The sequence below is a fragment of the Astatotilapia calliptera genome, chromosome 2 (genome assembly GCF_964374335.1).
Source record: "Astatotilapia calliptera chromosome 2, fAstCal68.1, whole genome shotgun sequence".
Classification (NCBI taxonomy): Eukaryota; Metazoa; Chordata; class Actinopteri; order Cichliformes; family Cichlidae; genus Astatotilapia; species Astatotilapia calliptera.
This window is the reverse complement of record NC_137423.1, coordinates 9169244-9240234: the sequence shown is the minus strand read 5'-3', so window position 1 is coordinate 9240234 and position 70991 is coordinate 9169244. Positions and strand designations below refer to the sequence as shown.

Below are 70991 nucleotides of genomic sequence, written 5' to 3'. Positions count from 1 at the left end.
GATGAAAACCTTAAAAAAGAAATGCTTTCACATCAGTCAGCAGCACGTCATCCTTCAGATTGTCAGAGGAAGCTTCAAACATGAAACTGCCAGCCATGAAAAGCCTGAGAAAAGTTTCATCAGGGATTAAAAGTCATTTCCAGAATGTAAAAACAAGGTGGACACGTACAAATTTTGTCTTTGAGAAACTTTTATTAACTAAAGCTGATGAATTAAAGTTAGACACCACAGTGAGGCAATTAAGGGACGAGTTACACAAGCTTGGTTATTGTGAGGGTGCGGTACATAAACGTGTGCTAGTTAATTCTAAATGAAATGCCCTTTATTTAACAAAAATGCCTGTTAATGATCTAGATTTTTTTTCTACAAAATTAATACTTTTACACAATATTTAAGAGCCAGAAATCTAATCTTCTGACCGAATTCTGTGTCATATACACCGCACAGGTGCAAGATCACTGATTTTATTAACATCTCAATAAAAACTCTGAATAAGTCAGTCATGACAAGCTAACAGCTAACAGTTTAAATCCAGACTCTACAAACCACATCACACATTCCCAATAATCAAAGTCTAAACATAACACAGCTCAAATCATAGTCAAGCGTTCCAAACTTCATGTGTACATCAGTGTGTACCGCTATATGCCTTATTATGTGGGCAAAAAGGACAGAAAGTTCAGTTTTATTTTGCATTTTACAAATAAAGGATTTGAAAATTATACTAAATTGCTTCTAAAAAATCTTGTAGCTCTAAAAACTACCAAAGCTCTCAGAGGTTTCAAAGCTAGAAGTGAGCTTGAACCTTTGAAGCTCTGAAAGCTAGTGGAGCCCTTGAAGGTGTCTGAGCTGTCAGAGTGATCAACGCTCTCAGAGCTCTTAAAGTTCTTGGACCTCTAACAGCTACCAGAGGTCTCAAGTCTTTGAAGTTCTCAAAACTTGTGGAGCTCTGGAAGCTACCAAAGGCTACAAGGATCTGGAAAGTCCTCAAAGCTCTCAGATTTCATAATAATTATCAAGACTAGGTTGGGTAGCAAAAGATCAGCGAATAACTTTGGACACCAGACCTCTGTGCACTATTATAAAAAGTTCTGACACATAAGAAATCACAGCAAGAAGATCAAAGGGACAAAAGTAATGTAACAGTGATAAAGATATGTAGACCAGAGTGAAATCCCCCCATCAGATCTCACCCAGCTGCTGAGCTTTAAACATCTCCAGGCTACATCTCTGACCTTTGAGCCATGTTTTAGCAGTTGTAGGCTGACACAAAGTCTCTTCTCGCAGTTTGACTCCAAACCTTTAACGCATTTTGCTTTTGTTGTTTTAGCTCCTAAACTGTGGAATGAATGAACTCTCACAATCTGCACAGCTGCCTCCTTCAGTTGAAAACCTGTTGACTTGGATAGTTTTACCTCCTTTAACTGCATATTTTGATCTTTTGTTCTTTATAACATAAATAAGATGGTTACTTCAGTGCTGTTATTGTAAGTAGTATTATTATTATTAGCAGTATTACTTAGGGTTAAAGAAACAGATGTGGCATTAGTGTCTGACAGACAGAGGGTACTTTGAGGACCCGGGGTTCAGAGGGGGGTTGTAGTGAATTACGATGGGAGTTATGAGTCTTCCTTCTGCTGACCTCTAACCTCCGGATCCTCCTCCACAGAAACCCACGGGTCCAAAGCCGCAGAGACAAAGACATGACTGTTAGACTCAAAATGCCCCACCAGTGTAAATCCAACTAAACTGTCAGAGATAAGAGCTCAGTGTTTCCACACCCACACTGTGGGTGTTGTAAGATTTGTGTGCATGGGGCGTCAGGGTCCTCCAGCAACTTCACTTCCTACAAATGTCCACAGAAAGTCTCACTTCCTCTTTCTGTCCTATTTGCTGCCAGCTGAAAGAATCTGTTTGTGAGAAACATTCAGGCTGAACTGTGAGCTGCGTCAAGGCTGTGTCCAACATCCTGACTGGACACATTCAGGACAGGAAATGCACAAACACACAGGACGAGCCTCACAAATGCATGAATAAATACACAGAGTAAGCAGGAGAGATGAAAACAGTATGAGACAGAAAGAGGTGGCGGACAGGAGGAGGATCATCTTCAGATACAAGACGGGAGAAGAAAATAGTGGAGCAGGCTGAGAGATGAAGAAGATGAGGGAACAGAAACTAACTAAGAAGAATTACAGTAGAAGAAAGAAGAAGTAAATGAAACATTGCAAACAAAGTTATGAATCATTTCTTATGCTGTCTGTTAAACTGCTGAAGCGGACATTTCCATAAGTTTGCCTCATGATAAATCTGTGACAGAAACACCAACGCCTTCGGTTTGAATTCAACACGCACCAATAACCGATCAGCTGATACTAGACTGTGGCAAATAAGAAGACATTAACCAGAGACAGGGCTGATATTTAGCTCTTCTATCTGGCTTGCTGAATATTAAAAATTAGAGCGACAAAGACCAAAAAGGTTTTAAAATTGTTATTTTTATCATCATCTGTGTAAATCCAGACTAAATGCTCCAATAATTCTAACATGTGAAGCATTCCTCGTCCAGAGCTCATGGAGAGATGATGGATGGAAGAGTCACCCAGGACACCAAGATTCAGGTTCCATTTAAAAATAAAAGTAGATGTCCGAATTAATATTTTTAGACTCCGATTTAAGAACTCGCGTTATAACGTGAGTTCAGGGATGCCACGATCTGCTGATCTAATTTAAAGAATCTCCCCAAATATGGAATAAATAAAGTATTTCTCATTGATAATTGATCTGAGCCCACACGAGCTGATGACTTAGCTGATACCCTTCCACAAATCCACTTTTTCATCTATTTTGATTTTAAATACTTCACACACACTTACTATGCCTCTGCAAGCTGTTTTGCAACCCTCTTTTCTTGTTTCAGCGTCATATCTGCTGTCACTGACGCCTGCTCTGATCTGTGAGAGGCTCTTTGTGCTACACACGGAAAGGTGGGGCGGTCCCAGAGCAGAGTTTTACCAGTAAATCTAAACAACTGCAGATATAAATCTCCTCTGACTGCTCCTTTGTGGTGCTACTTTAACCCTGTCTGGGTTCAAATAGACGCTTTTACAACATTAACCACATACCTTCTGACTTTGTGTACTCTGTTTTGGTGGTAGTTTTTCTTTTTCTTTTGTATTTTGTTGATTTTTTTTTTGTCTCAGTTTAGTTTTTCCCGTCGAGAAATCTTCATTTCTCCACAACATCCATCACCTTCCTCTTACATATTGGACCAAAGCTGAGTTTAAAGTGGCAGCAAACAAACAAACTGCTGGCACATTTTGAAGGCATGAATGCATTCACACTGACAGTGGGTGTTTGTGTTTGGTAAAATGTGCTGTCAGAGGCTTGACAAGTTGCAAATGTTCAGATTTAAAAATCAACACTGATGTTCATGTTTGAGTTTGTTAGAAAAAGAGAAGCTAATAAAGTCTGGGGAAAGCTTGAGTGGACTGAATAAATGTGGTTAAACAGCCTTTAAATCATATTTAGTTTCATGTGTCCAGCTGATTACTGCTTTGCTAAACTGGCTACTGGATATAACTCAGAGTTTAGTTTTTCTGAGTGAGATTTAATGCCTGTAGTGATGAATGTTATGTAGATTAATCAGGAGAAAAGCTGTTGTTATCACTGCAGAGGCTTCAAGTCCAAATCCCTGTTTATGTGTTCTGTCATTTTGATTCAGCATTTGCAACTGCTGCTTCATAAGTAAACTGTATCACTGTGTTCCTGTTAAACAGTGTTGTCTGTATAAACACATGCATGAAAAATAAGCCTCCTGTCTTTTAAATCTTCCTCACCCACCGTCACCTTCCTCATGTTCACAGCTCTGCAGGGACACTCCGCAGCCAGCTGCGTTTCACTCAAGAATGTGCCCATAGAAAGAGTCTGGGAGGATTTTAGGATTTAGCAGCACGTTTCCTCTGCAGCGCCTTCCAAACACATACCAAGCAGAAATCCGGATTTAAAATAAAAATCAAATGCAGCGTTTAATGTTCAGAAAGGTTTTTCCTCTTTGGGCTGAAGATGGAGGTGGGAAGTAAATGCAGACAGTAAATTTCAGTGGTTTACAGTCAGAGACACACACCCACATTATTAATGAGGCAGCAGAGGCCAGCTGTGCTGCAGATCTCATGAGCTGGACAGGATTAAAGCAGAGTGCTGTGTCTGTCTATTCCTGTGAGGACGAGTTTCAGTTTTAGACTTTAGGGCTTTCTGGCCCTCACTTTAGAACTGTTCACACTTGGGCTCAGGTTTAGCTTTAGGCCAAATGAGATGAGTTCTCACAAAAGCAGGTGTAAAAAAGCAGTCTGTTTCTCGGCACTCATGGAGCTCAAATGGGAAAAATCAGCTCTTAAGTGAAGTTGGTTTTAATCCAAGTGTTTGTGGATGGTTCTGGAATGACTTGTCTGACTGGCCAACTTGACCTCGTGACAAAAAAAGCCAAGAAAATCGACAGTATTTGATTTTTCCACTCCCAAATTTCCTCTCAAACTTTATGTGCATTCTCTTGTGTTCCTAATGTTCAGATGATGTGCATGAGGTCTTTCCTGTTTGTGGATGCTTTTCACCTGACAGACTTGTTTACTATACTGCCTGATTTCCAGTGTATGACCTCAACTTTGATCAAAGACTTGGATTTGATAGACACTTACAGCAACAGCAACAACAAAAAGGCTTTCACTTTATTTACATGGATGCATCAATAGAGATGAGTTTATTAAGAACAAACTGGTTTCTGTCATTTTGAGGTTTAGATTAAGTCTTGTAGTTTAGCTGCTGTTTAAGGTTTTAGTCACTTTTAAGGACTTTTGTGGTTTGAGGATTTGGGCTTTGTATTCCTGGGTTAAGTAATATTTCCTTCTTTTTGTTTAGGTTATTCTTTCTTCCCCAAGTCTTTATCTTCTTTAAATGATAAGCGGACAGTTCTTATATAGCACTTTTCTACACTACCTGAGCACTCAGAGCACTTTATACCACTTGGCTCATTCACCAATCACTTTTTAAAAAGAAAAATATAAGTGCTTTCTATCTAACATTCACACTTCAGTGGATGCAATAGACCAACTTGGGGATATTTGACATGCAGACTGGAGGACTGAACCACTAACTTTAGTACATCACTCTACCTCTACCTCCTGAGCTACAGCCACATAGAGGCACTTCTTTTATTTTTAAAGTATCTCTCATGTCTTGTATTCAGTTTTACTTCCCTCGTGTGTTTGTTTTGATTAGTTTCAGCTGTTTCTTGTTGCCCACCTGTTTCTCTTTCTTGACTGTTGTCAGTGACTATGAGTGTATATATAGCCTCAGTTTCTTTTATCAGGGTGTCTGTGATCTAAAACTGGTACCAAATACAGATGGAACTTAGTTTATGTCATTGTCAGAGCAGAACAAAAAATAAAAAAGGTATATGTGGGCATGTTTTGGCAGATTTGGACAGAAATGGCTACCACAGCAGGTAGCTCCACGTTTGATTTGGTAGAGTTATGCACTGGATGCCCTTCCTAATGCAACCCCACAGCGTCTTGCCATTCACCTGGGAGGGATCTTTTGTTTATCAAGTGAATGTGTAGAGACTAGCCTTACGTTAAAAGTCTTGTTATGATCATATTCCTATGCTCTGTAAAATAAAGCTAAGTGAAGAGGACTTTGTTTTCCTATTCTGGACCACAGTGTGATTCATAGGCAGGTATCTGGATTCACTCTTAGGACACTGGATGCTGTTTATCATTCTGCCTTCTGGTTTATTACTGGCAATGGTTACAGCCATCATCGCTGCAGCTTACATGGAAACACTGGATGTGCTCTGCAGTCCTTACGAAATAATATAAACATTTTACTGTTTATAAGGCTGGAAGCTTCAGTTTCACATCTACTTTGTCCTTGCCTCGTATCCTTATGTGACTTTAAACTGGCATGACTGTAATTCAGAGCTACCCTCATTGCAGTTTAAATAATTTTCAGAAACTCTCTGGACGACTTTACAAGCTAAACTCACTTTTCAAAGGATGAATAAGTGTTTTTAATAAATTAAAAACTTGCTTTATATACTTTGAAGAACATCATTACTGCAGTTTGGGGACTGAGTTCTGTGTTTCAACCTTATTTGATCTGAAATGAAGCTTTAGGTAGGAAACACTGAAGGAATTCAGACTTGACTTGGACTTAAATTAATGACTCGGACTCTGACTCGAGAAACTTTAGACTTAGACTTGAGGACTCCAAAGGAAGTGAAATATATCAGAAAAGTCAATGTATATGTTTGCACGTGTCCTTTAAATGAACTCATGAGACTGGGAGTGGAGTCTCAGCCTCAGATGTAAACTGACTCTGAAGTTTGTGCTTCGCTCTTTTTATTCTGAGGTTATGTAAGAGGCAAGTACACCTAGGGAGAAGGACATTTCTCTGTCATCTGAATACAAACTCTCTCTTTTTAGCAGAACTAAAGTCAAACTAACAGATTGGGGTGAAATCAAATGCAAAAATCAACTCAGAACCACAGTTGTAACCAAAAGTGAGAAGCAGTCGACCTGTGCTCTGCTTCTTAAGGAAAACTAAGAATGTATTTAAAATGGTAAATATGGCAAAAAGTGCAGTCGGTGGGACTTACGTGGGTTTGCCACAGATCTTGCGGTGGTACCACTGTTTGCAGTTGGTGAAATATTTCTTGCTGGTGCCTTTAATCTGTTGCATGGCGCAAACATTGGGTCTGAAACAGAAGAGAGACAAAGAGGAAAATTTTTATTTTAATTCAAATGTTTATACTTATTAACCACTTTCATTTACAACATACAGAGACAGTCGGCTTAAGTAAACCGCTAATCCTGAGCATGAGAGCAGAGACACGTAGAAGCTCTGTTAAAAGTCTAAATCAAAGTATTTGAGTCATCAATTCATAAACTGAAACAGACTGACAGCCATAGGTTTCACAAATGATAAACTGGGACTGTCAAAAATTCAGTTCATACCAACTCTGGTAAACATAATTATCCCCAATTAAGAAAAACACTCAAACTCACTCAAGCACAATGTTGTGATCTCAGTCGGCATGCATATCGTTTCATTGTGTGTTGTTCTGTCTGCATAGGGATAAATATTAAGACGAACCACACCACACAATTTAGAGCCTAAGCTAATTTGCACTGGCTGTCTCCCGAGGCGTCTGTGCAAAACACACACACGCATGACTAATAAGCAAAACAATCTATACCATAAATCATCCACAAAGAAATCCCAAACTCAGAACATAAAGGACAAACAGAGCAGTAAAATACATGAAAGAGCAGATCGTTCATGGCTGCAGGGCTGATCCCTCTGCAACAACCGTCAAAATGATTAAAATGATCTCAGTTTGAGTTCTGCAGGTTAGGAATTTGTCACGTTGTTGACCCGAATTGAAAAAGCTGTTTATCCAAATGAGGATTTACGTAATGGCACCTTACAGTTCCCACTAGCTGACCCATGTGATTATATCCATCGAGGAGCCAGAAGGAGAAGGCAGGAGGAGGAGGAGGTCTGATATTAGGTAATTCTTCTGTGCGGAAACCAAGTAAGCAACCGTTTTCTGAAGTGTTGTTTCTAGTTTGGTAACTAAGAAAATGTTGTCTGCCCTTCTTCCCTTCCAGCCTGGGCTCACAGCCAGATGTGAAGTATTTAGGAAAATGCATTTGTCCTTGTACATGAACACAGTTTACATCGCTTTTTTCAATTCCAGTCAGGGTGACAGTGAAACCGGGAGTTTTTTCCTCTGAGAACTTTTCTATGATCGTTTTGTAAACCTATTATAGCTGTTAAAAAAAAAAAAAAAACAGAACACGTGAAGAAAAACTTTTTTCTTAAAGTTGAGGTCATTAAAGTTGATGGAAACTAAACTTAAAAGTGAAACTGCCGTCGTTTATAAAGGTTTTGGCACTGGTTTTTGTCAAATGGTCGATGACTGATTGCTGGAGCTCTTTCTCTAACATCGTAGGGTCTTCAGCTTAGGTATAGAAATTAACTTAAATTGAACATGAAGAGTTATGGCAGATTATATCAACCAGTACAGAGTACAAGCCGGATCACTGTAACACCCTCACACGCTGACTCTCGGCTTACACTCACACAGACTCGCTCAGGCTGGCACTGGTTTCCTGTCTGTGAAGGAAATCCAGCTGTTTAAACCCTGACCCCCCCCCCCACCCCAAAAAAAACCATGGATATTTAATATCGTACTGCAGTACACAAAGAAGAATTCAGATCCTTCGCTTAAGAAACAAGAAACCGTGTCACTCCAGTGAGAGATGAAAATTACCACCACACCTGGCACGAATTGAAACCCTGGATTCAGATGGATATCTGGAGCTGGGCTAGTTTTTTCATATTTTCTTCAGAAGAACCAGGATGTCTCCCTTTTTGTGTGTATATTTCAGTTGTATTTGTATGAAGTGTGAAGATATGACAACAAATATTCAATTATGTCACATCCCACAACAGTGAAGAATGACTAGATGTGGACTGACTCGAAACATTAATCACCTGAGTTGGCCAGAGCTCCACCTCTAACAAAAACCCATCAAGTGAATCCATCCAGAACTTTAAAGGCAGTCCTGCTAACAAACAGACACATTGAACCAATCACATGAGGAGATGATGCTCAAAAAGTCAGCGACTTCCTTCCGACTATTTCTAAAATTATTTTTTTAATTGTCCTTTTATCATCTCTGATCATTTAATAGTTGCTTTATTGATTTTCAATTCTCCAGTTGTGCTTTGGAGGAGTGCATTATACGCTTTGAGATCATGAGGAAAACGTGAAGTGGTAGTTCTTGAATAAACTTGATCACAAGCATTGTCGAAATATGGAGATACGCGCTTTTCCCTGCACAGTGAGGCCATAAGAAACAACCGTCAGACAGATGTGAGTAAAATGAATATTTTAGCTGAGGTGTAGTGCAGAAAAAAGCTGCACAACACGAACTAGATTAAAAATCAGCAGAACATCTGTTTTTCATTTGCAGCAAATAAGTATATTCATGACGAATCAATCAATAAAATTCAGTCACTTTCTAGTAGTCGCCCTTAGAAGGAATCTTTTTATTTCTCCAGTAAAAATATTCGATACACGTCATGTTCCTGCGTAATGAAGTACTTTTATTTTCATACTTTGTTTCCAAACCGGGACTTTTATTTCTTTATTAAAGCTGAAGTTTTAGTACATTTAGTGTAGTGACTAAAGGACCAGAGTACTGACACTCCCGCAGATTATCGATCACTCTCTGATCATTTCTATTGATCAGCTCAGTAGTAGTTGAGGTTCAGTCGGGCAGGACCAGGCTCGGCTCGGGTCACTTAGATTCAGGAGAGAAAAAAAGAAAAAAACCTCACCCATGCGTCCGGCCTCTGATCCGGCTGTGCTGCAGGACCGCCTGGAACGGAGACCGGGCCACACACGCGGTCAGAACCAGGGCAAGACCCAGGGCCAGCGCGCACACATTCATCTTCACTTTCTGGAGGTAAAACCTGCTGCTGGTGCTTCTTCTTCTCTTTCTTCCTGTGCTTTTTCCTCCTTCCCTCTCTGCAGCCCTCGGTCCCTACAGGGACCAGGACAGTCCGGCTTTATACACCGAAGAAAGAGGAGGAGTGGCGAGGAGGATGGGGAGGGGCGCACCAGAGCAGAGCTGGGAGAATCCTTTGTTGCAGAGAAGTACTAGTACAATTGTGTAAAATACTCCCCGGCAAGTTGAAGTTTTTAAGAGTACCCTGCAGTAACATGAGACTACTGCTTTGAATTCACGAGTCACCGATGATGATCGATATATTATTGGTTTATGTGTAGATTGTTCTTCACGAGTCGATCAAATATTTCTCTTTTATCTGGTGTGAATCCCTTACTTTGATCACGTTATATTGTCAGAATAAGTCATTATTTTATTAATTTCATTTAATTATGTATACCAACAACCATTGATCCATCCGTTTTCTCAACCGCTCATCCATCCAGTTGAGAGTGGTGGTGTTTTCATGGGTGGGTGGGGGGCTGGAGCCAATCCCAGCTGTCACAGGGGAGAGGCGGGGTACACCCTGGATCACAGCTCTAACACAGAAAACAGACAACCATTCACACTCACATTCACAACTGTTTCTGGCCTATGGGAAAACGCAAGAGTACTCTGAAGAAACCCACGCAGACACGGGGAGAACACGCAAGCTCCACACAGAAAGTTAGTCTGTGTTTTGTCACTGAATTTTGAGATTTTTCAGTTATTATCTCGTGCAAACCAGACATTATCCCATGTGAATGAGTTCTCCTGTGCAAAGAACACATTTCGCGCAAGCGGAGTCACCTTCGTTATTGTCGTATGCAAATGAGCTGTCTCGTGCAAATCAGTCACTGTCTCGCGCAAATGAGTTAATAATATGAACAAAGTTAATGACTTGTTATGATATAATAATTGGTTTGCATGGTCTTTTCTTGTGAAAGAGTTGTTATCTTGTATAGATAACGGTGTTTTTGCTACGCTTGCCACAATTTATAATTCTTTCACATGGACATAATTTGCTGTAACACACTGCCTGTCTATGAATTTCATTGTATGGCCTTCAGGTAAAACTAAAACTTGACCCGCTGAGCTCTGGGGGCTGCACGCAACTACTTAGTGGTTTTATAATGCATGAGATGTTTTACTGTTCCAGTAAGATAAAAAAAAAAGTCACCTTATGAGATCTCAGGGGCTCCACAGATTTGTAAAAACTGAAAATATGGTCGAATAAATTCTGAAATCCCAAATAAAATATGTGAGGATGAAATCAGTTTCACGTTTTTGCTTCACGTGTGTTTCCTTTTTTCCCTTTCAGACCCTGAAGTAATTTTGAGTGTTTCCACTGCATGGTTTGATGGTTCAGGTCACTAAGGTTCACAAAAAAAGGGATTATTTAAAATGAAGATGATGATATGAGATTTGCATATGATCTCATTGCCCTCCATCTCTCTCGGGCATTAAACAGCTGCAGCTCAGATTTGTCTTCTGACATTACTTCATACAGATGACATGATTTTTCTCCTCACATCAGCTCCTGAAACTCATACAGTCAGCCCACGTGTTCTCTGTGAACTGAGGCAGGGCTGAAGTTTTTCCATCTGTGTTCATCGTGATGGTGATGACACCGACGAATATCTCACACAGTCAGGGGTGGTTTTAACAAAGAAAAAAAATCTGTGTTTGAAACACGCACTAAAAGCCAAAAAGGCTGCTAGGAACTTTAATTTAATTTAATTTTCATCTCGTGTGCTGAAGTAAATGAATAGGAATGGACACCCCATCACCTTTTCCATCTCCCTTATATTTACTAAATCATACATAGAAACATCAGTATCCAGTAAAGATTCGAGATTATGGTGGCCACAGAAGATCTGCTGACATGAAGTTATTCACTTTGCCCTTTTCCTCTCATCTAAAAAGAACAAAAAACATACACATTCACTGACTACTTTATTAGGTACAGCTGTTGAAGTGTTTACTAACGTAAATATCTAATCAGCCACTCAGCCAACCACTTGGCAGTATCCAATGCCTTTAGGCATGTACATGGTCAGGATAAACAGTTAATGTTCAAACCAAACATCAGAATGTGGACAAAATGTGATTTAAGTGATATTTAATGTGGCATGGTTGTTTTTGAAAGACTGGCTGATCTGAGTATTTCAGAAACTGCTAAAATAATTTTCCAGAGCAACTATCTATAAGGTTTACAGAGAATCTGAAAAAGAGAAAATATACAGTGAGAAGCAGTTTTCTGAGAAGAAGTGTCTTATTGATGCCAGAGGTCAGAGGACGGGCTGATTCAAGCAAGGCAACAGTAACCACTAATAAGTAAATAACAATTCATTCCAACCAAGGTATGCAGAAGAGCATCTCTGAATACACAATATCTCGACGCACATGGACAGCAGCAGAAGATCACAGCGAGTGCAATTCCTGATGGCTAGGAACAGGAAACAGGCCAATGAGGCTCAGTTTCTGCTGGAACGTTCAGGATTTGAAATCATGGATCAGCGGTTCAGGCTAGAGCTGGTTGTGTGATGATGTGGGGGATGTTGTCCTTTAGACTTTACCAACTGAGGATTGTTTAAACACCACTCCTCATCCAGCTGTTTAGAACCACAGTGTAGCCATTGTCTGACAGCTGCTTCCAGCAGGATGACGCACCATGTCACAAAGCTCAGATTATCTTAGACTGGTGTGTTGAACATGACGACGAGTTCACTGTACTCAAACTTCCTCCACAATCACCAGATCTCTGTCCAACAGAGCACCTTTGGACGAGCAGCCTACAAATCTGCAGCAACTGTGTGATGCTGTCGTGTCAACTTTTACATGTAAAAAGTCAAGTTTAGGTCTGAAGGCAAAAGAGGATTCCACCTGGCACTGATAAAGTGTACCTAATAAAGTGTCTGGTGTTTTATTTATGCATGTGTCAATAAAATTAAAGAATAGATGATTCTCTGCTGGACAGATGTGCAGTATTATACAGAATTAGTGGATGTGAAATGATTTCCTGTATCTGTCATGTGCAGAATCACTCTGTTGGTGCTGCCTGTGGTGCAGAGGGTGGTCAGGATTTCGGACAGTTTCTTCAGTGATCTCTTCTCCAGGCTTTGTTTGAAGTCACAGTTTTTTCTCTTACTGGTCCATGAACTTAAATGTCTCTGACATGTCTGTTCCTGGCTTCAGATCGCCCTTTAAAAAAGAAAAAAAAATGACTTTCTGTTTTCTGGGGTTAAATACTGATTTATTTTAGTTCGATGTGATTTTATATCTGAATATCTGAAAGTGGAAACCACTCCACATTTAAACTCCCTCTGCACAAAGACATAACGTGTCCATGTCTGTGTGACAGCTGCTCTTCATTTCCCCACACAAGCAGATTATCAGCAGGAAAGCATCACAGCAGAAAATTTAAACCTGCACGAGGAGATGTGAGCAGGCTGATAGGAGCAGTTTGGAGGAGGTGAACTGGACTGGAACTGGACCTCCAGGGTGGGCTTAAGTTGTTCCAACAAATGCGTCCTCAAATTTTCCAGATTTAAAAACAGCAGGAAGCAGGAAGTTGCTGCTCTGGTTTGCATTATGTAACTTTACAGATTATTCACTCTGACACAGATTTTTTCCACCAACTTCTCCTTCTGCTCCTCAGTGAAGCATCACAACAAAGATTTCTTCCAGACTTCTTTCTGAAGTGCCTACAGTTACAGTTAATGAGGAGCCATTTTAGCATGGGAGTCTGTGGGAAGTGATTCGCTTTTGGAGCCAGCCTCTTTAGTGGTGACTTCATTTCTCTGCCCCAGAGGGTGATGCTTGGCCTTGATGTTTTGGCAGTATTAGATCGTGGAGCTGTTTCAGAAACCTGTAGAGATCCTGTCAGGGCAGTAGGGGCAAAGGTGCAGGTTTGCTTTCATTTATAGTTACACTCTCAATAACAACTCGGTGTCATGATCCCTCCTGTTCTTCAGGTGGGGTACCTGTCATTGTGAGTGTGGGTGATCTCTTTCAGTGGCGGGCGTGGTCCAAGCAAACTACAGTCAGAGGCACCACAGTCGATGCAGTTTATAAAACTGACTTCCACCAGATTTTTAACCTACTCATGTAGTAGTGGACTTATCCGCTTCTGTAATGCCTCTAGTATTATGCCCATCTGCAGCACTGTTGGTCTTGCAGAGGTGACAGCTTCTGGATGTTGCATGGGTTTAAATTTAAATTGTCTACACATGAGAAGTAGAATATCTCACTTTTTGTGGGCATGATCCCTTGAAACATGTGGGTCACAAACAGATTCTGATCTGTGGAAGAAGGTTGGTTATTACCAGACCAAACAACAGCCGAAGGTTTAACAGGAGCTACAACAGCAAGAGGAAGATACACTAGACTTCTAGTGTCCATTTATACTTACTAGAAGTTATAAAATGTAATTCAAATAAAAACAAAACAGTATTTCTGGCATACACAAGGCAAAACTTTGATGTATTATCTCAGATTTTAATTGTAAAAACGCAAAATTCTGAGTTTTTAATTATTTATTAATTTTTTAATCACAAGTGAATATTAGGAAGTTGAAATTTCTAGATAAAACCCTGAAATTTCCATTTGAGTGCAAAATATTTTTCCCATAAAACACAGAAAAACACACACGATTGTAATAAATATGTGATAAAAGATCAATATCGTTTTAACTTCTCCATATTCAGTAGCCGTTTAGATTCCCTCCGCGCCGCTAGGGGGCGACATAGCCACCAATTCATGTTTCTGCGTCAGAGGTTAAAGGTTGTGAGTCTGACACCGCCACATGCATGTTGTTGATGTTGGAGACTGGAGAGATTTTCCTTACCTCGGCTTGTTTTTTCACGGTGGGTTTATTATTTTTGTTATCGTTTTATTTTGTTCTCGTCGCGTATTAAAGTTTCTTTAGCTTAAAGCAAGCTAGCACGTCTTGTTCCATTTTCGGACACCCTGTAGCCTCGGCGTCTTCATCCCTCTCACACTGAGCAAGTACTGGACAACAAACCAGCTGTTTAAAATGTTAAATGTCTTTAAAAAACTTTTGCCATCATCACTTTTATTTATTTATTTTACTGTTTATGTGTAAAAAACGTTCAGTCCTGACTCAGAAACCTTGCTAACAGCTTAATACGATTCCTTACATACATAAATATTCCAGTAAGGAGGCTCGAAGTTATTTTCACGCCTTTGAATAGTAATTAAACTCATGTGAAACAAGAATGTGTATTTATATATTTAATGTTTATGAATCTGGAGAAATGTAAACAGTTAAAATAGCCTTGATAAATACAGTTGCAGTCGTTCGTAAATAACCCAGTATTGATGAGGATACATTATTTTTATTATTTTATTTTATAATTTGTTTGGGCACTTTTAAGATTTGTTTCCCATCATAAGGCAAAACTAAAAATAACTTTTTATTTTCTATGAAATGTAGAATTGTTCCTGCATTATTTTTTTCATATGTGATATTTTCTGATTCTATTGTTAGTTTTTTTGAGTGTACCATCTCATTTGAGAGCAAACTAAAAAATGTGTATGGAGAATATAACTAAAGGGAAAAACAAACTAAGTATGTGACTTCTTTAGATGAAATTTTCAGCTGATAACATCCATTTCTTTCTTTGTTGTACACTTTAGACTTTCAAATTAATAACGCTGGTTTAAAAGATGAGGTTGAATGGATATGAGACTTTTCCAGTAAAACAAAACAAATGCAAACGTCATTTTCTCCACATTCAGCATAGTTATTCTATATTTCCCTCCAATATTATTAAGTGTTGAGTTTTAAAACTGAAACACAGATCTTGTGGTTTTAATCTGTGGTAATTTAGGTAAAAACTCTTTCAACCAAACATTTATTTTTTGCCTAATTTGTACCAAATATACTGTGTCAGGTCTCCTTTGGCACTTGGAGGCAGGTCCTGAGGTGAAATGAGGAATCTGAAACTTCTGAAGAGCCTTCGGAGCTCGGAGCTGCAGGGTCCAGGCTCGCCCCAGTGTTTCTCTGTGCGGGCGGACACCGGCTCGCTGCTTATCGCCTCTCAGTACTGCATCACAGAGTACGACCCCCGGACAGGCCAGGTGAGAAGCGATGATGTAACACTAACACACTGGAAATACTATGAAGTGCTGTTAATACTCAACAGGGTGTAGTTTAGCGTGATTCAGTGAGGAGACGGATGTGTTTCAAGTGTCCAAATTTGAATATTTAAGTGTAACATATGTTTGCCTCAAGGTGCACCTGGAATTTCTTCATACCTGTTCTGTTTGGGACTTGAACAGGGCGTCTTTCTTATAAGCTTTCAGCTCTTCCCCGTTTTTCTTCGGCAGGTTATCAGTGAAGCCTCTTTGACAGCAGACGGTTTCCTTCCAGAGGACGGCAGCGGGGTTGTGGTCGGACTTCAGGACCTGGCTGAACTGGAGTCTGCATGTTTGGCCACAGCAGGTGGTGATGTCGTCCTCTTTAACCTCAACACCTGCCAGGTTAGTAATGCTCAAAGTCAGACAGATTTTTAAAACTTGTGTCCCCCAAAAAAATCTGAAGTTAGGTTCAAGCTCTGGTTATGATCAGGGGGAAAGAAGTTAGGACAATCGGGGTCCTCAGTAAGTGTGCTCTGATCCACAGCTGGAGTGCGTCGGCAGTGTTGATAGGGGCCTCACCTCGATGAGCTGGAGTCCTGATGAAGAGCTTGTGATTCTCACTACTGGTCAGTATGTTATATAATCATCAGAAATGCTGATGATTTCCATATTGAGCAATATTTCTTAGATTAGAAACCATCACAGATGAAGAAAAGTTCATCTGTGATGGAATGTTCAATATTTGGAGTTTTTTTTTATTTTAAATTTTGTGACACATCATAGCTTAGGTAATTATTGATCACACACAGTTATAGGTGTTGTGGTTGAGTCACTAGTGTTTTGTGTTCACAGGCCAGGAAACGATCATCATGATGACTAAAGACTTTGAGCCGATCACAGAGGTTGGAATCCACCAGGACGATTTTGGTGAAGGTACGGTGACTCTAAAAAAATTAGTGGTCTCCCAGCTGAGTATCAGGAGCTACTCAGGTTCACCAGACGGTGATGTGCTCACCCACATAAGTTTGTTTTGCAGGGAAGTTCATCACCGTGGGCTGGGGGAAGAAGGAGACTCAGTTTCATGGCTCAGAGGGCAAACAGGCAGCACAGAGGAAGATCCAGGTCCCTTTTAATTACTCAAATATTTGAGTTTATAAAAAGAAACTGTAAAGTCAAGTTGATGATTTGATCATGTGCCTGCAGGAGGTGCAACCTGCTGTATCATGGGACGACCACAGGCCGCGGGTGACGTGGCGAGGGGACGGGCAACTTTTTGCCGTCAGTGCCATCTGTCCCCAAACTGGAGCCAGGAAGGTCAGAGTCTGGAACAGGGAGGGTGTCCTGCAAGCCACCAGCGAGCCCATCAACGGCCTGGAGCAGGCGCTCTGCTGGAAGTAAGTTAGTTCATTAGTTTTCCCCCTTTCTCTCTCTGGAGAACTTTTATAAATCTGAAGCACACTTATTGTTGTCTGCTTCAGACCTTCAGGCAGCCTGATAGCAAGCACTCAGCGCCATCCCAACAAGCACAGCGTGGTGTTCATGGAGAAGAATGGGCTGCTGCATGGAGACTTCGCTTTGCCGCTCAGTAAAGCCCAAGCCAAGGCATGCTCATCGAAATCACTCTTTCTGCACGAACACTGCAGCTTCTGATCCAGTGGAGAGTTTAATCAGATCATTGCACTGTGTTTGTGTTTTTAGGTGAAGGAGCTCCTGTGGAACAGTGACTCCGCTGTTTTAGTCGTCTGGTTGGAGGACATGAGTGCTGGAGAGGACGGACAGGCCAACGCTTACAGTAAGTTCACCATCAGATTTAGTGAACTGTCTGCCACAGATGCCACCAGCTGCAAACTCATTTTTGTTAAGAAGCAGGAACAGGAAAAATACCGTTAATGTGGAGAGTGTTGCATGTTGTAGTCAGTCAGAAAATCAGGAAACAAAAAAAGTGTCTTCGCTCTGCAGTCCAGCTGTGGACAGTGGCAAACTACCACTGGTATCTGAAGCAGAGCCTGGAGTTTGGACCAGACCCTCAGGTGCCAGTTTGTGTCTGCTGGGACCCGGAGCGCCCCCTACGGCTCCATGTGGTGACCCGGAGCTGGACCAGTATCACCTACGACTGGGGCTGGACAACAGAACGGAGCACCGGACTGGACGCCACTGACAACGCCAGCGTGGCTGTGATTGATGGAGGTAAGGGTCAATGAAAGATGAGAGGGTGCTCAGTTGTAGATTTATTCCAGTATGGTGTTAAGATTTACCAAAATCCCCTCAGAAAAAATCTTGGTGACGACCTTCCGGCAGTGTGTGGTTCCTCCTCCCATGTGTTCCTTCGAGCTCCAGTTAAAATCACCGGTTAACCAGGTGACCTTTCTGTGCCAGCCTGAGGGAACCAATCAACTGGCAGCATTCACCGCAGATGGACAGATTTCAATCTACACCCAAGGTGGCTTAATAAAAACAAATTAATCTGTTAATTTTCCTTCAGAAAAAAAGTTGAAGTTTAAGGATTCATGTAGTTTTAGAATGTAACACCTTTTAAAATCTATTCATCAAATGCATAAAAGCGATGTTTACCGGATGTTAAAACCAGAGAGCGTTTACTTCTGAAATAAAAATGAAACTTCTAAATTTAAGTGAAAATACAACCTACTTAAAAGAAAAAATCATAATACTTAAAGTTTTGTGGCTAGAAGAAGACCTATGTGACTGTGTCTTAAATTTTTTTTGTCTCATAAACATGACTTTATCTTCCTGCATGATTCCAGATTCAGGAGAAAAATCAAACAAATTGGCAGATGGGTTCAGGGTTGTGTCTCATCCTCTCATCCTGCAGAAGTCCTTCAGGTAACACAGTCTTCAGACACACATTCTCATTTTCTTCACCTGATTAGGCTGTTTCTAGAGTTTCCCCAGATTTTTCTCCCTCCTGTAGACCGGCAGTTCTTCAGGATGTTCCTCTGGCTCTGCGGCAGCTGCTGTGGCTGCAGGATGAGCTGTTTTTGGGTGTCAGTCCTGGTCTGCTGCCAACCTCCTCCACCCTGCTGATGCTCCGCCCCAGTCAGGATGGTGGTGATACCCTCACTGTCAGGTCTGCAAACTAAGAAACCTCCTGCAGCCCCGTAAAGCTTGTAGCGTGTCACAGATGTCATTAACAATTAATCTTTCTAATAGTGATTTTCTGCCTCAGGTCTGAGGTGGAAGTGGACGGTGTTGTGGTCAGTGTGGTTCATTCCTCTCAGACAGGAACTGTGGCCCTGCAGCTGGAGGATGGACGGATCAGGAAACTGATCTGGGGTCAGCAAACGTACCTTTATTCATGCGTTTTAGCAACTGATCCATGGGTTGGGGGGTTAATTTTCCTTTTTTCATTTTTCTGACATGTTGATACTTTCCTTTGAAGCTTGTTGTACATGTAAGGAAGCTGTATCAGTTTACAGGAATAAATGTTTTATTTCTGTATATTTCTGTGTAGATTGTCAAGAGCCATCAGTGGAGGACTGGCAAGACTCCAGCAGCTGCAGCATCAACTTTCCTGTTCCCTGTGTCCAGATGGCCCTCTGCAGCATCGGCGGAGAGGTAGAAACTCACCAGCATGTAATTAATTACATGAGTAATTGTCTCTAAGTTCTAGTCTGCAAGCCTGATGCTCATGTATGCTTTTGCTTTTCATCCTCAGGAATATCTGCTCGGCTTGACGGAGAGATCTCACCTATATGCTGGAGACTCAGAGGTCTGCATTTTTCTTTCTTGTTTCATTGGCAGTGAAGAAGCAGCAGAGCTTATTAGAAATATGTGCATTTGTCTCTGCTTACTTTCAGCTCGCCTCTAGTGTTTCTTCCTTTGCGATTTGCAACGACTTCCTCCTCGTCACCACGCACTCACACACCTGCCGCTGCCTCCAGCTGAGCACGCTCACAGTGAAAGGTGGGAGTTTTTCCTCCTCTTAATAGGCCTTAGAGACCAGGGCCCGTATCCCTAAAGATTCTGAGAATCCTCTCAGAGAGCTCCTAACTTAACCTAAAAATTCCTTGCCAGGAGTTTTAGCTTAGAAGTGATTCCAGAACATTTTCAGTGAACTCTGAGCAAGGAATGGATGGAAAATCCTATCTTAGTGAGGAGGTGTGGTTGACCCCGTTGCTAGGTATGAGTCATCATTTCAAAAGCCGTGATTGGTTGATCCTACAAGTTTGATGGAAATGAGCTTTTGGTGATAATGAGCAAAGGATGTACCCTCAAATCAATAAACATATTATATACTCTAATCTTATGCTGACTGTAATTGTAAATAATATTTCACATTCAAGAAAATATCTGGAAAATGAATAGTAAGCTGTAGGGGTTATAGCCTAACATTAGAATCTAAAATATGTGAAAACTTAAACTCATTACACCCTGTTCAAATAATGATTCGTGTCTTATTTGCTCATATTAATATCCTAGCTGGCATATTTTGTACTTTCACTCCCATATGGACCCCGTTGAAAACAAGATGGCCTATCTCAAGAGGCTGTCCTTAATGAAGTAGAAATCACAACGTTACAAGTCCAGTGTGGTCTTAACGAGGGTAACACGGCTCAGCTTTTAGCAATGTCTGTGATTGCAGACCCAAGTCATCACTGCTGCATTGTTGCATTTTCCCGGTTGCCAAATACCTCGGGGTTGTGATTACTTTCGTCTCCGGTGTAATAGCGTTGTGGCGTCGAGTTGGTGAAGTAATTGCATCTCTAAGGAGATCCACCACAAACATGATTCCTGCACGATCCAATCTGTAGCATCTCAATAATTCCCTGTCATCCAGTGTTTGCAGGACATCTCTCCTGCCTCTTCTGTTGGCCATTTTGTGCAGCTGCTTAGGGGAACTCCTAAGCCACTAAAAGTCCTCTTCCCTGCTCTTAGCAGATCTCGCCTTAGGAGCCCTTTTAAGCGCTAGGAATCTTGAGGAATAGCTTTTATATTAACTGGGATTGTTGTGTCACTTTTAGGGGAAATTCTAAGAAAACGTCATGACTCTGAGAATTTTCTTAGAATTTGGCCGCTAGGAGCCACTTTTTGCACAAAGATTCTTTAGGGATACGGGCCCAGGTGTGAAAGTAACAATCATGATGGTTCATGACCAGGGCCCTATTTCAGGAAGCCGGTTTAGAAAACTCAGAGTGAAAAACGATACTCAGGGTTGAGTAACCCCGACCTGTCCAACTCGGAATATTCGGTTTCAGAAAGGCTGATAACAATTAGTTCAATCAACGCGGAGTTGCTTTAACCCCAAGTTAAACGCGCGCACGAGGATACATAAAGCCCTGATTAGTGGAGCACAGATTAAGCGAGTCACCATGGAGACGGAGGGAAAGAAGGCGCGGTCAATGTATTTTACAGCGCTTGAGGCCGAAATTCTGATGGCAGCATATGCCGATAACATGCAAGTTTTGCGGAAAAAAAGTAACACAGCCTCAGCTGCAAAAGAAAGGGAGCATGCATGGCAAAACATAGCCGACAGAGTCAATGCGTGAGTGTTAATTTAAACATTGATCTAGGGATTTCCACCCATTTAACACGTTATTTTATCATATGTTATTTTATTTTATATTTTATACATTTTATTTTGTGATGTGACGTGAGCGCAGGTGCAACCCAACAGGCCCCAAACGTTCCTGGCAGCAAGTAAAAATGAAATATAAAAATATAGTCCAAACAGGTAAGGTGTAATTGTATTATGAGCCATAGTGCTTGGTCTGTTTGTCCCATGTAAATCAATTGCAGTTAGAGGCTACATTAATTTCCCCTCTGTAAGCACTTATTGAAATTATCTGAGCACATTACAAGTACATATTTGCTTACTCTGTATGCTCAAATGTGACCCGTTATAGCCAACAGAAAAAAAAAAGCGGAGGCCCGAAAAACAGGTGGAGGTCCTCCACCACCACCACTCACAGAGGCTGAGGAGTTGGCTTCCATATTTGTGATAATGTTGGCAGCATCACATATGATCTTCACAGTGCAGAGAACACAAATTAGCATCCATTACTATAATGAAATAATTTGTTAGTTTGAAATGCTACAGGGAACTATGTACCTGCACATTAATGCTGTGGAAAGACTTCCTGTTCACATAGTCTCCTTCATTTACTGAAGGAGCAATGATTGGAATGTGAGTGCCATCTATACAGCCAATCACGCCTGGGAACCCTGAAAATAAATGTAAAATTTAAGTAGTAGTTCAAGTATCACCACATCATGAATTAAGTTTCGTTCATCCTGCTACCTGCAATTTTGTGGCATCCCTCTTTGATAAATCTTGTGGGTCTATGACCGGGGAACACCACAAACGAGTACAGGAGACGTTTCAGTGGAACTGTAACATTCCTGACTGCCCGACAGACGGTAGCCTTGGAAACGTGCTCAGCGTCACCAATATTATACAGAAAGCTCCCGTTTGCAAAAAACCGAAGTGCAATACAGATAATATGTAATGAACTGAGAGGATGTCCGCGATGTGTCACATGAGCAATATATGGCCTGAGGATGTTATTCAAATAAATTATAGATTGTGCTGAAAAACGGTAACGTTCACACAGGAAATCATCAGGAAATGATAAAATGTCCAAACGCGCTCTGATCACTCTCTCCCGGCGGAGAGCTCTGCGGAGAATTTGGGCTTCACGATCTACTGGCTCTTCAAGGAAGGGGCACGCCATGTCTGACACTTCCTACAGTCGGGTTTCTGACAAAGGGGCGGAGACAGTCAGGGTTAGTTGAAGTAAACCTGCTAGGGGGCAGGTTAGCTTCACGGAGTGTGTCGTCATAGTAACTCACTCAGAATTAATCTAAACTCGCTTTGTGAAACCGAAAACCCAGAGTTTTCGTTAACTCAGGGTATACTTACTCAGAGTTTGCACTAAACCGGCTTCCTGAAATAGGGCCCAGGTGGATAGAAGCCTCTGAGTGTTTTCAGTGTCATCATCTTGGTGTTTTAACATTGCACACTGGCTGTGTGATCATACCATGGTTTATGTAACAAGGACCATATTTACTAAATGAACTTGAAAATAGTGCTTTGAGCTCATAAACCTGTCAGTAAGTGTTTACTGAGGCTGGGGGACGGTTGGAAGTGAGGGGACTGAACACTTCTATGCGCTCAGAAACCTTTTGGGTATTAGACTCCAGACACTTGCCCTTTAGGCTCCAGTCACAACCTTGTCCCAGGGAAGCTAAGGCCTAATTATCATGTGGTCTTTTTCTAGTGTTTTATATACAGTACCAGCCAATTAAAAACAAATAAAATGCTGTTTGTTTGTTTTTTTCCTTTAATTTTGTTTTTTCCCTTCCTGGGTCCACTCCATTTGCTTTGTGCAGTTTTTCTTTTTTAAGGCAGACATATTTGTCCCTCAGGTTTTTCCCCTTCTTTGTACATTCCCTCACATCAATTCTGATCTTTTTAGCAGGAATCTGCTGACATTTGTGAGTCTTTATATTGATGCTATAATTTTCTTTTCTTATTCTGTTGTGATGATCGTTAATCTCTTATTGAAAAATTCAAAAACTGCAGTGAAAAAGTAGCGGGAAATGTGCAGGATCAGGATGAATTGCACTGAACAGGCTCATCACTGTAGTTGTGGGCTGCGCTGACCCAGAGTGTAGTAATATTTCTCAAGAGGTGCACGTCAGGTTACAGCGTAGATTTCCCGCTGAAGCATAAATCCCTGCTAACTGTGCATCGTAATCGTCATGGTTTTTAGTTGGGAAAGAGCCCACTGTGGGTCAAGTATGATTTGTTTCCACAGGTGGAGGAGTTTAAGTATCTTTGAGGTCTTATTTTCTTAACTGAGGGAAAAGCAGAGTGGGCGATCAGTCTGTAGTACAGATGCTATACTGGTCTGTTGTTGTGAAGAGGGAGCTGAGCTAGAAATTTACTCCATCTGTTTGATCTATGATCCATGTTATGTGTGATCCATGTTTCTACATGGATCACACATAAATGTTCACCTACAGCCATGAGCTCTGGCTATTGACTGTAAGAATGAATCACCAATACACTCAAATGGGTTTCTGGGCTCTTCCATAAAGAAGAAGTGAGTAGCTTGGTCATTTACAGCTCACTGTAGCTTGGACATAAATGTTTTTTCATTTACTGAGCAAGGTCTTCTTTCTTTGTGTGTAATAGTGATGGTGAGCTGAGTGAACTTTGACCCCACAGGGTTGCAGGCGGCTCTAGCCTCCGATGGCGGTCAGAATGATGAGACACTTAGACGAGTGGAGAGAGGATCCAGGATCGTCACTGTGGTGCCACAAGACACCAGAGTGATTCTGCAGGTCACACACACACACACACAAGCCCGTTCAGCTATCTTAGTGAGGACCTTCATTGACATAATGGTTTCCCATAGCCCCTTACCCTAACCCTAACCATCAAAAATGAATGCCTAACCCTTACTCTTACCCTAAACCTAACCATAATCTAATTGTAACCCTGCCACTAAAACGATTAGTTATGTCTATAACTTCTGTTCCCTGAAGGAGAGGAACGAGGTACAACACATAAGTATGGGATATCACGCCCTCGCGTGTCCTGGCTGAAGAAACCTTTATTCACGCCTTTACGGCAGATGACGTGTGATGACACGCGCAAGGCCCCGCCCGCACATATAGCCGCTGCCATCACCGTCATCCCTCAGTTCGATAGCCGCTCTTCACCGAGCCAACTGCTCAGTGGGGCCACCCTGTGTTGTACCTCGTTCCTCTCCTTCAGGGAACAGAAGTTATAGACATAACTAATCGTTCCCTTTCAGTCGATTCACTCGGTACAACACATAAGTATGGGACCTATATACACGCCCCGCAGAGCAGCCACCGAACCGGAACGGGACCACCACATCCTTAGTGAGTGGTAGACCCAGCAGAAAGGACAGCATGAGCCACCGAAGGGGCTGTAACGTCCAACCGATAAAACCGCACAAAAGTGTGCGGCGACGCCCAATTAGCCGCTGCACAAATATCAGCCACAGGCACCCCTCTAAAAAGAGCCCATGAGGTCGCCATCCCCCTGGTGGAATGAGCTCCCACCCCGTGGGGCAACGCAAAACCTCCGGTGCTGTATGCCAGCGAGATAGCTTCCACAATCCAGTGGGACAGCCTCTGTCTGGACAGAGCTCTACCTCTATTCGGATTAGCGAAGCAGACAAACAACTGGTCACACAAACGCACATCCCGAGTGCGCTCAATGTAGGTGCGTAGCGCACGCACCGGACAAAGAGAATGCACCCTCCTCTGCTCCTCAGATTCAAAAGGAGGGGAGCAAAAGCTCAGCAACTCAAACTCCATTGAACTATAAGATGCAGGCATGACCTTGGGAAGATAGGCGGCATTCGGACGCAATACGACCTTGCGGCCATCAGGAGAAAACTGTGTGCAGGCAGGATGCACAGACAGCGCATGAAGGTCCCCCACTCGCTTCGCCGAGGCCAAAGCGAGAAGTAATGCGGTCTTATACGAAAGAAGTTTCATATCTACCGACTCAACGGGTTCAAACGGAGGGCCACAAAGGGCCTCCAGCACCAAAGACAAGTCCCAAGCCGGGACACTGGACTTAAGCACGGGCCTCAGCCGGCGAACCCCTTTCAGAAAACGCACGGCGAGGGGATGCGCACCTGGTGTCACCCCGTCAAAACCGATATGACAAGCAGATATAGCCGCTAAATAAACCTTGATCGTTGAAAACGAAAGGCCTTTATCCAACAGCTCCTGCAGGAATGTCAAAACATCCACAATAGAGCACTGAAATGGGAGAGTGTGGCGGTCCTGGCACCATCGCTCGAAGGCTCGCCATTTGTAAGCGTACAAGCCTCTAGTAGACGAGGCCCTGGCGCTCTGAATCGTCGCTACCACACTAGGTGGCAGACCCTTAGCAACCAAGTTTAACCTCTCAGCAGGTAAGCATGAAGGTGCCACAGATCCGGGCGCGGATGAAACACTTCCCCCCCCGCCTGAGAGAGGAGATCCCTGCGGAGAGGAAGCTGCCAAGGACTTGCTGCAAGCAGGCTGATTATTTCTGCATACCACGACTTCGCGGGCCACCAAGGGGCCACCAGGATCAGAGAGAGGGAATGCCGACGCACCCTCTCCAGAATTGGAGATATCATTTCCACTGGGGGAAATGCATACAGGAGCACGTCTGGCCATTGGTGCGCTAGCGCGTCCAAGCCCAAGGGTGCATCGTGGTCGATTATGGAGAAGTACAGGGGGCAGTGAGCATTCACCCTGGAAGCAAAAAGATCTATTTGCGCCTCGCCAAATAGATCCCAAATCTGAGCCACTATTGAAGGGTGTAACCTCCATTCTCTCACCAGAGGACCCCCCCTGGAGAGAAGGTCCGGCCCCAGGTTCAGGTGGCCCGGGACATGGGTGGCTCTTAGAGTCAGAAAATGAACACTGCACCATAACAGCAGAGAGCGAGACAGCTGCAACAGGGGAAGAGAGCGTGTTCCTCCCTGCCTGTTTATATAAGACACCACTGTTGAATTGTCCGTCCTGACTAAGACATGCTGGCCCTGCAGGACTGGACGGAAACGCTTTAGAGCTAAGAACACTGCCAACAGCTCTAAGTGGTTGATGTGCAGCTGGCGCTGAGCCGCGGACCAGATCCCTCTCACTGACGCACCCTCGCACAGCGCTCCCCACCCACTTAGGGAAGCATCTGTGGACACCACCTTGCGAAACAACACCCTCCCAATCCGAGAGCCCTGGTGCAGTAGCCCGGGCTCCCTCCAAGGACGGAGAGCTAGCATGCAAGACGCAGTTACCGGCAGCCTCCTCCGGAGGTGACGCGAAGCACACAAACGGTGAGAGAGAGTCCAGCGTTGAAACGCTCTCATTTTCAACAGCCCAAGCGGCACTACGGCGATCATAGATGCCATCATGCCCAACAAGCGCAATATCGTCTGGAAACGCAGTCTGCGTCCCAGCTGAAATTGAGCGAGGCAGCGATGAAACGCGGCCACTCTGTGCTCTGACAACCGTGCGCGGCTGGAAAGAGAGCATATTTCCAGACCGAGAAAAGCGATCTGTTGACCTGGGATTAGCGAGCTCTTCTGAAAGTTCACAGAGAACCCCAGTGTCTGAATGTGTGACAGAACCCGCGACAGCTGCGTCTCCGCCTGTTCTCTGGAGCAAGCCACGAGAGCCCAGTCGTCCAGGTAGGCCAAGATGCGGATGCCCCTCTTCCTGAGGGGCGCTAGCGCTGCCTCGGCACATTTCGTAAAGGTGCGGGGAGCGAGCGACAGCCCGAACGGCAGCACTAGGTATTCGTAGGCTACGCCCTCGAACGCAAACCTCAGAAACTGCCTGTGTTTCGGGTGTATAGCGACATGAAAATAAGCATCTGTTAGATCGATTGTCGCAAACCAATCTCCCGGGCCGACTGCACTCAGGAGCTGTCTGAGTGTTAGCATCCTGAACCTGTACGTTCGCAGGTACGTGTTCAAGACTCGCAGGTCGAGGATGGGACGAAGCCCTCCCCCTTTCTTCGGAATGACAAAATAACGGCTGTACCAACCTTTGTCCGTCTCCGAAGCGGGGACCACCCGTATTGCTCTCTTCTGTAATAGCGCCTGTATTTCCTCTCTGAGTACCAAGGCTGCCTCGGGGTTGACAATCGTGTTCACGACTCTTTGGAAACGAGGCGGCTTGACCCGGAACTGCAACCGGTAACCCATGGCAACGGTTTGCAGCACCCACGGAGAGGGGGCGCAAGCGCGCCACTGAGGGAAGTGAGCAGCCAGCCGGCTGGCCTGCAGCACTGACGGCGGGGCGCCGTCGCCCCCCAGTGTGTCTGCAGGGGACTGCATCCCCTGCCTGACCTGGCTCATTTCGCCTGCAGGTTGAGCATTTGAGATTGTTTGAGAGTAAACAACACTCTTTATTGATTGCAACATGGGAACATGTACATTTATACATTTTGTTGGGTGCACCTTTTCCGGGGCATAACAATGAAAAACAGCGGGAACACTCGATGTGGTCGCTTGAACATTCAACACATCTGAACCGTGTGCAGGGGTTATGTGCTTGGGAGACCGCGATAGGGAAGTGCAGCGCCTTCTGGGGCTGACAACCTGAACAGAACTTAAGCGGCACCTCTTGTGCGGCAACAGAGGGGTAAGAGCAGCGTCTCCCTGCGTCTCCCGGCCTTTGCCCCAGGCCGACTGGCGTGGAGCTCGGGCCGGAGTACGTGCTCTCGCCGGCGGCCCTCCCACTCCAGCAGTGGGCGCCGGTCTCTTGCCAGCTGTCAGAGGAGCGGCGGGCCTGTGAGAGCTAGCAGTGGGCTTGGGCTGGCGTCTGGGGATGATGTCGCGCAGAGCTTCCGTCTGCTTCTTCCTCAGATCGAATCTAGCCTGAATGGCTTCAAGTGAATGTCCGAATAACCCAGCCGCAGACGCTGGTGCGTCCAGATACACAGCTCTGTCTCTATCAGGGACGTCGGAGAGGGTCAGCCACAGGTGCCTCTGCGCCACCACTGTCGAAGCCATCCCTCTGCCCAGGGAGAGCGCTGCACAGCGAGACGCACGGAGGATGTAATCCGTGGTGACTCTAACCTCGTTAAGAAGAGGTGACAGCGGGCTGTCCTCCGGAACCAGCGATCCAAGCTCCGCCAGGCACATTGCTTGGTACGTCTGGAGCATGGTGACGGAGCTCATGGCTCGAGCGGTGCCGGCCTGAGCCCGATAAATCTTCTCCAGCTGCGAGGCCGAGAATCTGCAGTGCTTGGACGGCAGAGTTGCGGGGCCACCGACACCATGGTTATGGGACGGGGCCAGATAAGCAGCCAGAGACGGCTCCATAGGGGGTGGGTTAGCTAAACCAGCTCCCTCGGCGCCGTCCAATTCCATGTACTGTCCATAGCCGGGCACAGTGACGCGGGTAGACAGAGGTTTGTCCCATGACGCTGTTAGCTCGCAGAGAAAGTCTGGGAACATGGGGAGGCAGTTTTTGGCCGTTGCGGGCTCCGGTGGAAGGAAAAAACCCGCAAACCGCGACGGCTTCCGAGCTGGTGGAGGAGAGGGCCAGTCCACCTGCAGCTTCTCAGCGGCACGGCGAAACAGGGAGAAAAGAGAGGTGTCATCGTGGCCGACCGGCGCAGCAGCGGCGGCATATTGGGTCGACAATGAGCTCTCCTGCTCATCCTCCGACAAACCATGGATGTCCAGGCCGATGTCCAGCACGTCATCGTCTTCCTGGGGAGCGCTGGCGGGCTTCAACCCAGGCTGAAGCCCGTCAGCGCTCCTGCATGGTTCCGGTCCGTCATCGGCTAACCCGTCAACGTATTCCATGTGGTCAGCCCAGCTAATCGCGGGGACATCGACCTGAAAATTTTCGTCTTCGGACTCGGACGAAGCCGGGGCTCCAGACTCGGAAAGAAGAGGGTCATGCCGTGCGACAGCCGAGCGTCCCAGCACTCTTTCCACAAACGTCACCCGTCTTTCCAGGGTCGAGCGTCGGAGCTGGCGACAAAACGCACAAGCTTCGGGCTCCGTCAACGCTCTCCTAGCGTGGACGATCCCCAGGCAGACAGGGCAGGCATCGTGCTGGTCGCTGTCGTGCAAAGAGAAACCACATCCCTGAGGACAGGGGCGAACAGAAGATTTCTGCTTTGCTCGCTTCGGTTTGGAGTCCATTCCCAAAACGCAAAGCGAAACGCTGCACAAGAAAAACTTGAAAATAGCGCTCCGCGGGCAGCCTACGCACCAGCTGGGCGGTGGAGGCTAACACCAACAGGGGCAGTTAAGCTAGGTTCAAGTTGGCAGACAACGGAGCTAACTAGCAGTAGCTAGCTAGCCCAACTCAGCAGAGGTGTTCTCAGCGAGGTGAAGAGCGTAAGAACTGAGGGATGACGGTGATGGCAGCGGCTATATGTGCGGGCGGGGCCTTGCGCGTGTCATCACACGTCATCTGCCGTAAAGGCGTGAATAAAGGTTTCTTCAGCCAGGACACGCGAGGGCGTGATATCCCATACTTATGTGTTGTACCGAGTGAATCGACTGAAAGGGAACCATATTTTGACTCTCAAAAATGCCTTCAAACGTGTGGGGATTTTGATTTAAATTGTGTCCATCCAGATGCCTCGTGGGAATTTGGAGACCATACATCACAGAGCGCTGGTGCTGGCTCAGCTCAGGAAGTGGCTGGATAGGTGCGTTTGAGATCGTCTTGTTATGTTCTTTCAGAGAACATTAAGGTTCTGATATCCAGAGCCAAGACTAAACATTTTACACTAAATCATAAAAATGAGACGTGTTTGCGTAGGTGATGGCCTTCTTTTTAAAATTTTTGATCCTTTTTATTCATGGAGTTTATCTTTAAAATATATTCTGTTTATGGCTAAAATTCAAAGTTATTTCTGTTTGTTGCTATGAAACAGTTGGAAGAATTTAGAAAGTTTTAGTACACAGTTCATGCGGGATCTGAGAGTACAAATGACTGTAAACATATGTGCACCTGACATTTCTGAAGAAGAGCTTTTAAAAATGTCTCCCTTTCTACACTTCCAAAAAGTTTGAGAACCAGACATCACACCTCTAAATACTGTAGCCGAAATCTCAGCAACAACCTTCTGCTCCCAGGCTGTGATGATCTGTTCCATTACCTTTTTTTTTAAACCCTTTAAATTAATTAAATAAATCTTATAAATAATGTGTTAAGACTGAAAACATTCAACTTGTTTTTTTTATAATCAGTTTGAAATTCAGAGACGCCTTTGAATGCATGAGGAAGCTGAGGATCAACCTGAACTTCATTTATGATCACAACCCAAAGGTTTGTTCTGCGTCTTTATGTGTAGTTTTATAACTTTTTATTTTCCTTTAATGTTCAGGGCAGGCAGTTTATTTAAAATGAAGCTAAAGTATATAGTAATATCTACTATTAGTCACCAAAAATGATGTGAATATATTGCAAAGCCAGAGAAGCTGCAGGAGGTTTCTGTGCATAGACACTGAAAGACGGATGGATGGGTGGATGTTTCTAAGCTATAACAAGGCTGTGAATGAGTAAAAACAATGTTATTTTTCTTCAAAGGCTTTCCTGGAGAACATAGAGACCTTCATCAAACAGCTCAGCTCCATCAACCACATCAACCTCTTCCTCACTGAACTCAAGTAAGACTTTTCAAAGAGGTCAAAGGAATACATTCTCACCTTAAAAGAAAAATGACTGTATGGTGTGACATCACCTGCTGTTTTTAAAAACTGCTGTTTTTACTGCATTTTAAAGACTTGGCATCAACATTTCAGCCACAAGTTATCCTATTGGAAAAGAATGTTTAGTATTGGTGCAGTGCATAGAAACAGATGCCTGCTAATTAGTACTAACTGATTAATTAAAATACTAGAATTTAATAAAGCTGAAAATATTGGATGTTCGTTCCCATTGAGTCATATTATTTGTTAGATCCTTTGTTTGTGGGTTTTCTCCGGGCACTCCAGTTCCCTCCCACAGCCCATAGACTTGCATATTGGTTTAACTGGTGACTGTAAATTGGCCATACGTGAAAAGATGGATGCCTGGATCAAAACAGTTTTGTATCAGGCTGTAAACATGTTTATTTCTGCTGTAAAGAGATTTTAACATGGGCGTCTACGGGGACTGACTCACTGCTGGAGCCTCAAGTGGACATTTTAGGAACTGCAGTTTCTTATTATTTGTGCATTTGTTTCGATCTTTAATCCCTGAAGGTTGCAGTTTGTTTTTTATTTTTATTTAAACAAAAAAAAAAATTTCTTCCGTTTTTTACTCAGAGAGGAGGATACGACCGGTAGTATGTACCCCCGTTCTGAAAGCAGCCCGGTCCAGCCTCAGCCTGCCTCGAAGCAGAAGAAAGTGGACGTGGTGTGTGATGCTTTACGGAGTGTCATGGATTCAATGGATCCAAACAAGTCAGTGAAATCTTTTTTTTCTTAAATGATAGTAAACATATTAATGTAACAAACTGTACTATTTGCGATCTTAAAATAGCTGAAAGTAAAACTAGGAAGGATTAGAAATGTTCAGCAATTGGATCATTTGATGGGAGCAGTGGGACATAAAACAATTCTCCTTTCAGGTTCTGTCTGTCCATCCTTACTGCATATGTGAAGAAGACTGTTCCTGAGCTGGAAATTGCTCTGCAGAAGGTCCACGAGCTTCGAGGTGAGCACACCTTAGACCCATCGATGACCTTTCTGTCTGTACTTGCTCTGATCCTTCACTCAGTGCTCTGTGTGTGCATTCCTATTTAGAGAACCCTCCTAAAGCTCCTGGTGCTGTGAGTGCTGAGGAGGCGTTAAAGTACCTCCTCTTCCTCGTCAATGTCAACGACCTTTATGACTACTCGCTGGGAACATACGACTTTGACCTCGTACTCATGGTGGCGGAGAAATCCCAGAAGGTAGGAGACTGCAGGGGAAGAGGAACCACCAGACTTTACCTCAGTGCCATGATATACTATATACTTTATACAGAATCGTTGATAGTGAGATCAGTAAATAAGTTAGTGGATCATCAGGATGTGTTATTTAAAATACGTTTTACATTATTTCTAATAATGATAGACCATTTGATTTTTTTTTTTTCAAACATTAAACAGGAGACTTTAATGCTCTGAGAGCCTGTGGTGTAATCAGGGGAAAGAGTATCAGTAAATTTGGTGTGAATTAAAGACTTTTCCATGTCCAAAGTTTTGAGATCTTTATTTTTTGTGCAGCAACAGAAAGGTTAATCTTTCACATTGTGTATAGAGTAAGGATACAGCTGATTCATGTTGCTATCTCCTCAATCCCTGCAGGACCCCAAAGAGTACCTGCCTTTCTTGAACATGCTGAAGAGCCTGGAGCCAAACTACCAGCGCTACACCATCGACAAACACCTGAAGCGCTACAGAAAGGCCCTGCACCATCTCAGCAAGTGTGGTCAGTCCGCTTGTGCCTGTCAGCTTGGTCTTATCTTACTGAGAGTTGCTGTTTTTGGAAACTCTGCCAGAATCTTTTTAAGTTACATGATGAGTGTTTTTGTACAGGAGAGGAACATTTTCCTGAAGCTCTGCAGCTCGTGAAGGAACAGAAGCTCTACAGTGAAGCTCTGAGACTGTACTCAGCAGACAGCGCTCACTACAAGGTACGCACACAGCTCAGGACTGTTTCAGGTCCGTGTCGAGCTGAACCCAAACACTGCAACATGACACATGCATTCATGACACTGATCATAGTTTTTCGAATCACTAATACCAGGAATGACAAACATACACCCACAGAAGGGTTTAATCTGGCCCCGAGGATAGTTTTGCAGAAAAAATGGAAAATAAAATGGCATAAAAATCATCAAGGCTAAATCACGATGAAAGAGGCTTTCTGAGCTGTTTATTATTTCCAGGCCAGAGGTCTGATTCTTTGTCAGTTTTACAGCCTTTTGTCTGACAAAGACATCCCACATTGTCTGCCATGCCACACCAAAGTCAGGTGGTTAAACCCAAAAGAGCCGTGCTGATGGGGCTCTTTGATTTACTAGTGGAATTTCTTTGTAATGACTGGATGGATGTGGGAAAACTGAGGCATTTTGTTGAGATTGTGCTTGTTTTTCCCAGACTCAAGTTTTATAAAAGATAATTTGTTAAATGTGAAATTTGTCAGTGTTGTGTTCTCAGTCATCCACAGATCTGGATGGAGTGAAACATTTGAAACATTTCACCTCATACAGCTGTAAACACTGACTCTCAGGTATTTAACCCCTTGCAGGGTTGTCTCCTTGTATGCTGTGCAGTGCAGGGAGGAGCGTTTGGACCTTTTACATAGGAGAGACTGAACAGCCACGGCACAACATGAGGCCCAGGACTCAGCTGTACTCTCCTCTTTCCTTTAAGTGCAGATGTTTACATTTTGGACTGAGTAGACACGACACGTGGTTTAAGCAAAAGAGGCCATGTAGATCCACTGTGATTGACCATCATCAAACAGAGGTGTTGAAGTATAACACAGACTTGAGATGCTTTACCAGGCGATTTGGCCCACACTCGCATCACACCGTGGCCTCTGTGACTGCAGTGAGCCACGTCTTGGGTTACGTGAGGTTCAGTTTGAGTTAAAGACACCGAAGCCTTTTGGATGAAAGCTGGACAGATCTTAAGACATTAAATATAAAAGTTTTTTCTTAATTTAAAGAAAAGGAGAACAATTTTAAAAAGTTTTTATTTTATTATTAGAGGTAATTTAAAGAAGAGAAATCAGACTACAAATGTCTTAAAAACATTTTTAAGAATAAAAAGGCACCGAGCAAAGTCTAATGGATGAAATTAACACAAATATAAATAGAGAATTTATTTTACATTCTTCGATAATCAAACCTCATTTCAAATCTCACTGTGGCACTTTACGCTGTGAATAAGGTCACACGCATAAATTCACCCGTAGAAAGCGCTCACCTGTTCACCCGGTCTTGTGTTTATATGCTAGTTAATTTTGACACTTTGCTCTTTGACCTCAAGACACTGAGCTGTGCCTACGCCGAGCACCTGGTGGAGCAGCAGCAGGCGGAGCAGGCCGGCCTGCTCCTTTGGCGATGTGGAGAGCCAGCACGGGCCCTGCAAGCTTTTGCCACCAGCTCCAGCTGGAGGAACGCCATCTGCGTGGCGCAGCAGATACCGCTACCACCCGACCAGTTAGCTCTGCTGGCCAGAGACCTGGCAGGTAATCATAAGAACAGGTGGTCATGTGACCTGGAGATTAAGTGGAAAGTCAAGAAGCCACATCGCTGCTGGATTATATGTCCAGTGAATGTTTCTGCTTTGTTCCTTTGTAGAGAAGCTGAATGAACAGAGGCGCTACTCAGAAGCTGCTCTGCTGTTGGACCAGTATGCTAAAGTAAGCTCTTCTGCAGCCATGACCAACCTGAGAAATTCTGATACAGCTAAAGATCATCCAGCAGTGTAGCACTTCCTGCCTGCAGTTGCTAGCCAAGGTCTGAATGCCTGATTTTCCTTTATTCCCACAGGACTGTGAGGAAGCCATCTTAGCTCTAATCACTGGGGCATCCTGGGAGGAGGCACTCCGATTGGTCAGTAAATAAACCGCCATCTCTTGGGCCTTTTCACTTTGCCTTCACCTTTCTTTTTACACAATAGAACACAAATATTTCCTCTGCCTGCCTCAGATTTACATGCACAACAGACAGGACATCACTGAAACCAACCTGAAACCCGCCATATTAGAAGGTAAGAGAAGTTCAGTCTCTTATTTTATTGAACCATGCTACTAAGAAAGAGGGCAGCCATACAAAGAGGGCATAGTCTTAGCATGTTGATGTTTTCCATCAGCTGTAAACACCCAAACCTCCTTCCTGGAGGCTCAGGTTGGGACTTTCACCCGACACAAGACCCGCCTGGCTGTGGTTCGAGAGCAGAAAGAGAAAGCCAGACTGGACATGCTCGGTGAGAATCGGACTGAATTAGCGGTTTTTGTGTTATCTAACGTGAACGTGTTGTGACCCGACCTTTTGTCCGCCTCACCAGACGAAGACGGTCCAGACTGTGCTGACGCTGAGCTTTACTCTGAAGCCAGCAGTGTGATGACCAATTCCAAATACTCTCACAGTAACTCCCGCATCTCCTCGTAAGCCAGCCGCTTCCACCTTAAGAGTTTGTCAAGCGTAGCCCAGCTGGAAAATACTTCAGCTTTGTTACTGATGGAATGTTTGTCAACGTGCTCGCAGGAGATCATCGAAGAACCGGCGGAAAGCAGAGAGAAAGAAGCTCAGCTTGAAGGAAGGAAGCCCAATGGAGGACAGAGCACTGATGTTCGCCCTGGCTGAGATCATCACTACTGTGGACAAAATGAGAGGTACGACTATGGAACAAAAACATCAGCAAACAGTTGTTGGTCCACATTTAGTGCTGCTCCCCTTCACAAGGTTTTTCTTTATAATCATTCCTCTTGTTTGAACTCGACATCAAAAGATTAATTCCTGGTCTGACTTGGTGTGCAATTTAAACATAGTAAGTAGAAAAGTTTTAATACAGAATTCAAGACTTGTATAAGTCACTGTACCCTTCAGTGATGTTACATCCATCTAGGTGAAACCTTATTTGTTAATTCCCCCTGACAGAGGAAGTCCACAACCTGCTGAAGGTGTTGGTGCTGTTCCAGTTTGACAAACAGGCAGAAAAGCTGCAGCTGACCTACGATGAAGCTCTGCAGATGATGGAGGCAGCAGTTCCTGAGGTGTGGCCTGAAGGCCTGCAGACCAGCCAAGCCCCGGTAAATATAGTTCTTATCATTGTCTTTAACAGTCTTTCTGCACATTTGGCTTTGTGCATTAGTATGGATCTAAAGATCTATCTTACATGAATTTACATGAACTTACATGAATCCTAAATACACTAAAAGGACCTTTTATGAAAGAGAACAAATAAAGGGAGCTGGTCACCCTGCCTGGGATAAGGGTACACTATTTGGGGGGTTTGCACTATTCAGCCTTCCTGGGAAGATGTATGGCAGGGTACTGGAGAGGTCTCTCCATTAGTCGAACATCAGATTCAGGTTTTCTTCCTGATTGTGGACCGCTGGACCAGCTCTTTATCCTCCTGAGGATATTTGGGGTGTGTAGGAGTTGCCCAACCAGTCGACATGTGTTTTGCGGTCACTGAGAAAGAATTCAAACATGTTTCTCGGAGGAATCTGTGGTAGTTTCTTCAGGAGGTTCTTCAGAAGTATGACATATCTGACTTATTGCTATGAGCTGGCCTCTCCTTTAGAGTGAGGGTTTAAATCATTTGGGAGGGACACAGAGTCGAGTCGTTACTCCTCCACATCGAAGGAGCCAGATGAGTTGGTTTGGCATCTGACTGTGATGTCACCTAGGCAAGGTATTGTGGACATGTCCTACCGGCATGAGTGTGGGCCTTTTCCTTAACGTCATTCCCTCCTTTCCTGCCCACTCCACTGACCTGTCATAAAAATGACAAAGGCCAAAAATAAATCTTAAACTTTTCCTGCTCTGCAGCTCACTGGGCCAAACTCCACGGCAAACAGCATCATGGCTTCTTTCCAACAGCAGCAGAGACCAGCAGCTTCACAGCAAGGTCAGCACAATTTGTTTCGTTAGCCAGTCACTTCTCTTCTCCTTAGTTTCACCTTTTTAGTCAGATAAATATTAAATGCCACCATTTAAAATTTTCTCTTATTGTTTCCCATCTTTTCCCCTCCGTAGACGCCGAGGTCCCGACCGCTCCAAAGATGAGAAACGGTGTCAAGTGGAAGCTCAGTGTTCTGAAGTGAATTAGTTTTGTTTTTAATTTTTAACTGTAAGGTCAAATACTAATCATGTAATAAAGAAGGACTCAATTATTGACTTCTCTTATAAAATGTGTTCATTCTCTTGAGCTCAAAGAAAACAATATGACATCACATACATTTTTTTCCCCAGAAATCAGAATAATTAATGTGGCTTTCGCTGCAGACTTTTTCCTAAGTTGCTCTGCTGCTCCACAGCAGAAGATAAAAACATTTCTAATGTGTGAATCCTGCGAAGGTGGGTCTTTGAACCAAGTCCTGCTTTGTTCTCGCTTTGATCACGATCATTATCACACCCTCTTTGCCCGTTTTGCAGCAGCAGCAGCGCGTCTCCGGTTGATTGCCTTGGTGGTGACACGCAGCTTCCGCATGCGTAGCTGCCGCAGCCTGAGCTGCAGGTCTTTGGGAAGTTTCCCTCCCTTCATCAAAAGCTCCTTCAGCCTCTCTTTGGGCATCTTAGTGAGGCGGAAATCACAGATTGTGGGGTAGTGGTCATACATGACCTGGCAGGTGCGGGAGGAGGGGAAGTAGCCCTCTGCGGTGGCCGTCACCCGATACTCGCCGGGGTTCAGCAACCGCCAGTAATCGCCATCGGCCACTGCAGAAAGGAAATAACAGAAGGTGGCATGAGGAAAAGTATCAGTGCAGTGGACTATCACAGTATACACAAACATCCAGAAAACTTTATTTTTTTCCTTTATTATAAAACATGCAAAAAGGGCCAACATTTTATCACGTTATCAGATTTCCACTTAACATCATGATAAAGAAATAATTAAAAATGTCCAGAATCTATTGACAGGCTATTGATGTTTAGTTGCTTCTGTTATTCTTACCACCAAAACTGATTCAATATCTGACGTGAAATAAAAATGTACCTGATCTAATGTGATGATTAATGTCATCGACTTTGATAACGGCGTCTGCTATTCCAGCCCCCGTATCCTTGTCGCGAACCACACCCTTAATACCACGATGCACCTAAAATAAACACAGCCTTTAAAAAAATTAAATAAAATGATAATCAAGCCGTTCATAAACTAAACCTATAAGTAATATACCTGCTCCATGTAAGTCAGCAGAGACTCCCTGTTGTTTTCCCACTCGATGGGAAGTTCGCTGGCGTGAGGAAATTTATCACAGGACAACTCCACAGTCACCTCGAAGCAGTTGGTGTGCAGATAGCTGAAGTCATTCATACCTGAAAGTAAAAAAGAAAAATATGACGAACTTTATTTATTCAATCCAAGTTATGTTTTGTGCTGAGGTTTTTCTGGTGTTGAGTTTATGTTTTTAAAGACATAGTCATGTTCAGCTAAATCAAACACATCTTTGGTCACCTGCTAGGAGAAACCCTAGTTTATCTGTTCTGACCCGAGAGGTTTCAGTCATATTTCAGCTCTGCTTTCAGAACAAAATGAAGCTAGTGAGGCTGATCTGCGCCTGTGAATCTTACTAGTAGGGATGGGTACCGGTATCCAGTGCCATGATGGCAACTAGCAAACACCGTCGTAGTTACATGCTGCTGTCTTCTTGTTTGATGACAGATACTCCCTTCACCCTGGCCAAAAAGGCTAAAATGACCAAAGAAAAAGTGGAAAACAGTTAAACATGAGAGGTTTTTGGACAAAGTTTGTGTTTTTTCCATTGTTTAAGCACTGCTTCCAGCCAAGAGTGATACCATATATGCCCCATAGCTGCAGAAAAGGCTAACATTGTTATCTTTTTACAAAAAAACAGCTGAACATGAGAGGTTTTTGGACCAATTTTGTGTTCTCCATTCTTTAAACACCGGTTTGAGCACCGTTTAAGCATCGGCACCCTTTCAAAAGTACCGGTTTGGCACCGGTATCGGATAAAACCTAAACGATACCCATCCCTACTTACTAGGGACCTTGGAAAAAACTGTGACCTATTCTAATGTTTGTCAAACTAAGTCTTTACTAATACATAGGTGTCAAAACCTGTCATTAAGGGTACAGAGGTTGTATAATATCGTCTTTATCCATTTAGTCTCCCCTATTTCACCCAAAGCATCTTATTTACTTTTAAATAGGTGTGCATATGTATACCATCAGTTTCAGAGCAACCAGGTTTGTTAGCAAGCTGAAAAACACTTTTAATATTTTGACAGCAGCACTTTGTAATACAGCCCATGACAAAGGCCTTAATTCCTCTGTAAATAAATGAAAATTAAGTGCAGTTATATTTACCTACATATACTGAAAGTCGGGGTCTCGAACTCCAGACCTCGAGGGCCAGTGTCCTGCAGGTTTTAGATACCACCCTGGGTCAACACACACTAAATCAAATGAATCAAATCACCTGAATCAAATGATTAGTTCATTTGATTCATTACCTCAACAAGACATGTTGCAGAGGTTGTTTAGCCATTTAAATCAGCTGTGTTGGATCAAGGACACATCTAAAACCTGCAGGACACCAGCCCTCGAAGCCTGGAGTTCGAGAGCCCTGACTTAAAGGTAGGCGCACCAGATTAACAGGGTAACAAATCAGTTTTTCACAGGTAACAAAGAAATGATTATACTATTATTAAATTTAAGCAGACTGAAAGTAACCTAGTAATGCATAAGTAATTTTAGGTAGTGAAAAAGTTAGAGTTAAGGTCACATCTGTCTGCAGATTCTGATGGTATTAATTTTGTCTTGTAAGCTGATAAAGGAGATAAACAGAATAAAAATTAAATGTTAATTTAAGAAACAGAACAGAGATTTAAGCTTTAAATCTGACTTTAAAAACACTCGTTCTTACTTCCAGGCACATTGTGCCAGTCGGCTCCATTGATGATGTTGTTGTATCTCAGGAAGTCCTTGTTGTGGCACGGCCGGCGGTCATGGTTGGACATCACCTGTTTTATATTACGTGTAAAAGTACACTGTTCACTCACTTTCTTTAAGGCGTTTTGTAGTTTAAGAGCGTGGAAGGAGCAGTCACCTGATTGGTGCTGGCGTACACTACCGCCAACCAGCGGAAGAAGCTCTCATCAGCGGTGGGCGTGTGCTCACGAGGCGCCCAGTCCCGTGTCATGTCGTATGGGTAGGTGACCACCAGCTCTCCACCGTGGAGGTTGGCACCCAGAACAAATGGGATGTTCTGCATCCAGCTGATGACAGCTCGGGTCTCTGACGCCACCTGATGTTAAAGGTGGCGAGTTTGTTAAAACTTGCAATCAGGGTAAACTCGACTCTGTTTTAGGTGACATTTTAATGGCAGTAAATAGTGGATGGTATCCCCAGAAAACATGATGCTGTGGATATCTGTCCACCTTTTTAGCTGTTTTACAAGCTCTAGCTGTTGTTTGTTCCACAAGAAACAAAGAAGCATCAATTATAACCCTCCTGCAGCTCCTTTCTTCCTCTACCCTCTAGATGCATTTGAATTAAGACATCCTTCAATGTGTTGTATTGAGATTAACTTTGGGATCGCAGGCAGGAGGAAAGAGGAGACAAGGAGGCACAAATTAGCCATAAGAAACATTTAGGTATGACTCATCACAATCTAAGAGTGAAACCTACAAAATTACAGGAAGAAAAACTGGAAGCTTATTAAAAGGACTTTGTCCTATTGTTAGAAAAACTAAGTTTAAAATATCTGTTTTTATTTTAAAAAATTCCTTTTTCTTTCTATTTTCCAGTTTAATTTTTTAAATTACATTTTTTAAAATGTTTTTATTTGTTTAATGGTTTTTTAATTAATTAATTCATACTGAAAATCGTTATTTATCACCCAGACAGTCAGAGAATTTTAAAGTTAAAAATAAAATGTTAAATTTAGACATGTTTGGTTTGAACTATCCCTGCTTCTGAAAGCCTCCACATGACCCTGGTCCACGTGTACAGGTTGTTTTTACTGATGCCTTTTCTCAGGACTGAATCGATGTAAAAATACTATGACCCGTCACCGTCGTGTTTAAACCGTTAGGATTAAAACGCCATTAAAGTATCAAAGTTTTAAATCATTCTACAATAAAATATGAAATTGAGAGGCAGGAAAACAGGTGATGGAGATGTTTTTCGTGTGTGTGAAATGTGTGTTTGTCACTCGTGTGTCTCACAAAAGCTTCTTCGGTGGTGTACTGTTCAGGGATGGGGAAATAGTGGTTGATGAGTTTGGACCGGTCTGTCTCCAGCTCGATGGCGGTCCACATCACTGAGTTGAGGTCAGCAAAGTTGTGGTTCATATCGATGCCTTCATAGCTGTAACGTCCCAGCGACCAGCCTGCCAGCTCTGAGCCCTGAACGTCAAAGAAAACAGGATTAACTCCTTTCAGTTCTGGTAATTTATTACTCTCATGTCTAGTGCTGACATTCAGAGCTGACAGGGGAGTTTCCTGCACCTTTTTAAAAGCCATCTCATATCCATCGGGGTTCATGGAGGGCAGAAGGTGGATGCGGGTCTCTTTGACCAGGTGCACTATGCGCTGGTCTCCCCGTTTATACTCCTGGCAGATGTACTGCATGAGATTTAGCAGGAGCTCTCGTCCCAGCACCTCGTTTCCATGCATCCCTGCAACATATCGGAACTCTGGTTCTCCTGCAGGGGGCGCCAAACACAGAGATGGGAAGGCTGGCTCATACCAGACTTTTACTTGTCATTTGGTTAATGCCTTTAAAGATTTAAACACAAATCACATCAAAATCCTTTATGTGCAGTGGATATCATATGCAACAGCTTTTAATACATGTGCAGTTTGATGTTTTACATGCAGAGTTGCACAGATCAGTGGGCCACATACTGCACATTCAATGGCAGGTATCTCTGAAATGTCACATGTTATTCTGAGAAATGCTCATGAGGAGGACTCTGAGCTCACTTCACTGCTAACAACAAATACGGCACATAACACTCAGAAAGTTTTCAAACAGCGAGCTGTGCTGTAAGCAAATATATTTTAAATATGAAAATGGCTCCGAGGCTATTTAAAACACTTTAAAGCACAGATTTAAAGCTCACCCATCCATCCAACCTATAGAGAGATATATATATAGTATAATAGCAGCTGGATAGCGTATTGGTAAGACTACACGCCTCTGGAGTGGGACTTTCAAGTTAGACTCTCACCTGGGGCATCTGTATTCAGCAAGGGTACTAGGCTAGACCCCTCATGTTGCTCTCACAGCTAGAGATTGATGAGGTGCAGCACACATGCTATGGCAAGGGGGAGCCAGGATGACAGGTCGGGGGGAGATATCATCACCCCTCCCAGTGTGGTGTTCTGGGATTATACCAGGGGACCAAGTATAAGATGAGTATGGGGGCAGATTTGCATTCAATTTCTTGTTCACACTATGTTTAAAGGTCATATTCTATAAGATAAGATAAGATAAGATAAGATAACCTTTATTAGTCCCACACGTGGGAAATTTGTTTTGTCACAGCAGGAAGTGGACAGTGCAAAAGTTATGAGGCAAAAATTAGAATACAATAAGAATAAATACAGTACACAACTGTACAGAATAGAATAAAATAAAATACTATATACAGTAGAATAAAATAAAATAAATATACAATAAGATAAAAATAGAATACAAATACAAATACTATATACAACTGAGTAAAAATACAACGATGACAGAAAGGATTATTGCACTTAGTATTATTGCATATGTATGGATGTGTGTGCTTGATCAGTTAAAGTCTTTATTATGGAGTCTGACAGCAGTGGGGAGGAAAGACCCGCGAAATCTCTCCGTCCCACACCGTGGGTGCCGCAGTCTCCCACTGAAGGAGCTGCTCAGTGCTGTCACAGTCTGCTGCATGGGGTGGGAGATGTTGTCCATCAGGGATGACAGCTTAGCCGCCGTTCTCCTGTCACTCACCACCTCCACTGGGTCCAGAGGGCATCCTAGAACAGAGCTGGCCCTTCGGATCACCCTGTTCAGTCTCTTCCTGTCCCCAGCAGAGATGCTGCCGCCCCAGCAGACCACACCATAAAAGATAGCAGAAGCCACAACAGAGTCATAGAATTTCTTCAGGAGTGGGCCCTCCACTCCAAACGACCTGAGTCTCCGCAGCAGGTACAGCCTGCTCTGCCCTTTCCTGTAGAGGGCGTCTGAGTTATGAGTCCAGTCCAGTCTATTGTTCAGATGAACACCAAGGTACCTGTAGCTGTCCACAGCCTCAATGTCCATACCTTGTATGTTCAGTCGTTGCAGTGGAGAATGCTTAAATATGACCTCAGCTTCAACAAAGCCATCATGGTAAATGGCAAACGGCCTGCATTTGTATAGCGCTTTTCTAGTCCCTAAGGACCCCAAAGCGCTTCACACTACATTCAGTCATTCACCCATTCACACACTGGCGATGGCAAGCTACATTGTAGCCACAGCTGCCCTGGGGCGCACTGACAGAGGCTAGGCTGCTGGACACTGGCGCCACCGGGCCCTCTGACCACCACCAGTAGGCAAACACGGGGTTAGTATCTTGCCCAAGGATATTTGGCATGCCGCCAGGAGGCAGCCTGGGATCGAACCACCAACCTTCAGATTAGTGGCTGACCTGCTCTGCCACCTGAGCTACAGCCACCCTTATCAACAGCACCGTAAAATAAATCAGAGAAAAGAACAATGAAGAAGATGTGGTTAACCAAACAAGAGCACAGATTTAAACCCAAACAGACCCCAACCTCCCCCCGACTGACTTCAACATAACAACCTGAAGTGATTTTTTGGCGGGAAATACCCTACCTACCACTCTGCTGCCACGCGGGCTGAGTCGATGAGGCCAAAGAAAACATTTGTACACCTTAAAGCAAACGAGGGAGAACTCTGGACTGTTTATGTCTCACACAGTAGTGCACTGTATCTGAAGAAGGGCTGAAAGACACGGTCAGAACCAGTATACTGACCTGCTGACCTCTTAGTTTACTGTCTCATTAGGGGAGAAGCGGCATGGCAGCACAGCACCATGTGGAAGATTCAAGGTTTAGTTGAAGCTTTAGATTGGAGCTTTCTTATGAAACAGTGTCTGCCCAGATTAAACGGTAAATAAAACTGTAAATATTATAGACATCAATGAAAAGGCAAATTATGTTGAGGAATACTTTGACCTAGATGGAGCATGTACAAAGAGAAAAAAGAACAGGCTCCATGATTAACGCCTGTGGAACTCCAGATGTCATAACAGCTGATCTGCAGGAGTATTTTCTAGTGATAGCTGAGAAAATCCTGAGTTTAAGATAAGATTTAAACCAGTAAAGAGCCAAAGCCCTGACTCTTCACAGTGTTCCAAGCTCTCAATAAGTAAATAATGATTGCAGCTTTGTGCCATGTTTCTAATTAGAAATAAGAAGTTCAGCTTCTGAGAAGTAAATTAAAAAACACCTGTGAGGAGGAGGTGGACGTCATGAACACGCACAGAGCACCACTGCCATCCTCAGGGAATTTAGGGTCTTCTGCTTTTTTGCGTTGCACAAGGATACTCTGACATCCAGACTAGAGGAGTCAGGGATTAAAACCAGAAACCTTCTAACTAGTAAGACTAGATTAAGCTTTGATTTGTGTTAAAAAAACCCAAATGATTTCACTGATGAGCTTTTCTTCCTAGAGTTAAGCTTCCCTCTCCTGCCGCTTTCACATTTCTCTGTAAGTCTCACCCAGCTCGTGTTTTCCTGGATTGTCGGAGATCTCCATGACATAGAGCTTCAGCCCCATATAGCTCTTCCCGATGCTGTAGATGCGCGTGATGTCAGGGCACTCCTCTTGTACTGACTTCATCAGCTGTTAAAACAAAAAACAAAAAACAAAAAAACGTGTTTCACTGACACAGTATTTCAAAGGGCAACTGTTTTGTAGCCTCATTGGAAGTGTGTTAAGCTTAGATGATGCTCAGATAAAATTCAAGTGCATCATTTCAACCCATCTCAGCGGGAAACAAATGATATGTATAAAAATGTGGGGTAAATTATTTTACAAACGGATTATTAGAAATTAATTATCTGAAGGTTCCTCATTTAGTCTGAGTGTCTTTGAACCATCTGAAGTATTTATCCAACACTTCTTTTAGGAAATTGAAGTTAAAAAACTGCCAATGAACGCATAAAATACACATACAAAGTAAGTTAGATGGCACAGAGAAACTTCTTGTCACTGAAGTGGAGTATAAACATTTCATACGTCTACATCCCATAAATCAGCCATGTCAGACCTCTGGCTATGTTTGGGGAAGGTGGACCTGTGTTTGCTTTGGTTGTTTGTTTTCTGACCGTCAGATTCAGACAGCTCGTAGTGGCAGCACAGTTCATTCAACAGAATGAAACCTCTGTATATTTGCTTTTGGTCAGACCAAGCAGACCACACACACATTAAAATGTTCAGGATATAAAACAAACACCTTTCTCATCTCCTTATAGTTGTGGTGTCTGAAGTCCAGCTTGTCTTTGGACTCTGTGGGCTCTGTCTGCCATGGATAGATACTGTTTGGATCTGTAAAATGGGAAACGTGTGTCACTTTAATTAAATACTTATATCTATATGAATGTAAAAAAACTATTTCCAGCTAGTGGCCTCTTATACCTGAGAGTGCACAGCCAAACACCTCAGCTCTCAGGCAGATGTGCCCCTTCGTCCCATTCTGGTACCAGGACTGTGGGTTGATCCGAATATAGCGTGCCACTGTGGAAGTGTTGAAGAGGGCGAGGACGGGTGTCTCTGCATCTTGGTTTCCTTCAAATATCTGCGACACAAGGACACATTTAGGTTAACGACCTATAATACAAATACGATTTTTTTAGTAATAAAAATATAAAATTGTACTGTAAAAACTATTTTCATAACTGAATATGAGCACATTGCTCTATCACTGCAAACCGTGAATTTTAACGTCAGTTTGTGCACGCTTGTCATATTTTGATCTCCTCTGATTTTCACCACCTGAATTCAAAAGCCCCGTGGGGAAAAAAAGAAAGAAAGAAAAAGGTTGGACAAAGCACATCTGGCACATCGTGCCAGCTGTGGCTGAGTCACACATGCCAGACAGAGCAGGGGAAAGAACAAACCCCAACAAATCTGCACAGTTAAACCAGTTTTTGAGTTTTCAATAACCGAACGTCACAAACTTTGCCCTCACACTGTAAAAATGAAATAGCATATAATCTTTAAATGTGCTGCGTCAACACTATGGACCAAACTTTCCTTTACAGGACTTTGTTGGAATGATGGTAACAGCTTGCGGGTAAATTAAACTCTAATGGCTTTTCCTTTTTTTGTCCATGAAGTGGGTTCAAGCTTCTGTGGTGGGAGTAAGAATAACGCAAAGTTATTCCACAAATACAAGAAAAACACCCCCCCCCCCCCCCCCCCAAAAAAAAAAAAAATCCCTAAAAGTCAAGTGATAGATCAGTTTGCTTATATTATTTTGGCCTGTATTCTTTCATAAACATGCAAAAGGCTAACCCGTTACCTTTAACAGATAAACCCGAGACAAAGAACGGCCTCGTGACTCCTTTTATAACCAGCTTAGAAAGTGAAACGTATACACAGAGTAGAGGGAAGATCAGAGCTCGGGTGTTCACTCACAGCCTCTTCAGTCCCGTTCATACATGGCTTCCAGACCAGTGTGTCATTGCTGAACTGCACCTTGTAGGTATGCACAATGTCCCAGCTGTTTGTGAACAGAAAACACACATCTGGGTTGTAAATATGGCACATGTGATATGACACACACTTTTTAACTTAATCAAGACATTACCAGGTTTCTGAAAAAGAGCACAAACTGAAGACGGAGCAAAGCCTGCTTTTATGTGTCTTAAATTAAGTAACATTGAGTAACATCTCACAGTAGGCAGACTTTGGGAACACTATCTTGGACTTCAAAATGAAACAATACTTCCATTCTGTCCTGAAACCAGTTTCCCAGCAGGCTTACTGATTTCTAACCCACCAGCACTGACCTCCAGATGGAGTTGCGCCCCTGCAGGATGACACCAGTAAAGCGAGTCAGCCGTCGAGCGTCAACCTCCAGCCACTGCTTCTTATCTCTGTACTGAGCACACCAGGCCCCATCATAGATATCTCCATCCTCTATTCCAGACTGCCACACACAAGTGGAATGCACAGTGTTTATGATGCTTCTGCAAGTATAGCCTGAAGTGCAGCGGTGGATCTTTTTTTAAATTCTGCGCAGTCACCTGGATGTTGAGTCGACCCCTGTGGGGACCCAGGCCTCGGCGCTTGTAGGACGAAGCCCTCAGCTGTGTGTCTTTGACCTTCAGTGACTCGAGACCCAGTGGAGGACATTCTGAGACAACCAGCAGGGCTTTATCAGTCATTTCACTTAATTATGAATGAAATTACAGGAGAAGGGGTGAATTCGAAGAAGTGTGAGTTCGAAAGGTAGAAGTCAGATTTTTTTAGAACGTTATTAAAAGACAGAATATCTGTGAACTGTCATTTTCTGATAATTTAGTGCCATCAGACAGAACACACTGTTGGAAAAAAGGGTTTTCTTATTTACACTGAAGCACGTTAGATTATTTTAAAATGCAGATGTTCAAATCAAACTTCCAGGAACTTGTGGCTCAGTGCGCTTTGACGCCCTGCATCAATATGTGATTGTATAAAATATTCAGCCGCATGGATGCATTGCATTTAAACAAACATAACCGTGCCTTGTACATATTTTACTGAACACATGCACACACGTTTCTCGTGAATAAAAAGCTGAGAGTTGACCCCTCAAAAGCATTTTTCACGTTTTTTTTAGCAGATTAGATAAAAAGGCAGATGCTTCCATACAAAAATCGCTTGTATGATGAATTTGGAAATGCTCATCATTATTGTTGACCTTTTTAGTGGGCAAATCTGAACCCCTCTGTACGAACGCTGAGCGGAAACATAACTATTATTCTTTTATGTTTTTAAGATTTTCACTTGTTCAAGTGTCTTCAACCCTGATGGGTTTACAAATTAAGTCAAAGGCAGCAGGTAGAAAACAGAGAAAGCTGAAGCACTGAGGTTTCTGTAAACCTGTTCACGGGCTCTGCAGCCGTGAGTCCTCGGACAGACTCTCATTGTCTGCTGGGTTCAGCTCGGTTCAAAATGCCTCCTCCTCTTAGGAAGCTTTATTAGCTGCTAAAAAGCGTTGGGCCAGAATATAGAAGTAGCATAAATGAATGCTAAATGTTGATGGCATTTCCTGTAAAGACCCTTTCCCCCTTTTGCCTTGCACTCCTGTAGGATCTCCTTCGAGTTGCTTGTGAGTCAAAATGTGTCTTTGTTGCTGCTGACCACGGGAATCCTGCCAAACCACAAATTTATTCTCAAACTTCTGAAGCGGAGCCAAAGACAGCTGGCAAACTCACAACGATGCCCGGATTACACTCAGCTTTGACTACATTAAAGGAATCCACAACTGAGCTGATTAACTGTGTAAATAAATCCCACCAGGAGTTTTTCTAGAGGTAGAAGAGCATTATTGTGCGTCTTTCATTGTTCTCCAGCACTAAAGATTTCATCTTTCATTTAAAATGAATGAAGCCATAGAAGATGTTTTCCTGACCCTGAATCTGACCTCTGTGCTGGTTTCCCATTTTTCCCAGACTCGCTCTTTGCTGCTTCCTGTTGTTCTAAAGTTCAAGTCAAGTCACACTCATATTAACTTATGCATCATGCTGCTGATGAATGAAGGCATGAAAACACCTCCGCTAACAACCAGGAAGAGGCAATATTATAAGTTTGACACGTACTTATTCTCAACATGCAACATTTTCTGTCATATCACTCACTGCTAATCTCACCCCAGCACTGTCTGACAGGCCTGCATGGATTTTAACGAACATCGGCTCTGATTTGACATGACATGACAGCTTGCCTACTAAGCATTTATTTCTAGCCAGCCTCCACTGAGCTAACCTTCGATCATTCCCTCTGTACACACAGATTATGCAGACAGATGCACTATACACACACACGCTTACTCAGCTGGCACGATTTCCAGTCTAGTACACAAATATGAGATATGTACTGTATATACAAGGGAATATGCACACGGCAGAAACCAGACTGTGCATAATCACACTAGTAACTACAAAACACTTCTATTCTGTGATGTGTGTTAACTACAGGGACTAAGTTCGGCTCAATCATACATGAGGGACAAAAATCAAGAGACGCTAAGAGTAAAAGGAAGCTAGAGGAAGATAATAAAACTCTTCAAATTGAAGTGAAGGAGGAGGAAACTCATTGTATATGGTACAATACATCATCGCTTATCGTGTTCCCAATGTAAATAAAGAAGACTGGCAGAAGCAGAAAGGTGAAATCTGTGAGCAGTTCAGCAAAAGTCTGAGTCTGCACTTTCTTCTTTTTAAGGGCTTCAATGAATCAATTTTGCGTTTGTATCATGAATACCTGTGTTTTTAAAAGTAGCTGCAGGTGGATGGAAGCTGCTGCCAGGCTTTAGTTTGAGCTTGCACTGAATGAGTGTAACACACAGCAGTTATACATCAGGCTTTACATATACAGTATGCCTCCATTCAGCACTGCCTTGAGTTTGATTGTCACAATATTAAACCCATAAATGGCTCTTATCTGAGCTAGTTTAGGAAATAGTTTGGTTTGTGGCTGCCTGGTGTGAGTGTGACCTGACAGCTTGACCTCTTTCAAGCAGGAAAAAGCAACCAAACCTGTCTGATGGGCATACTGTATACTTTGGGGCTAACCCCCGATACATACGTGGGGCTGTTTCTGTGGCCACTGATGGGCTCACTCTTTTTTTGACCTGGGGTTTTGCTCTTTCAGCAGCATTTGGCTTCTTGCCGATGACTTTGGGTTTCTTCAGGACCGTTTTGGGCTTCTTTGCTACCTTAATGCCTCTGGTGGACCTCTTTGCTATAAAAAAGCAAACCATTTGATACACAACAGGGCATGCATTCCTCATACCACATCAATATGCAATATTTTAGACAGGACACTTTACAATGGAACTTTGCTTTCAAGGAAAATAATAATAATAATGGATTGGATTTATATAGCGATTTTCTAGGCACCCAAAGCGCTTTACAATGCCACTATTCATTCACTCTCACATTCACACACTGGTGGAGGCAAGCTACAGTTGTAGCCACAGCTGCCCTGGGGCAGACTGACAGAAGAGAGGCTGCCATATCGCGCCATCGGTCCCTCTGGCCAACACACCAGTAGGCAAGTAGGGTAAAGTGTCTTGCCCAAGGACACAACGACCAGGACAGAGAGCCCAGGGATCGAACCGGCGACCTTGCGGTTACAGATGCGATTTCCAACCCCCTGAGCCACGGGGCAATCGTGGCTCAGGGGGTTGGAATAGCTATATTTCAATCTCTTGCAGAGAACTAGATGAGACTCTCATATATTTCTATTAATAATGAATTGGTCTGCTTATTTTAACACAGAAACGGGAAAAAGCCCTGCACAAACAATCAAATTTAAAAATTCAAAAATATTTAACTATGGAGACAAGGCCAGCTGTTTCTTGGTGCTGTCCATCATTTTTTCATGCTATAATAATAATGTACGGTTTAATTTTTGAGGGTGAGATGACTCTTGCCAAGAAAGCAAACAAGATGTTACTCCCTGTGCCCCAAGTCTGTGAGACAGTTAACATGCACTGTCCTTCTTGAATTAAATAACGAGCTCAATAAACAAACTAACAACCCCTGCAGTAGATGTTCTGGATATGCATCTGCTCGCTGTGCAGTGGAATATTCCTGCATTACCAACATTACATGTGACTGGTTTTAAGAAGAGTTGCCTTCTGTTTTCTGCTCTCAGGCATTGCACAGCACATCTGGTTTTCATCAGCGGAAACACACGGCTAAAATGTTTCACTGCACCCTCTGCAGAATGTGGAACATCCTCCCCCAGCCCTCGGACAATGACTCTCCGACCGCAGATATGAAAACACTAACACAGTCCTTTTACACTCCGAGTATCTACAAAACTGTGGCTTCAAGTTGTTGTTGAAAGTCTGTCGCTTCATCAGTGATTAATGCGACCATGATTAGAGTTGGTAGACAGTTTGTTGCATCTAACTTTCAAAGCAGAATTTACATTGAATTAAAGTTTTGGCTGCTTTGTTCTCTTTCAGTGTCACCATGATGCATTTACACTGAAACTGCTTTACCACATAGGCTTTTTGCTTAAGGGAAAAGTAATGACCAGTAAAACCAAAGGACAATCAGTGGAGTTCATTTGCTCTCATGTAAGCTTTTCCATGAAGGAGAACCCTTTGAATTTAACAATTTGTCATCAATTTGAGATTAAACAGCATTAAAGAAAATGAAAAACAGAAATAAATATCAGTTTGTGTCCACTCACCCAACTCTGGAGGACCTTCTTCTTCTCTTTCAGTTGTTTTACCAGCAGCTTCACTCAGACTTTCTGGAGCTGTGGTGGGTTTGCTTATTGACTTACGATACCTAGTTGTGAATCCTGCGGTGGGAACCTCAGTGGTATTGGGTTTCCCTGCAGAAAAAAGGCTCTCAGTTGAAGTTAGAGCTGTGTTTAAAGCCACAGTGGCTCTCCTTGAGGTTGTGCCATCTGCAGGTCTGCTTATAACAACAACAAATGAGCCACAGTTCAGATAAAAAAGCACAGTGATGAGCAGAAATCCTGCCATAGCAACTCTCCCCTGCAGAAAACCTAACACGAACTTCTCATTCAACCTCTGTGACCAGCTGCTCTGCAACATCAAGTTCACAGCAATGCAAACAACTTCCTGTTGTATATATATATATATATATAGAAGTTAAAAAAATAAACTTTAGTATGATGTGTTTTTGGCTAAATTAAATAAGACTTCAAAAAGCTGAAAATAAATTGAGCCTTAGTCTGTGTGGAATTCTTTTTTGTTGAAAAAAGTAGGATACAAATAAGTAATTGTTCATTGGTGTAAGAAACCACCACATCCTTCTTACATGCTGCCATTACAGGAAATAATAAAAGGCTCCAGAATCTTTAGAATAAATGACACTTTAATAATTTTCTGAAATGCTCTTGACTTGGTAAAATAATCAAAACAATTCTGGTGACAACAATCAGAGTAGAGGTACATTATACTTTTCACATTTGCGCTTTTATTTTGAAGGATTTACAAACCTTCCTTACCTCGCTGACTGACTGGATGCTCCTCTCCTCTGCAGAGCTGCTGTACCAACAGCCATGCACCAGTTTATTCAGGGATTAAACGCAGAGGCAGAGAATTACCAAAACATCTTCCAGAACTCGGGGAGGCAGGAAATTAAATGTAGACCGAACTGCCTTTAAAAACTTCAGATGTTTTGTGAAGCTTCTTTTTTTTTTTCTCGCCTTTAAAATGTGGAAGATTTCTTGAATTACCGGTATGTCGCAATGATTCAAAAGCACTGGAAGGGATTATTTCTTTTGCACAGATGTCACATTTCACTGCTCTGGTTAAACAGTTTAATGGCACAGACAGACGGCGTTACACAGGACGTGTGCATCCAGACAGCAAATTCATATAAATGGGTATAAAAAAATTCCGAAAAACAAACCAGAAGGAAAAAACAAAAAACACTTGACATATTACACCCCATTTCCAAATGATAACCAAATAGGTGGTATTTTATAGATCACTGAACAAAACTGTTTTCTGTCCAAGATCAGCAACGTTTGAGGAATTCAAAAATACTGGGTAACATTTTCTACATCTTATACTTTTTCTATTCTAAATGAGAGGAACCAACATGCAACCATGAACTATTTAACCAGATCTTACTGAAAAATGCAAACAAAAATATATTTACAAAAACAAACTTTTAAAATGAGTCGGCTCAAGTATCTGCACTCTCACTGTGGACCTCTCTCCTCCTGCTGAAGCGCTCTTATATAAAAGTTGGAAATGCTTGCATGTTGAACAACAGAATCTTATTTATTGAACAGCCAGTGGAAAATGTGCAGAATTCTTTTCTTTAGGATTTCACTGAGTACAGTTCGAGAATTTGTGACAATCACGTTTCCTTCACATTTGTAATAATTTCTGTGGAAAACTGTTAATGAAAACAACAACAGCGGGTGGCCTACAAATTATTAAATACCATCGCTGTTCATCAAATTGCTTTCTAAGACACATGAAATGAAAACTTTATTTGTAAAAAATATGCAACAAACCTAAGAAGCTGAGTTAAATAAGACTCTGCTGTGCAAACACCCCAAACTGCCGTAGCTGTCAACATTCACATGTATATTTTTTTAATGATACAAAAACTTCTTAAAATCCTGCTCAGTCTTTGCATTTTAGTCACTACTGTGTTCCCATTAATTTAAACCTCTGAACCACCTGAATCTGAGAAGGATTTATTAGGGCTGCAGAAGGTTAAATAAATCAAAGTGGGCGGAGCCGTGTCCAGACTGAGGAGAGCATCAGTCTCTTCTCCTGAGGGTGTTTTTTTTTTCTTTTTAAGGTTTCCAGAGCTTCAGCAGGCCATCCTCACTGTAGGTGGAGATGAGGTTCTGGTGGGGGTGGTGAGCGATGCCGATAACATCCTTCTCGTGGACCTGGAGATGGGAGATGTAAGATGTGATCAAGATACACCAAAAACATCAAGAGTGAAACAGAGTAGAGCTTCTTCCAGTCTGAAGTGATGGATTCACACAAAAATTATCCATTATTTTGCAAAATAATTTCAGCTACTGTGTGTAAAATGGAAACATCAGCAGTGACCAGTACAACACCTACATGTATATAGTTTTATATGGAAGACAAGGCAGTTACACATCCCCCCCTTCAACACTGACTTCAAAACTTCAGCGATAAGAACTTGGGGGAGGAACAGAGGACAGAATATGGTGTGGTATTTTTGGAAACTCTGATCCTGAGTGCCGTAACGTACCGTCAGTGTTCTCTCCAGCTTGCCGGTGACTGTGCTGAAGCAGTAGAGCACAAAGTCTTCACCCACGCAGTAGATCCACTCGCCGCGGGGCGACAGAGTGCAGCACACAAAGTCACCACCTTCCCTCTTACCGGAGCTGAAACTCCTCACGATCTGCACAAGAAAACAGCTTATTACCTAAAACTCCGGGTTTAGAAGAAAATCCCAAACAACTGTTAGTGATGTGGCGACATTAACTGACCTGTCCCTGCATGTTCATGATGACCACTGTGTTGGAGCGGTTGCACACGACAAAGTGCTCCGGGTTCTTGGGCAGCAGGATGACGTTATTGACTGTGATATCAGTGCCGGCTGACGTTCCCAGAGGCTTGAAGGTGCTGGTGCACTCAGTGGTCTTCACGTTCCAGACCTGAAGCACGTTGAAGATGAGTGGGAAAGCAAGAAGCATTATGAGAAAGAAGTGGATGAATGGGGTTATTTTTAAATCAGCCGCTTCTCTTACCTTTACTGTACCATCAGATGAAGCGCTGATGATGTGATGGCCGTCCGGAGTGAATGTGACCTCGTTGACAAACGAGGAGTGACCGCGGAACTCCTTTAGAGTTTTACCTGACTTAAGTCCATGGATTCTTATGAAAAACAACAACAAACAAATAGGGATGACGTCGACATAATAATTTAAGAAGGTTTACTGAAGAGCACAGTAGTTTTAATGAAGAATGAAAGAACAGTAGTCTATTCCGCCTTGTTAAATTCCTGTGATTCTGCTGACTTCGCACTATATTTACTGATGCTGATAAAATACAGACGCTAAGATTGGATGCCACTGTTTGTGTGTTGCTGGTAAACATCTGGGACATTAATAGAAACAAAAGTACCTATGCTATTGTTTTAAATCAACACTACATTAATGTTACAGAGGACCAGAACTATTTCTTGCCCAGATCCAACATTAATGTTATCATTTATTAGTCATAGCCGGCAGTGCTACCATAATCATAATGTACGTAATTACATGGCTAATGTTAACGTGTGTGCCAGTCAGGTAAACATTCTAACTGTCTTGGAGCTAGAGCAGGGCGATATGACCAAAAATATTTATCACGATATACATTTGAAAATTTGCGATAACGATATACAGTAACTGACAATATAATTGACACTAGACAAAATACTTTACAACTCCACAACTTTATTAGTGCAAAAACCCCCATCAATGTATTTTCACTTAAACAAGCAGCTGTTTTTTTATGTGCATTAAAGTTATATAAAAATGTAACAGCGCAAATTCCTTGCTGACAGTTTGCCAAAAGGCATTTCCAGTGGGATTTTTACAAACCAATTCTGGTTCATCTGTTTCATTTAACGATCCACTTTCGCTCTTTTCATTCTGCGTCGCCGCCATGTGCGTATGTAAACATAGGCACTGCGCATGCGCGTTTTACCCATATTCTATCGCGATATGTCATTTTCCTATCGTTGCCCAAAATGACACCGGTATTACCGTGAACGGTATGATATAGCCCAGCCCTACTTGGAGCTTTATTGAGCTCTTGAAATTCCTTGTTATTACTGGTTGGTTGTTTGTTGCTACTGTTCATGTGTTCAGCTGCTAGTCGGGGGAGGGGCTTTAGTAAATCATGTTCAGAGGAGCCACCACTGCTGATTTACTGACACAAAAATGCAGCTGTTTTTGTTTTTTAATGTAAGTGTATTTAATACTTCAAGACACAATTAGTATGGTCTTTTGTTGCCAATGGTAACAGTATTGTTAGCATCTAGGCACCAGCTGTTGTTAGATAAGAGAACTTCAAACAGTAGCAGCCACTCGTACACTCACACAGAGTGTACAGCAAAGAGAGAGCCTGAGTGGAGCTAAAAACTACGGTTCTTCTTAAACAACCAAAATCATCACGATAAAAAGCCAACTGAACTTTGGGAAAAAGTGATCTTTTCACCTGCTCCCATCCACCTCCTACATGCTTGAACACAACCAGACCACACTCATGATCCCATAGCCTGCTTTGAAGTTTGGTCATCATGGACATCAGCACTAAGATCATTCACTTTGTGACAATTAAACAACCTTGCACGTCCTTAGTATGAGCTTTAGATTTTGAGAAATAATAGTGGCAGCCATAACCACTGTATTATCTTTATTTCACACCACAGTCGCAGTGAGAAACTAGAAGTGAGTGCATGATTGAGTTTGGTAAACACATTGTGCATATGGGGGAAAACACCACTAGAAAAACACCACCCTAATGGCTGCACAGCCTCCTCTGCTGCTGGTAAGGACAAACAGTCAGATAGTAGTTTACCTGATGGTCTGATCAAAGGAGGCACTGAGGAGCTGGCTGCTGTCCTTGCAGAAGCTGACACATGTTACTCCTTTGCTGTGGGCACGCTCGAACCTCCTCAAACACTGACCGCTCTGGATCTTCCAAACCTACACAGACACATACAGTTTGTTCTCGTGTTTTAGTAAAACAGAAAACACACGAGTGAAAGAAACTGAGGTTTTCAGTTTTCTGAGAGCTTTCATGTGTAATAATTAAAATGTCTTCTTGGTTTTTATAATTTTATACCAATAGATGTGGTTATATAGCTAGAAATGGGCTGCAAGTGCAGAATTGGTGAATGAAACACAGAAGGACAATGACAGAAACTGAAGTACAGCTGGTCCTCTATACCTTAACCTTCCCATCCTGGGCTCCAGTGGCCAACATCTCTGTGTCCCGACTGAAGCCCATACACAACACAGCGTCATCCATCATCATGAAGTTATCCTGAGCCTGGTATTTCAGATCCTGCAAACACAAAAGATATATAATAATTAAAAATAACTGGCATAAACAGAGTGACATTTAAGCAGAAACTAAATCTGCCTTTCTTTTCCTTTCAACCCACCTTCCTGATTTTGCCAGTTGTGAAGTTCCAGACTTCGATGAAACCGTCCACAGAGCCAGTGACCAGATACTGACCATCAGGGGAGAATCGGGAACACTCCACGTGAGATTTCTGTCCAAACTGCACAGGGAGGAAAAACAAGTCACGTCAGAACAAGTTTAAGTCATGAACTTGAAGAAATGGCAGTAAGGCCTGGTCACAGTGAAGAAGCTGACTAATACAAATTGCCATTTTGGGATAGTGTGGGTACCTTGATGTGTCTGCTGAGCTGCGTGGGAAAGCGTTCCTCTTCTACATCTTTAACGGCAGCTTTACCTCTGAACAAGTCAATGGTCATACCAGGAGGCAGGAGACCCTGATGCTGCTGCCACTTCAGAGCCTACAGAAGGAAAAAGATGACGGGGGACGACATAAGCATTTTGCATTTTATCTGAACTGAGGAACAAATTTTATTTATATAGCACCAAATCACAACAAGGTGCTTTATCCGGTTGTTAAGTCTGACGTCACTAGCCGTGTCTGGGTCTAAACTCCGCTGCAGGTCCATATATCAAACGATCACTATGGCATTACTGAGAGTTGAAAAACTGTCTAAAGTCTTTCATCTTTAATAAAATGATCAGCGTTCTGCTCTACCAGGTGTAACAATTGAGTTTAACATCCAGGCATCCATGAAAACGGAATTTATGACATTTAACGGAGTTAGAAGTTAGCAGGAAGTTAGCTCGCTAGCTTCTATCTAAATACAATATAGCATGTCCTGACTGCGGGGTTTTGGAAACAAATTCAAACGTACAGCTCTGTTATCACTTCCAACATAAATGAAGACAGAAAACTAAACAGCAGTGACGTTTGTAGGGTTACTGAAGTTGGGCTAGCTGGTATATAATGATGTGCTACGTGACCGCTAGCGACACAGCTATGTTAGCATAATATGAACAAGCTAACTTTTTTTCCACTCGATAAAAGTTAACGTGAGTGTTCTCGGTGGTCAGGGACAAATGTAATCGCATGGCAGGATGCTGTAAAAGGACCAAACTTCAGCCAGGAGAACAACTGAGATAATCCATCCACAATACGAGGTTAGTCATTCATATACTGCTGCATGGGCTGGGCTGTAGTTACATCCTAAGGTTTTAAAAACTGAGCTTAAATAAATGATTAGCGGTAATAAAAGCCGAGGGAGGTCAACAGTGATCGCTGACTGTTTTAGGAGCTTTTTGAGATTAAATATAAGAAAATACATAACATTAAACATGTTAACAACACAAAAGCCATATTAAACGCAGACTACTTTAGACCCGGAAGTAGGATTCATCGCGTCATCACTGAACAACCGAATAGTGTGTAGTTAAGACAATACAATAACAAGGAGTCGATATTATGCATGCAGAATTATAATCAAGGACAACTCTGCTTGTACATTCCTATTTTTTTTTGTAAAATTAAGAGGCAAATGAGTTTCACAAACTAGTACAACACCTGCAAATTTGCAGGTCACATACCTGTCCCAGCAGAGCCATGAGACGAGAGGGAGGCACCACGCTGACCTCTCCTGCCAGCGCCTGAGCGATGGCCGCCCGACGCTTCTCCTTACTGCTGCCATCTGGGTAGGCCTGGATAGAATTTCAACAATGCGTAAGAAAGAAACATGCACATCTATTAAAAATGTACAGCACATTTTAATCTGATGTTCTTTCTGATTTAAAACCTTATTTTTTCAGATTTAAAAAGCAGAGGGAAAAAAAACGAGGGAAAAAAAATAATAAACTCAGGAAAAAATAAATAAGAGTCACTTTAAGCAATTTATCTCACCTCTCTGGGATCAAAGTAGGAGCGAGCCAGCAGGTTCTCCAAGTGGATGTATCTCTCTGGCTGGGTCTGTTTCAGCATGATCATGGGGTCGGTCTGTCTGAGCAGTGAACGAGCTGCACCCAGCTCTCTCAGTTCAATCAGCTCTAACACGACCTGGTGAGGGAATCAACACAAAGGCCCAACTTAAACAAACAAAAAGATCTACTATGCTTACACTGGGAGATTTGCTATGATACAAATGCTTAGAAAAGAAAACATCTGGATTAAGATAGTATTACAAGAAACACCTGAAAAAAACCCTTTCTGACCAGAAACCATTAGAAATAAAGCTGGAGGACTTAGCCAAGCTTTGGACACCATCCAAAATGGTGTGAAAGCCCAGTTCAATGTACTATCATCATCATCATCATCAACATCTATCTATAACTCTCTAAATCTAATATTCACACTTTACTGTCAACACTTCTCATTGTATACAAACAAGCCCTCACCCCCCGTATAATCCCAGATGATGATAAGATGCCAGCGTCTTCTGGACCTGTCAATCAAAACTTTATCCAGACCATACCTGTTCGTAAAGGTCTATCAAGGTCTTGTCTGGCAGCTTGAGGGACTGGATGGCTTGTAGAACAGTATCCCAGTGGCCGCTGTTGATGTCTGCCACGAAGCTCTCTATACTGTCCACTGTGTTCAGAGACACTGTCGTCTCCTCCTGCAGAGTGGCTAGTGTCCGGTGCAGATTGTTCTCTTTTAAGTACTGCATAATCAGACGGACCACGCTGTGAAAATAGACAAACAACGTGAGACAGAAGACGGCTCAGCTCAGGTAAAACAAGCTCAGGATTTGGTGGTCAGAAACGTTCCTGATGATACCCTACACTTTGACTTCAGAGCATGTTGATCCTTTTTCTCAGCAAGAATCCTGACACTGTCCAAATGTGTTTAACTTTTTTTTGGCAGCAATAAACATGACAGTTTACTTATTTTTATTTAAGACATGTTTTATTTTAATTAAGTTTAAAACTTTTTTATTTAATGTAAAATTATATTTTGTTTTAATTTACTTTCAAATTCTTCAGTTGCTGAAGGGGCTGCATAGTTTTCATAAATTGCATAGTTCAGAATAGCTATAATTGTACCAGATGGTTGCATTCAGTTAAGTTGGACTAGACCGTAATACAAACCGTTCAGTTTGTCAACAATAAAACTGACTGAAATGAGAGAAATACTGAGTGTGAGACTTTGATATTAGATAAAATGAATATTGATAACGTTTACCTTTATGTACAGAATCTGAATATCGCAAAATATTTTAAAAAATTGCAATAATATCGTATTGTGCGTTAAGTATTGTGATAATATCGTATCGTGGGATGTATGGTGATTCCCACCTCTAACATATACCATTATCTGCATTTTATATTCACTAAGTCTTCAGTACGCTCTAAGAGTGAAATAGATTCTCTGGTGTTGGAATAAGTGTTTGTGCCTTACTAACACCACGGTGCATTAATGTGGCACATAATCACTGGGACTGAAATACATTTAGACTTTGATGCAGAAAATAAATGCTTTTATGCTTGACTCTTATCTGCTGCAATGTCTGATTATACTGACACAAATGCAGCCAATCTAAGAAGATAGATAAGAAAAACATGAGTAGGCTATTTATTGGCTATTCATCATGGAGAAGATTAAATCTGTTGAAATAATTCACTTTAATCTGGGAACAAACTAAAGTGATTTCTCTTTCATTAGTGTAGGGAAATGCCAGTACTGCATGCACTGAAAGTCCAGCACACATTTTAGAATTGAGTGAACTAATAACTTCTAAACTCAAACTATGTTCTAGATCATCATCACCATCAGCACCACCAAGGGCGTGCCAGGGGGGCAAAATCTGCTGTCCTCCCCAGAGGCCCCTTTAGCAAGACTGTCCTATGTTGGTAATACATTTTAATAAACTTTGATGGCTGGATAAAACTGTTTTGAATAAATGTGTTGCCAAGAGATTATTTTGTTTTGCACCAGTAAATAGTTGATTGTGAAACACATGGAAATATATGTGTGGTATTTAAAATGTCAAAAGTCTTATTTATTTATAGGTATTTGATCCATATCAGGTTGCAGAAAACCTAGTTCATCTCAGGGCCAACATAGAGACAGGCAAACAGTTCACACTCATACATGATCTAATACTCATTTGTCTTTCCTCAACAAGTTTTCTCTTAAAGTGAACTCCATTCTGGGAGAGGAATCTTAAGCTGCTCCTGCTCAGCTCTGCTGAGAAACATTAAAGAGTTGGGATGTTCCAGTTAGTCAATCAATCAATTAAAACAGGTTATTATGGAATTCAAAGTCATGTAATTCTTTTCTTTCTCACCATATTTTTCAAGTATATATATATATATATATATATATATATATATATATATATATATAAAAATAAACACCCAGCACGTCCCTGCGGGCGGTTTATCCTTCAAGCTCGGGTCCTCTACCAGAGGCCTGGGAGCTTGAGGGTCCTGCGCAGTATCTTAGCTGTTCTCAGGACTTCGCTCTTCTGGACAGAGATCTCCGATGTTGTTCCCGGGATCTGCTGGAGCCACTCGCCTAGCTTGGGAGTCACCGCACCTAGTGCTCCGATTACTACGGGGACCACCGTTACCTTCACCCTCCACATCCTCTCGAGCTCTTCTCTGAGCCCTTGGTATTTCTCCAGCTTCTCGTGTTCCTTCTTCCTGATATTGCTGTCATTCGGAACCGCTACATCGATCACTACGGCCGTCTTCTTCTGTTTGTCTACCACCACTATGTCCGGTTGGTTAGCCACCACCATTTTGTCCGTCTGTATCTGGAAGTCCCACAGGATCTTAGCTCGGTCATTCTCCACCACCCTTGGGGGCATCTCCCATTTTGACCTCGGGACTTCCAGGTTATACTCGGCACAGATGTTCCTGTACACTATGCCGGCCACTTGGTTATGGCGTTCCATGTATGCCTTGCCTGCTAGCATCTTGCACCCTGCTGTTATGTGCTGGATTGTCTCTGGGGCATCTTTACACAGTCTGCACCTGGGGTCTTGCCTGGTGTGATAGACCCCAGCCTCTATGGATCTTGTGCTCAGAGCTTGTTCTTGTGCTGCCATGATTAGTGCCTCTGTGCTGTCTTTCAGTCCAGCTTTGTCCAGCCACTGGTAGGATTTCTGGATATCAGCCACCTCCTCTATCTGCCGGTGGTACATACCGTGCAGGGGCCTGTCCTTCCATGATGGTTCCTCGTCTCCCTCCTCTTTCTTGGGTTTCTGCTGCCTGAGGTATTCACTGAGCACTCGGTCAGTTGGGGCCATCTTCCCAATGTATTCTTGGATGTTCGTTGTCTCATCCTGGACTGTGGTGCTGACACTCACCAGTCCCCGGCCCCCTTCCTTCCGCTTAGAGTACAGCCTCAGGGTGCTGGACTTGGGGTGAAACCCTCCATGCATGGTAAGGAGCTTTCTTGTCTTTATGTCAGTGGCTTCTATCTCCTCCTTTGGCCAGCCTATTACCCCAGCAGGGTACCTGATCACGGGCAGGGTGTACGTGTTGATGGCCTGGATATATATATACACCCAGCACGCCCCTGCGGGCGGTTTATCCTTCAAGCTCGGGTCCTCTACCAGAGGCCTGGGAGCTTGAGGGTCCTGCGCAGTATCTTAGCTGTTCCCAGGACTGCGCTCTTCTGGACAGAGATCTCCGATGTTGTTCCCGGGATCTGCTGGAGCCACTCGCCTAGCTTGGGAGTTACCGCACCTATATATATATATATATATATATATATATATATATATATATATATATATATATATATATATATATATATATATGTATATGTATATATATATATATGACAACAACATAATAAAACTGGAAATTCTGTTTTTGGTGTGCCACCCCTATATGGTATTTGTATAGCGCTTTACTCAGTCCCTAAGGACCCCAAAGCGCTTTACACTACATTAGGGCTGCCACAAACGATTATTTTGATAGTCGACTAGTCACCGATTATTTATGCGATTAGTCGACTAATCAGATCATCATCCACTGGACGTAAAACTACAGCTTATTGCACCAGCAGCATCTGCTCTTATATAACTATCATTAGCTTACAGCTTTAAGCTTTTAAGGTGCTAACTAAAAATAAAGACAAGATGATAGTTTATTCAATTTTAATGAAATTTGCAGATTGTTTCGGTAAAGTTTAATAAACTCCTTGCTATCTAAAATATAACAGGACACCGGAGTATATTCTCCAGCATCTCACACTTCTGATAATCAGCTGTCTGCTTGACGTTTATTCAGCTGTGTAAAAACTATAACTTTAATCTCAGCCAAACCGATTTACTCAGGAACAAATAAAATACTAAAAAAAGCCAAACAATAACATTTTTAATTTATCTAAGTGACTCATATATATTTAACCTGAGTCGCGAAAGACGGCGGTGGGTTTGAAAACAATTTGCCGGGAGTCCGGTGTTCTCACGGCGCTAGTGACCTAGCCCCCGGCTAGCTATCGAGCTAGTGGGTAACAGACGTCTCCGAAAACGTCGGAGCGCTTTTGAAAATATGTGGTGTCCTGATAAACTGAGCAGATATTTGAGGTTTACACAGCTACATTCTCGCCTGAAAATATGTTAAACGTTTATTTTGTGACCCGGAAAGAATAATAAGAGTAATATTAAAACTAACTAGCTACCGCCATTGTTGGAAACTAGGCTGGGCCGCGCTATGAATTCTGGGACACAGCTGCTTCTTCTTCTTCGGGGTTTAACGGCAGCTGGCATCCTTGTACATGCTGTGCTGCCATCTTCTGTTTCAGTCCGTTATTACACTCTTAAATCCTGCTATTATTCCTGCGTCTTTTGCGATCTTACAAAGCTTCAAACGACAGGTCGACTATTAAATCAGTCGTCGACGATTTTGATAGTCGACAAATCGTGGCAGCCCTACACTACATTCAGTCATTCACCCATTCACACACCCATTCACACACACATTCACACACTGGCAATGGCAAGCTACATTGACCAGAACTCATTTGGCTCAGAGGGTAGGGCAGCTGCCGTGAGACCCGGTGGCAGAGGTTCGAATCCTACCTGTGACAGTTGCTACACATGTTCCCTGCTTGCATGCGCTCTGCAAGCTACATTGTAGCCACAGCTGCCCTGGGGCGCACTGACAGAGGCGAGGCTGCCGGACACTGGCGCCACCGGGCCCTCTGACCACCACCAGTAGGCAAACATGGGGTTAGTATCTTGCCCAAGGATATTTGGCATGCAGCCAGGAGGCAACCACCGACCTTCTGATTAGTGGCTGACCTGCTCTGCCACCCCACCTATATTATTATTGCCCTCAAATGGCCACCCCTATGAAAAAAAATCCTGAGGCATCCCTGTATGTTAAACTTGCTTTGGAGCAAATCCTTCAGTCGTGATCAATAACTTTCCCTATTTTTTTATTGTTACTGTGTTTGCCATCAATTTTCATTTTAAGGAGTAAGAATCTGCAGACAGATGTGTGGTCATTTCTAAACACTATGCTTACTACTAATGTTTTCACTAGTATTTTTTCTTGCAAAAAGCCTCAGTTTAGATAATTCAATTATGGATTCCTGCGAGATTTTGAATATTAGCAAATTATGAGCACCGTTTTGAATCTAGTGTGAATCTAGTTTTGAATAGACCGCGAGTTTCTGACAAAAAGTGGAGTTACTGACACTAAATGAAGCAGACTTAATATGTCAAGCAATCTGGCTACTTTAGTGAGTTGTCCAGGTTGGGTTTGTTTGAATCAGTAACATTTCCAGCTCATGTCAGAATCTACGGCGACTGGGAAGCGCACATCTTAAGCTAATGCTAATTTACTCACCTCTTTCAGTTTTGTGCAGTACACAGAAGCGATTAAAATATAAATGATCAATAAACAAATATTTCATATCACATAGTGCCAGTTGAAAGAGTACCTAACTCCACTTTCCAGTCATACACTACATACACTTCAGCGTATGGCTGGAAGTTAGCTCGTTAGCTTAGCACAAAAACGCTAACTACCGCTACTGCAGTTTACTGCAGGATGAAGGAGGCCTCACTGCCCAAAAATGTGATCAAATATGGAGCTTTTAAAACCCAGTTTACTTTAATAATAACACTCCTTTAACAATAGTTAAGCGGAGTACTTACTCTGCAGATTCCACCTCCAGAGACATGATTATTTATGTGAAAACAGCCTCCAAGATGCACTCCTGAGTCCACAGCAGAAACAAACGCCAGGAACACACGGCTACGGCACCGGAAGAAACAGGATCAGGAGGCGGGTTTTTTTCTCCAAAATAAAAGATTCATTTGACGCTCAAAAAACATGGAGTTATTTTTTGCTGCCGTTTTTGTTTTTGTATGACAAAAATGTTCACGTTTCGACGTCTTCATAATATTCAAACTCTTAAAACAAAAACAAATAAAGATACCAAATAACTGCACTAGTTCGCATTACTGTATTACAAAAAAAACCTGTTCTATGTCAACTGACCACCTGTTTCCTGGCAGGCCACCTCATATTATACCATACACAAACAAACAAACAAACAAACAAACAAACAAAAATGCTTAATTTTAGCTCTCCGCTGTTATTAGTTTGGTCAGAAAAAGGTAAGAAGTATTTTTGCGATGAAGCTGAAGTTCAACATACATTTCTGAGAGCTTGAGTTTGGTTAAAAAATTGACAACAAGGCCTGAACTACCATATTTGAAGGTTTATCGAAATAATAATTTCAAAGATGGGTGTTGAAATTTGTAACACAGATGATAAGTATAAAAAATACTGCTCAAGCTTAAAATGCCCCTAACCTCATCACAAAACTCTAGAGTGTTTTATTTATTTCATTAATAACATTACAAAACTAAAATTGGAAAGTTTTAAGAACTTTTCCATGTGCCAGGATTTTTTTTTTCAGGGAAATCACATATGGTAAATGGCCTGCATTTGTATAGCGCTTTTCTAGTCCCTAAGGACCCCAAAGCGCTTCACACTACATTCAGTCATCCACCCATTCACACACACATTCACACATATGGTCAGGCTGGGAACTTGGTCAACTGATATGTTATAGAACGACCCAGATAAAATAAAAACAGGTATCTAATCCAGTGTTGTTCAGTGCACTTAAAACTTCCTTAGTTTGAAATTTTCACAATTATTTTTCTTTAAAACTGGTAAAGTTATTAAATTAGTCTTTTATTTCGTCTCATTTAAGGCACCTGTAATTTTTTTCAATGTTCCCTCCAAATATCCATGTTACTTTGGTTGAGTAGAACATAATTCAAATTCACCCACTGATTCATGATTCCGCTGCGATGTTCTAATTCTGAGATCAGTTATTTTTAAACTACAGGAAAGCCATAAATCCTTGGGGTAGCCCCAAAGGACAGCAGAATTATTTTTCTGCTAGAAAAGATCAAATAAATTAAGATGGCTATTTAATTAATTAAGGTTGTTTGAGTGTGGATTTCCTCTTGCGTCCTTACATGGCATCAAAGCACCATTCCCAGCATTAAGGGATCTTTTCCTCATAAGCGTGTAGCGTGTGCACAGCCAATTCCCCTTTTTTGCTGATCAACAGGGGGTGCTATTTGCACAGTAATGGCATCGAGGCCCTCTTGACTTCCCTCTCTCTGCCCATGAAGGTCTTTCAAGGTTATAATGATAATAGTGCACAGTGCAGCAGCACTTCAGACTGCAGGCCTGGGTTTGATTGTTTTGGCCAATCATGACATAATCCCACTGTGAGCCCCATCCACATGGCAAATGAAATTGGCATTGAGAACACGGCAGATCCTGGTCGGTTTCATTTGCCTTTGCAGATGGAGAAATATATTGGGAAACGATGAGGGGAAGCAGACGTGATGGGGAGGGGAGGAGTGGTGTTTCCACACAATACCATAAGACCTCAGTCATCCCGAATATATTACCATAAAAGCACAAGAAAGATGTCAATTCAATTTTGCCATCTTCTGGCAGGACAAAGCACAGGCTGCTGTTTGGAGACTGCTTGCCGATGAGATAGACGCCACCATACTGGAAGAGTGACAGCAGCACAAAAGGCTGTAATGCAATCACTCCGTCTTCTCTGGTAAAAACAAAAGAAATTTCGTTTCTATTTATGCGAGGTGCCATTCTTGGTGTGAAAAATTGTTACCTCTTTCCAACATAATTAGAACGCATTACCACCACAAAGAAACATAACCTGTCTTTTGTGCTGTCGGGGAGGAAAAACTGAGTGAAAAAACATGTTTTTACCTGATCTGTAACTGAGTTTTGAAAGAATGTCACTGCTGGTGTAACTACACTTATCTTCTTCTTCTTTTTTTGTCATGCCAAAAAGGAACACAAGGACACAACAACCAAATGGTGACATTCATTCAAATAGCATTTATCTACCATTCACAGCCACTACAAACAGTTCTACATATCTAGGAAAAGCTTCACAAATCTTCACTGTCTATTGTTCTCATGGAAACCATTGCTGAGTCCATTCTTTAGTGCAGATATAAGTGAGAATAGGTAAACTCGAGAGGCAACAACAAGACAACTCTCAAAAAAGGAAGCAGACTGCTGCCTTCTCCTTATGCCTCCCCTAACTCATTTTCCTCTGTTTTTTGTCACTGCAGGTCAAGCTTCTCCAGGATGGCACATCCGTACAAGACATTGCAAGGTTTGCTGCATTTCCCAACACAGTCTTAAGAGTCTTAAGAGTGTGGAGAAGACATGAGGTGAGCTGGGCAGGACTGTAGAAAGGGCAATAACCCAGCAGCAGGCCCATATCTGCTTTTTTTTTTTTTGCATGAGGGGCAGCAGGAGTGCTGCCAGAGCCTTAAAAATTAACCTACAGTGGACTACTCGTTATTCTGAGCAGTGTTTAGCAAAGTGCAAAGAAAAAAAAACAGTGAAAGATAGAGAGCAGATGATCATGAAGGGTGTAATGCTCAGAACTGAACAGTAATGGACCCAAAGCAGAAACATTCACAAACACTAAGAAAGGACTGGACTGTAAATACACTGAGGGCTGATTGTGAGTAGGAAACAGCAGAGGAATGAGACACAGGTCACAGGTGAAAACAAACAGCACAATAACAAAGTGGGATGTAAAACAAACACAAAGGAAGAAGGAAGCCCGATTCAGATCCCAGAGACGAGAAGTCTCAATATACATGAAGACAGAGAGAAATGAACTTTTGAGCACTCAGATGCATCCACATAGGAAATCAAATCAGGAATGAACAGACAGGGAACTAAACTAATATTTAGGGAACTAAACACAAACAACAAACTCAAAGCAGGAACTTCTTAGGAATAATCCTAGAACAGAAACCAGAATCTAGTCTGCATTCTGCAAAAACATGAAAGCTTAATATACTAGAATACACATTTGAAGCATGAACTGTAACACAGGACACCTCACAAGAAAATTCACTTTAGAATAATAACAAAATGAAAACAGGAACCCAACATTTCAAATGCCGGGATAATTGAACCCAAACTCAGAGATAATCAAAACCCTGTGACTGTGACAACAGCACAGCAGAAAAAGACATAATGATTAGTTTGAGGAAGGAGTGGAGAAAGAAGAGCACCCAGGTATCAATGCATGTCTGCATGTATCACTATGGGACTGTCTGTGATGTCGATTTTACAGAGTGCTGTTAACGAGACATCAGACAGCTGCCCTACTTTCTATATTTTTACCCCGTCGTGTCGTGTGGAACTATTGGCAGTTCTTCCATAACAGCTTGTGTTGCTTTGATCGAGAATATATACAAATGAAGCCACTGCAGGTGCTGCAAGAAGAAATGATAATAATTGTCAGGTATTCTGTATGCTATCTTGGTTGTATGTATTTGTGTTCAGTGTTTTGAGACACAGGGGCACCAGCAGTCGGCCAATTACTATGAAAACCCACACAAACTTCTCTGCATGTAATAGCTGAGACTCAGTGATGTTGCTTTTAGTTGGAATAAACCCAGATACGATTAAGCTACATGAAGCAGTAAATCCTTGCAATGAATTGTCAGCAAATGATGGGAACAGATGTGTGGTTGGAGTAGGATGCACCGGGCTCTCTTTGCATGCTTTCTGCTGTTCAGTTGAACTCTGCACATTCACAAAACCGAGAAGCAGCTACAGAAGAAAAATAAACATCCAATCTCATCTTCTGTGTGAAATTGGACATTATGGAATAGATTCATCATTCACATCAGACAAGAAAAAAAAACAACCTAATGGGATTGGTTTTTTTTTTTGTTTATGCTGATTAGACACGAGAATATAAAGAACATCACGCTGATGCAATGTGATGGATTATCAGACTGTGAACAGAGTGACAGGTTATTTCTTCAATACGGCTTCAAAAAGGCAGGGAGTTTGGGTAAGCAAATACAGATAGATCAGTGATTTGTTGGACAAAGACACTATTTTTGTACTTTTGCCTCTCTACACCACAACAGCACTGTCAAGATGTGAGTGAAATACAAACTTTAATTCAACTTCAATTCCAAGGATTTTACAAAACACCTGCAGTAATTATTTATCAATTACAGCCTTTTTTAAACATCACTCCACAATTTCAGAGTCTCAAAACTAATTGGATAAACTAATATTATGTTTAATATAAAGAAGGTTTTTAATACTTGCATGAGATTCCTTGCAGTCGGTGACTGCCTGAAGCCTAGAATCCACAGACATCACCAAATGCTGTTTCCTCTCTCGAGTTGCTCTGCTAGACCTTTACTGCAGCCAACTTCAGCAGTTTCTTTTTTGTGGCTCTGTTTACATTCAGTTTTGTATTTAATAAATGAAATGCTGTTCTGTTGGGTTGGCATCAGGTTATTGCCTTGGCCATTGAATTTTCCATATCACATATCTGTGCTATATCTTTGAGAAACTCTTATGTTGGTTTTGCATTTTGCTTTGAGTCATGATCCTTTTTGCATCGTGCGTCCCTGTTAAACTAATTTTGGAGCATTTGTCTGATTCTGTGCAGCGAATATAGCCCTGCACCAGTGACCCCAGGTCCATTGGCAACCATACATCCTGCCATCATAACACTGCCTTCACCATGTTTGACAGATGTCGTATATGCTTCAGATCATGAGCCGTTCCTTCCCTTCTCCATACTTTTATCTGCCTATTTGGTTCATCTTGTATCATCTGTCCAAAAGGTTTCCAGAAGTTTACAAAGCAGTGTTTTATGGCAAAATCTAATTTTCAAATCCTTTGTATTTCCATTCATGAAGGCATCTGTTGATTGTAGAGTTAACCCACCTCTTTGGGAGTGACCTTGACTTGGCTCTATGTTGTTGTGTTTCTTAACCTTGGAAATAATTCTGTCATCATGCACTTTCCTTGTTTTCTGACATCGTTCAGGCATTTCGGTGTTCCTGAGTAGGTCAGAATAGTCATCATTTTTAAGAATGGACAACACTCTTGATTTGGCCACTCCTGATGTCTCTCCAGCAGGTTTATTTTGTTTTTATATGCAATTACAGTAAAAAGCTTTGAAAGCTTCATTTTGTCAAGGGAACAAGGCTCCTGTAGCCATTAAACTGCAGTCATTTGTCCAATTAATTTTGATGCTCTGAAGATGAGGAACTACTTATAAAATTTTTTGTAATTCCTTAAAATTTAATGAAATGTTTTTGTCAAACACTTGAATTAAAGCTGAAAATGTGCACTCCAATCACATCTTGATTTAACATCTACTATGATGTGTACAGCAAAACTACATCAGAACGTATGTTTTATCCAACACATTAGGAACCTCACTCTACATCTACTGTGTGTTTTTCTATTGAGTGGAGGATTTAAATCTGCAGTCGACTTTCCTTACTGGTTTCAGGTAGCAGGTGGTTAACGTGAAATGAATATGAAATGGAAAATGCCTTCAAGTCTTTCCAACGTGTGAAGAAAGGATCACCCAACGGCTGAAAAAAGGTGCCCCAAATCAAGTCAATTATAATTAAATGCTGCATCCACAAGATCTTCTTTTTACCTGATGGTTTACTGGGATTGAATCTTCAATTGAAAACTGCTGGTAAGGGATTCAAATTCTAACCTCTGGTGCCAACATTTGGCCCTTTTTGTGCCTCAACAATTTAGCCCTGTCTTACTCCCCCTGCATTTTTTGTGATCTTTTTTTGCAAAAGATTTTTATTACAGAGAAGCAACAACGCATCAAGAAGACATAAATGACAACAGACATCAAGCAAACACCCCCACAGCTGGTGGGACTCAGTCTGGTTGCTTTGACCAAATGTTCCATGAGGAATTTCCCAGAAATCATATGCTCATCATTACATGTTCTTGGCAGGCCTTTTCATCCTGATATTACCTAACTAAGCATCCCAAAAGGTCAGTAGCTATCCTCGCAGACAAAACT

At 42.4% G+C, this 70991-nt stretch overlaps 4 protein-coding genes across 4 annotated transcripts in view; 1 reads left to right on the top strand and 3 right to left on the bottom strand.

The window, feature by feature from the left end:
* The window catches only part of tgfbi (transforming growth factor, beta-induced), a 21891-nt gene extending 12230 nt beyond the window's left edge, over window positions 1–9661 (bottom strand). The window contains exons 1-2 of the mRNA XM_026183910.2: window positions 9406–9661; window positions 6653–6751 (exon numbers count right to left, since the gene is read on the bottom strand). Of these exons, the coding sequence (XP_026039695.1) occupies window positions 6653–6751; window positions 9406–9518 (212 nt within the window). The 5' untranslated portion in view covers window positions 9519–9661. The remainder of the gene's footprint in view (window positions 1–6652; window positions 6752–9405) is intronic.
* A 4626-nt stretch (window positions 9662–14287) lies between these two features.
* On the top strand, window positions 14288–37027 carry elp1 (elongator acetyltransferase complex subunit 1). Its single transcript, XM_026183873.2, has 36 exons — window positions 14288–14422; window positions 15473–15659; window positions 15909–16061; window positions 16204–16285; window positions 16512–16592; window positions 16696–16781; window positions 16863–17053; window positions 17138–17261; window positions 17358–17451; window positions 17619–17846; window positions 17929–18099; window positions 18422–18500; window positions 18589–18744; window positions 18844–18950; window positions 19129–19232; window positions 19333–19386; window positions 19475–19580; window positions 23848–23963; window positions 29759–29832; window positions 30377–30455; window positions 30717–30796; window positions 31436–31573; window positions 31741–31826; window positions 31916–32064; window positions 32461–32584; window positions 32692–32789; window positions 34153–34354; window positions 34467–34528; window positions 34659–34721; window positions 34818–34878; window positions 34981–35094; window positions 35176–35275; window positions 35376–35503; window positions 35769–35920; window positions 36666–36744; window positions 36873–37027. Exons 2-36 carry the CDS (start codon window positions 15510–15512, stop codon window positions 36938–36940), a joined length of 3939 nt encoding a protein of 1312 aa, XP_026039658.2. The 5' UTR covers window positions 14288–14422; window positions 15473–15509; the 3' UTR covers window positions 36941–37027.
* cpxm1b (carboxypeptidase X (M14 family), member 1b) lies at window positions 37010–51630 on the bottom strand. The gene is made up of 14 exons (XM_026183886.2): window positions 51268–51630; window positions 47103–47212; window positions 46866–47005; window positions 46492–46576; window positions 45490–45649; window positions 45308–45399; window positions 44571–44694; window positions 41313–41509; window positions 41031–41210; window positions 39911–40108; window positions 39728–39824; window positions 38017–38156; window positions 37834–37936; window positions 37010–37553 (listed from the first exon to the last, which is right to left on the bottom strand). The coding sequence occupies exons 1-14, from the start codon at window positions 51566–51568 to the stop codon at window positions 37246–37248; spliced, it is 2235 nt and encodes a 744-aa protein (XP_026039671.2). The 5' UTR covers window positions 51569–51630; the 3' UTR covers window positions 37010–37245.
* A 727-nt stretch (window positions 51631–52357) lies between these two features.
* On the bottom strand, window positions 52358–64903 carry smu1a (SMU1 DNA replication regulator and spliceosomal factor a). Its single transcript, XM_026183922.2, has 12 exons — window positions 64744–64903; window positions 59095–59305; window positions 58527–58679; window positions 58217–58327; window positions 56962–57090; window positions 56712–56831; window positions 56495–56611; window positions 56123–56250; window positions 54304–54430; window positions 54043–54210; window positions 53802–53954; window positions 52358–53466 (listed from the first exon to the last, which is right to left on the bottom strand). Exons 1-12 carry the CDS (start codon window positions 64767–64769, stop codon window positions 53368–53370), a joined length of 1542 nt encoding a protein of 513 aa, XP_026039707.1. The 5' UTR covers window positions 64770–64903; the 3' UTR covers window positions 52358–53367.
* Window positions 64904–70991: the final 6088 nt, after the last annotated feature.

What these genes read in the sequence shown, in the direction of transcription:
- elp1 (XM_026183873.2), top strand. Translation starts at nt 15,510, where the DNA reads ATGAGGAATCTGAAACTTCTGAAGAGCCTTCGGAGCTCGGAGCTGCAG. An exon ending in CAGCACAGAGGAAGATCCAG is followed by an intron (nt 16,782 to 16,862) that starts GTCCCTTTTAAT and finishes ATGTGCCTGCAG; the next exon opens with GAGGTGCAACCTGCTGTATC. An exon ending in GGTGATACCCTCACTGTCAG is followed by an intron (nt 18,745 to 18,843) that starts GTCTGCAAACTA and finishes TTTCTGCCTCAG; the next exon opens with GTCTGAGGTGGAAGTGGACG.
- cpxm1b (XM_026183886.2), bottom strand. Translation starts at nt 51,568, where the DNA reads ATGGCAGGATTTCTGCTCATCACTGTGCTTTTTTATCTGAACTGTGGC. An exon ending in AGAAGGTCCTCCAGAGTTGG is followed by an intron (nt 47,213 to 51,267) that starts GTGAGTGGACAC and finishes TGGTTGTCTCAG; the next exon opens with AATGTCCTCCACTGGGTCTC. An exon ending in GGGGTCGACTCAACATCCAG is followed by an intron (nt 47,006 to 47,102) that starts GTGACTGCGCAG and finishes TGTGTGTGGCAG; the next exon opens with TCTGGAATAGAGGATGGAGA.
- smu1a (XM_026183922.2), bottom strand. Translation starts at nt 64,769, where the DNA reads ATGTCTCTGGAGGTGGAATCTGCAGA. An exon ending in CAACTGGCAAAATCAGGAAG is followed by an intron (nt 56,612 to 56,711) that starts GTGGGTTGAAAG and finishes TTGTGTTTGCAG; the next exon opens with GATCTGAAATACCAGGCTCA. An exon ending in TCATGAACATGCAGGGACAG is followed by an intron (nt 53,955 to 54,042) that starts GTCAGTTAATGT and finishes TTTCTTGTGCAG; the next exon opens with ATCGTGAGGAGTTTCAGCTC.